This window comes from Aquarana catesbeiana, linkage group LG07 (genome assembly GCF_042186555.1).
Source record: "Aquarana catesbeiana isolate 2022-GZ linkage group LG07, ASM4218655v1, whole genome shotgun sequence".
In the NCBI taxonomy this organism is placed as follows: Eukaryota; Metazoa; Chordata; class Amphibia; order Anura; family Ranidae; genus Aquarana; species Aquarana catesbeiana.
Genome location: NC_133330.1, coordinates 168,296,657 through 168,368,745, shown reverse-complemented (window position 1 = coordinate 168,368,745; position 72,089 = coordinate 168,296,657).

The window sequence follows — 72,089 nt, the reverse complement described above, 5'->3', positions numbered from 1 at the left end:
CCCCAGACAAAAGACTGCACCTCGATTATGAGCAATACACAGAAAGAACAAGAGACTGACAAAAGACATTAGGATCCATCAAGCATGGAGGCTGTAGAGGGGTCAGCCAGCCATTTTGACCACAATTTATCATATTTCTTCGGGCAACCCCTATTACCATAGGTATCTTTATACAGGGAAAGATTAACATTGACCAAATGTTTCCAAAAAGTAAGGGAGTGAGGAGTAGCTTTTTTCCATGACATAGTAATAGCCTTATGAGCAAAGGAGGAGACTAATCATGGTCCTTTCTGCCACAGTGGGGACCAACTTCTCCGCTAACCCCAATAAACAGAGACTCATAGAAAGAACAAGAGAGGTATTTGCAATGTTATTAACAACAGAGATCACCCCCCCCCCCCCAGCAGCTGGTAATCATGGGGCAATCCCAAAAGTTGTGTAAAAAATCTCCAGAAGAATGGTCACATCGCCAGCACTCTTGTGAGGCCGAGGAGTCCATTCTATGAAGTCTATATCGGATAAAGTAAGCTCTATGAACAATTTTAAATTGGATAAGTCTGTCTCTTAAGGAGACCAAATGACGGACAGGAGGTCCCAAATGTCCTCCGAGTCCTCATCATCTAGGTCTGGAATATCCCGCAACACGGAGGGTAGAGAGATCGGGGGGGGGGACCAAGAGGGAATGGTTTTACAGCACCGAGGTAGGTTTCTCAGAGCATTCAGTCTGGAGCAGGCGTACCAAATCAGATTATACCATCCTTAAGGAACTGTGTGGGAATTGGCTATTGAAAGCATGGGACAACTGAAGGTATCTAAAAAAAATAAGAGGCAGGTACAATATAATCAGTAGAAAGAGAGGTGAAGGGCCACAGGGAGCAATTAGCCACAACATGACATACATGTGTGACTTTGTATTTGGCCCAGGCCTGCAGGTCTGGCAATGTATAGTAGCAAAACAGGAGTGGATTGCACCATTTTCCAAGCTTTGAGAGTGGTAACCATTGAGTGGGTGGGGGGTGGGGTAAGGGGCCTTAGGACCTTGGAAAAGAAGATGTTGAAGGGCCTCAAAATTCCCCACTGCTGTTTACTTTCCATTTTTTAAGGATTATTGATTGCATGGTACCTTGCTGCCTGCAAACTGTGATTCCTGTACTGACCTTGCCTCCTGAAACCTTTCCTCTTAGTTCTTGTAGTTCAGATCCCAGGCTCTGTGAAATGTGTGAAACAGCAGTGTCTACTTACAGGGGCATAGTGAATACATGTCACAGAATTCAAGGAAGTAAATCTGTGTGTATTTTTGGAATGTAATGGTTTAGGATTACCATAGGGATGAAGGGTTAATTTACAGATGTGCAGGATAAGGGAGCTGAATGGGCACATACTGGTCACTGCAAAGACAGCATGAAGATTAGCCACACAGTAGAGGCAGGGGGTGAAATAGTTAAAAACATCCCACAACTGCTGTGGAACAGAATCCAATAAATGAATGATTCATTAATTCATTGTCCCTCCTTCCAAACCTCTCCTCATTGTAAGAGGAAGGGGCAGGCTTACCAAAGTAAACTCTACACTGGGTACATTGGTGATAGCTGTGATTGGTCATCACAGCAATCACATGGTACAGAGCTACTCAGATCAGGTACACAGTGTCTGTGAAGTCGTTGGTGAGCTGTTTGATTCACAACCATTAACAGGCCCAGTGACCCCAAGATAGTGATTTCTGCAGTGCTGTTCATAAATAGGTGTCCACCACTTCACTATTTAGGGACATACAGGGGTAGGTACTTAAATAGGCATCAATTCGACATAGCTTTATACTTAGACAAAAAAGGTTAAAAAAAAACTCACTCCTCCACATGTCTTACATTTAATGCCTACATCAATACCAAACCTTAACCATAACAGTTAAAGGGGTTGTAAAGGTTTGATTTGTTTTTAAAATAAAAATAACAAACATGTTATACTTACTTGCTCCATGTAAAGGTTTTGCACAGAGCAGCCCTGATTCTCCTTTTCTGGGGTGCCCCACTGGCGCTCCTGGCTCCTCCCCTTCATTGGGTGCCCCCAGAGAGATCCGCTTTCCAAGCCACCCGCTTCCGTGCCACTGGATTTGATCGACAGCTATCAATCCATCCAATGAGAACAGAGACAGCGGCTGGAGCCGCTGGGCTCATGCTCATCGCTGGAACAGATGGGCTCAGGTAGGAAAAAGGGTGGTCTGGGGGCAGCTGCAGCAAAGAGGGTTTTTCACCTTAATGCATAGAATGCATTAAGGTAGAAAACCATGAGACTTTACAACCTCTTTAAACAAAACCCTCTATTCCATAACACTAGCCTAACTCCTAAACTAACCTCTAATACTAACTGCAGTAAGTACAGTGATTTTGGTTTACAGCATGGGTGCTCAACCTGTGGCCCGCCAGCTGTTGCGGAACTACAACAAATCCCATGAGGCATTGCAAGGCTGATAGTTACAAACATGACTCCCAAAGGCAGAGGCATGATGGGAATTGTAGTTCGGCAACACTTGGAGGGCCACAGGTTGAGCACCCATGGGTTACAGGCACAAAAGAAGGGAATTATCAGAGAGCATGCACTATAGCTGATTATATGATAAAAGCTGTAAGAATGCAAAAGAAATAGCAAACCTATATTGTGAAATGGCCAGTGGGGTTTACAGTATGACAGTACATGATTTAGTATCTAAGAAAATGTCAGTGAAGGTCTTGCAAAATGTGGAGTTTGACAGCTGGATTAATTTTAGATTCACAGTGATGAGAAAATATATAGGTATGGCATGAAGAAATAAGAATTTGATTTGTATAGACATTCACTGCCAGAAAATGAAGCTTTTATATCAAAGAGAAATTATGTACTTCTTGAAATTAAAAGTGCCTATACTAAATTTTTCCAAAAATAAGATTAAACTTTTCTTTTCCGAGCTATTACATATCTGTCTCACGGTAATAGCTTCTCTGTTTTAGTTTTTTACATTTTTTTTTTTAACATCCTGGATACTGTTCCCCATCCATATAGCGCAGTGTTTTTCAACTCCACTCCTCAAGGCGCCCCAACGGGTCATGTTCTCAGGATTTTCCTCAGATGAAACTGCTGTCGTAATTACTAAGGCAGAGAAACTGATCAAATCACCTGTGCAAAATAATGGAAATCCTGAAAATATGACCTGTTGGGGTGCCTTGAGGACTGGAGTTGAGAAACACTGGACTAGCGGATCGGATGGCAGTCGGGTATAAATGGACAGGCAGTCCATTTATATCTGACAGCACATAGAGGAGAGCGGGCTGTTTCTGTGCCCGCTCTGCATAAGTGGAACAGACACGGACCAGTCATTTGCCTGCTGGGAGGGCTAAGCAGACAGATTTCCCGCTGGGTAGGCAGACTCCTGGCAGAGTTCACCCCATGTTGGAAGGGGCCTTAGAGGGTGCTACGTTTTTTAAATAACAAAGTGTAAAAAAAAAAAATAAATAAATAAGTATTTTTAATAACCTTTTACAGCTGGACCAGACTTTAAAACACAGTATCATAAATGGATACAGGGAATCATTGCATTTTGATTACAAAACTGAATCATTTATCATCTCAGTTTGGCAAGTTTTATTTAAAAAAAAAGAGCTAATCAACATGCAACGAACATGTAAAGGTATTTAAAATATATTTAAAATATACTGCTATCTTATAAACAGTTAACATCAGATAAATGTTTTTGTTTTGTTTTTTAACCACTTCAATACAGGGCACGTAGACACCTTCCTGCCCAGACCAATTTTCAGCTTTCAGCGCTGTCGCAGTTTGAATGACAATTGCACGGTCATGCTACACTGTACCCAAACTAAATTTTTATCATTTTGTTCCCACAAATAGAGCTTTCTTTTGGTGGTATTTGATCACCTCTGCGGTTTTTATTTTTTGCTAAACAAATAAAAAAAGACCGAAAATTTTGAAAAAAAGTTTTCTCTTTCACTGATGGGCACTGATAAGGCAGCACTGACAGGCACTGATACGGTGGCACCAATGAGCGGGCACTGACGATGGGCACTGATATGCGGCACTGATGGGCACTGGTAGGCGGCACTAATGGGTGGCACTGATATGCAGCACTGATGGGCATTGATAGGCGGCACTGATGGGCACTGATGGGTGGCACTGGGTGGCACTGGTTGGCACTGATGGGCACTGATGGGCGACACTGATGGGCAATAAAAGGCGGCACTGATGGGCACTGATAGGGTGGCGCTGATAGGCGGCACTGATAAGCGGCACTGCTGTGCACTGATGGGCACTGATAGGCGGCACTGCTCGGCACTGATGGGCACTGATAGGCGGCACTGCTCGGCACTGATGGGCACTGATACTTGGCACAGATGGGCACTGATACGCGTCACTGATATGAGGCACTGGCAGTGGTAGGCATTGAAGTTGGCACTGACTGGCAGCTGCCTGGGCACAGATTGGCAGCTGCCTGGGCACACAGTGGCATTTCCCTGGTGGTCTAAGGGCATACCTGGTGGTCCAGTGTGGATCGCTTCCCTGGTGGCCCTGGGCGGCTTCCCTGGTGGTCCTGAGTGGCTTCCCTGGTGGTCCTGGGTAGGATCCGAGGGGGGGCTGTGCTGATAAACAATCAGCACAGACCCCCCCTGTCAGGAGAGCAGCCGATCGGCTCTCCTCTACTCGCGTCTGTCAGACGCGAGTGAGGAAAAGACGATCACCAGCTCTTCCTATTTACATCGTGATCAGACTGACACCCCGCAACAACGATCGCCGCGATGCACGCCCCCGGGGGCGCGCAGCGGCTCGATATTCCTGATCATGTCATATGACGTCCGATCAGGAATATCAAACCACTTTGCCGCCATCATTCTGTAATAGGGCGGGCGGCAAGTGGTTAACTAGTGCTTATAAATATAGCCAATGTCATGCAATTCTATTCATGTTTAATATTCAAAGCAAACTCACCGATCCATCTATGGGGTTGATTTACTAAATTTGGAGAGTGAAAAATTGGCGCAGCTCTGCAAAGAAACCAATCAGCTTCCAGTTTTTTTTGTCAAAGCTTAATGGAAGAAACTGAAGTTAGAAGCTGATTGGCTACCACGCACAACACAATCAACCCCCATGTCTCCATGCTTTATTTTGTTGAGAAATCACTTTAAAAAACACCCCCCTTGCATTTCTAGCCATGGCCATCTTGAGTATGAGCAAAGGACTCATATAGCATTTACTTCCTGGGATCCATCTGCCCTTTGCTCTTTGCTCAGGCATGCAGACAGTATGGCATGCTTAGGCTAGACATGCACATATAGATCCTTTTAGGATCTTTGGATCTGGAAGTTAATTTTAGAGAAAGTCAGGTGATCTGTGATGCAACGCGTCGGGAGGAGCCAGGTGACGTTCTACTTCCAGTCGTGGCCGAGATTAGAAGTGCCTGTGTTTATCTTTGCTGAATACTCTGATTTTAAATGTAAGTTGCTGCTTTGAAATAAATCTTTTTTACCAAATTACTACACTATGGAGATCTACTTTTTCTTCTATGAGTTTTATATGGAGGAGAGTGGAGTTTAAAGAGGAAGTATTTAATATTAGAGGGAGAACACTGTTTTCTTATCCACCAACACTGCTGCTTAATCCTGCCGTCCCTGATACTTCAAGGGGAAGACTGCATGATTGGAGAGGATCCTTGGATTATTTACCAGAAGGGTCATTAGACCCATTGGGTTTTTTATCTGAGGCGAGAGGCTGGGGCACAGCTATGGTGGATCACGGATTGTGGAAGAGTGTGTGATTACACATTTAGGATTGGATGATCTTTCTTGCACTTGATCACTGCACCTTTTACTTCCATATGTCTAGATGATTTTGAAGATTGTGGATCCTTATTCACTTTTGCACATGCACTTTTGTACACTTTAATGAAATTTTAGACTATTTATAGATTTGTTGTTTATTAATTTTGTTATTTGATGTTTTTGCACTACGCACTTTTTTTGTACCTACTGAGTTAGCGCCACATTCATTATTTTACATGTTTAGGCAAGAAATCCCCTCCTCCCCTCCTCCAGATGAAAGAAAAAATACTTATGAAGACTGCTGGGGTGTATGACATCACTTTGGCCTAGGCCAAAAACCCAGTAAACAACTGAAGCAATGTAAAAAATGTTTTAACCACTTAAGGACCAGAAGCATTTTACCACTTCCTGACCAGGCCATTTTTTGCGATACGGCACTGCGTTACTTTAACTGACAATTGCGCAGTCGTGCGACCCTGTACCCAAATATAATTGATGTTTTTCTTTTCCCCACAAATAGAGCTTTAATTTGGTGGTATTTGATCACATCTGTGTTTTTTTTTGCTATAAACAAAAAAGACTGACAATTTTGAAAGAAATAAAACAATATTTTTTACTTTCTGCTATAGAACATACCCAATCAAAAATGTTTAAAAATTCAATTTCTTCATCAGTTTAGGCCAATATGTATTCTACTACATATTTTTGGTAAAAAAAAAAAAAACAATAAGCGTATATTGATTGTTTTGCGCAAAAGTTATAGCGTCTAAAAAATAGGGGATATATTTATGGAATTTTTATGTCTAAGCAGCAGCTCGCCTGTCCTATATGCAGATCAGCCAATGCTCACACTGGTTAGGTAATGATTCCCCTTACTCTTCTCTTTACACTGCACACAGGATGGGTGAGCACACTGATAATGATTAGACTTCTGGAAGACCCAAAAGTGTGACCGTGTTCATCATGATTTGCAGCTGTTTCTAAAGAGCTCTTGGTGCCAAAGTCCAGTGTGCTTTGCATGATTTGGTTGTTTTTATATTGCCTTTCAGAATTTAGGCTGGTCAGGCTTGGATCTTCACAGACTTATTAACAATTTATGGTCTTACTAACTGTGCTTGGCAAATGGACTGTTAGTAAGACAGAAACTGCAGTCTCTGATCTCTTGTATCATGTCTGCAGCAGCTTACTGTCTCCTGCACCATGTCTGCACATACTCTAACCATCTCTTGTATCTGATGGGATCTGCCTAGCAGGATGGTGTTTGGAGTATCTTTATCTGCTGATTATTAAACCTTATGGAATACACATACAGTATTGCAATTGTGGTCTAGGTTCTGGGCCTGCTGTCCTTCTATCCTTCTTTCTTTCCCTTCTCCTTCTTTCATCTCAGACTCTAACGACACCCACTTTAGGTTATCTGAAAGATGGGTTTCAAACTTTTTGACAGGGGCACAGTTTCAGTGCTTGCCATAGGCGCCATTTTCACTAGATACTCCTCTGAGGCGGCGGGAGGGGACGTCCCCCCCTTCACCACCCTCCGGTGCTTCTACTGGCTCGCCCGTGTGATTGGCTCGCCCAAGAAGGAATCCTGCAGGCCAGATGCCCCCCCCCCGGAAGTCTCCTTTCGGAGGCCGGGCACGTTGTTATGACCTCACGCCCGGCCTCTGCACTTGAAAAAATGCCGTTGCCTTGGAAGCTGATATAGTTTTCTCTTATTTCAGGCTTTCCAGCCTAGAGGTGAGACCTGGGGACTTATAGACCCCAGATATTGCTGTAAAGAGGACCTGTCATGCCCTATTCCTATTACAAGGGATGTTTACATTCCTTGTAATAGGAATAAAAGTGATCAAAAAAATGTAAAAAGAAAATAGAAAAATAGAAAAATAAAAGGAAAATAAACAATTAAAAAAATAAATTTTTAAAGCGCCCCCGTCCCCGTGTGCTCGCTCGCAGAAGTGAACGCATACATAGGTCATGTCCACATATGTAAACGGCGTTCAAACCACACATGTGAGGTATTGCCGTGAACGTTAGAGCAGGAGCAATAATTCTAGCACTAGACCTGCTCTGTAATTCTAAACAGGTAACCTGTAAAAAAATTGAAAGCGTCGCCTATGGGGATTTTTAAGTACCGAAATTTGGTGCCATTCCACAAGTGTGTGCAATTTTAAAGCATGACATGTTAGGTATCTATTTACTCCACATAACATCATCTTTCACATTATGCAAATAAATTGGGCTAGCTTTAGTGTTTTTTAATGCATGAAACTGTTTGAAACCGTTTGAAAAATTGCTGTGCAAATGCCATGTGAGATAAAAAGTTGCAACGACCAACATTTTATTCCCTAGGGTCTCTGTTTAAAAAACCATATATAATGTTTGGGGATTCTGAGTAATTTTCTAGCAAAAAAAATATGATTTTTTTTTCATGTAGGATAAAAGTGTCAGAATTGGCTTGGGAGGCAAGTGGTTAAGAGAGTTTAGTTTGGATTGAATGGCTCTGTGCACCCTACTACCAACAGATTTGATTGTAAAATTGTTTCAACATCAATTGCTGATGGTTGTTTGCCTTAATCCATTCGCCATTATAATTGAAAACTGGTAAAAAGTGCATAAATTGGCTAGGAAAATGTGTGATTATACAAATACAATATGTGAGTCCCAGTAATGCTGTCTGCATATCTTTAAAATTCCATAAGGGATGTTTCATGTGAATGCAGCAGTGTGATATTTTTGTCTAGATTAATTGAAATGGCTAGTAAATTCTGTAGAGCCAACTTACAAGACTGCCCAATCTTATAACAGTTGAGCAGAGGGTGAGACACCAAACAAGTACAATATAGACAAATAGCACAAAAATGTACAAACACAATCTGATTCAATGGTACTGTACATAGAAACAGGACAGAAGCCAAGCACAAAGGACGCATGACAACTTTGTTTAAACAGACGAAAGCTATAAAATATATTTCCATATTCAGTTTTAATAGTTCCAGATATGTAACAAACAAATGTGTCTATGTATTATTCTAAAATACATTTTCCTGTGTGACCTCAAATCTTCTTATACAACTTTAAACGTGCTTAATTGTTCTTTTAAAGCAAACCCCACCTTTACTTCTACTTATATTATCGGTCATTATGGGATTACGTTTAGCTCACCTGTGATGTTCTTTGCAAGCTTTGCTGTGTTATTCACCTAGGAATTTAATTAAGTGGATAATGAACTGGGAGCATTGGGAGCAATAATTATTTTTATTAGCATTTTGCCTTCGTGGCCTGAAGGTGATGGGAGTAAGAAACCTTAAAGTGGAATTAAAGCCAAAAGTTTTTTCTTTATTTTGGTAAGTAAGGGAGGGTTATAACCCCTGCCAGCTTTTATTTTGCCACCAAAGTCCCATTGGGAAGATTTCCCTTTACTTCCTATCTCATAGTCACAACAGGAAGAAAGAGGAAACCCCTCCAAAGTGAGAGAATCTCTAGTTGTAACCGGGGTCAACAGAACTAGTGTCCCTGTGAGCTTGCTTTTTCCATAGTCAGTCTGCAATATGATAGTTTACATGCCTTTACTCCGGCATTCTCTGTACTAATGGACAGCAGCTACTGTACGGAGACTGGCTGTCTAGTGCTACACTGAGAAACTGCTAATCATGAGAAGAGGGCACCACCCCCACCCCTAAGAAGAATTGAATACAACAATGAACAGCGTAATGTAACGGCTTAACAAAAAATATATATATATATATATACTTTAATTTGATTTAATTGCCTTGGGTGACATTTAAAACATTTTTGGATTGATTTAATGTGTGTTCACATACCCTTTAATTATTCTGCCACAAATAAGAGTCTCATAGACTCATACATAGATCAAGACAAAGGATCATTCCAAAAAATTAATCTCTTCCATGTACATACTTTTCTGCACAAAAAATATAGACAGGGATCAATAATATGTGTTACATTGTGTGTTAACAAGCATTACAATATGACAGCTTGTTCATTTAACCATAGTGAACCTCAAACTGGACCTGAACCTCTGTTAGCAATGCAGCATACCACAACTCCAGGTTGTGCATTGTCATGTGTTGTGGTGCACTGCAACACAGGTACCTTGCTGTAGTTTGTTGGGGTGCCATTCAGAATGAATGGCACTGCAATGCACTGACAGGTGCATTGCAGTGCCTAAATATGTTTTACCACAACGCAAGGGTGTGAAGCCAGCCTAAAAGAGTTGGGGGCTACTTAGCAACCATCCCCAGTTAGGGCAATAAGCAATTTGTTGAGAAATGTGTCAAATAAGCACAGCTTACAGAATGCAGCTGTCAAGACTATGTAATATATACCATGGTATACAGAGTACAGTGGTTAGGAGTCTGTAAAGTACATCACAATATACAGTGGGGACGGAAAGTATTCAGACCCCCTTACATTTTTCACTCTTTGTTATATTGTAGCCATTTGCTAAAATCATTTAAGTTCATTTTTTTCCACATTAATGTACACACAGCACCCCATATTGACAGAAAAACACAGAATTGTTGACATTTTTGCAGATTTATTAAAAAAGAAAAACTGAAATATCACATGGTCCTAAGTATTCAGACCCTTTGCTCAGTATTTAGTAGAAGCACCCTTTTGATCTAATACAGCCATGAGTCTTTTTGGGAAAGATGCAACAAGTTTTTCACACCTGGATTTGGGGATCCTCTGCCATTCCTCCTTGTAGATCCTCTCCAGTTCTGTCAGGTTGGATGGTAAATGTTGATGGACAGCCATTTTTAGGTCTCTCCAGAGATGCTCAATTGGGTTTAAGTCAGGGCTCTGGTTGGGCCATTCAAGAACAGTCACAGAGTTGTTGTGAAGCCACTCCTTCGTTATTTTAGCTGTGTGCTTAGGGTCATTGTCTTGTTGGAAGGTAAACCTTTGGCCCAGTCTGAGGTCCTGAGCACTCTGGAGAAGGTTTTCGTCTAGGATAACCCTGTACTTGGCCGCATTCATCTTTCCCTCGATTGCAACCAGTTGTGCTGTCCCTGCAGCTGAAAAAAAACCCCACAGCATGATGCTGCCACCACCATGCTTCACTGATGGGACTGTGTTGGACAGGTGATGAGCAGTGCCTGGTTTTCTCCGCACATACCGCTTAGAATTAAGGCCAAAAAGTTCTATCTTGGTCTCATCAGACCAAAGAATCTTATTTCTCACCATCTTGGAGTCCTTCAGGTGTTTTTTAGCAAACTCCATGTGGGCTTTTATGTGTCTTGCACTGAGGAGAGGTTTCCGTCGGGCCACTCTGCCATAAAGCCCTGACTGGTGGAGGGCTGCAGTGATGGTTGACTGTCTACAACTTTCTCCCATCTCCCGACTGCATCTCTGGAGCTCAGCCACAGTGCTCTTTGGGTTCTTCTTTACCTCTCTCACCAAGGCTCTTCTCCCCCGATAGCTCAGTTTGGCCAGACGGCCAGCTCTAGGAAGGGTTCTGGTCGTCCCAAACATCTTCCATTTAAAGATTATGGAGGCCACTGTGCTCTTAGGAACCTTAAGTGCAGCAGAAATTTTTTTGTAACCTTGGGCAGATCTGTGCCTTGCCACAATTCTGTCTCTGAGCACTTCAGGCAGTTCCTTTGACCTCATGATTCTCATTTGCTCTGACATGCACTGTGAGCTGTAAGGTCTTATATAGACAGGTGTGTGGCTTTCCTAATCAAGTCCAATCAGTATAATCAAACACAGCTGGACTCAAATGAAGGTGTAGAACCATCTCAAGGATGATCAGAAGAAATGCACAGCACATGCACTCATAAATATATGAGTGTCACAGCAAAGGGTCTAAATACTTAAAACCATGTGATATTTCAGTTTTTCTTTTTTAATAAATCTGCAAAAATGTCAACAATTCTGTGTTTTTCTGTCAATATGGGGTGCTGTGTGTACATTAATGAGGAAAAAAAAATGAACTTAAATGATTTTAGCAAATGGCTGCAATATAACAAAGAGTGAAAAATGTAAGGGGGTCTGAATACTTTCCGTCCCCACTGTATAAAGTTCAATGGTCAGGAGTATGTAACATGCAGCACAGCTTCAAGCATACACCAGAATGGGATACTGTATATAACAGATGCCCCTTTTACTAGTGTTAGTGGGAATAGTATGTACGTTTCCCTGGTGTCGTTGAAGTAGTACACCACTTATATTTGTGTCAGTGGGAGTTGTACGATGGCAGGATGTCCCTTACATTGGTATCAATCGGTGTAGGACACTCATTACATTGTTGTCAGTGGGAATAGTTTGCCCCTTTCATTGGTGTTAAGATCTCTTTACATGCATACTAAAACCTATTTACTATCAACAGGCCAATTTTTTCAGCATCTCTGGACTCCAGGTGCTACATGCAAGCAACCTATTCAAGTCTATTAGGATACAGTGGCTGCCTCTCATCCTAAAATAACGGTGTGCACATGCAGGTGAACCCCAAACACACACTGTTTGCATTAGAGGAAACTGAACCGCATCCGCACACCTGTCAGTATACAGTATAAAAACAAACCCCCACATAAATACAGTATTGAACAACTTTTTTTAAATATGTTTTATGTTATGTATAATAAATTGGTAATCCTTATCATAAATGTTATAGTTTTTGGTTAAAAAACTAAATCTAATATCACACAAAAATCTGGATTTAAATCTTCATTTTCTATTCTGCACTACATTAGCTTCAGTGGAGGACAGGGGAGACATCGGGGTCACCCCTGATATCTCATTACATGTATCACATATTACATTAAACGTATCACATATGGGAGTTTTTGTCCCTTATGGGAAGAAAAATAAACGTTATTAAAAAAAAAAGTGTAAAAAAAATAAAGGTAATGAGAATGGAAGAGCTGCTTGCTATGGCTAAAGACAACTACACCAAAATGAGTGATTTCTTATTTATGCATGTTGATGTGTAAAATTGTTGGATTTTTTGACTAGTCAATTGAGGGATTGTATGGTTTGAGACCTGAAAATAATAACCCCCAAGGTCTCACTGAGAGAGAGGGGGGTGAGCCAAAAACATGAATTACAGTACCCTGCTGCTTGCCCATGGAGGGGTCTTAGACACAAAAAAAGCAGAGATGGTCTATATGAATAAGGCTCAAAATATCAGTATATCCTAAAAATGTAGGTATTCCCATCCCTTAAGGAAGAGTCCCATAAATAAATCGTGTGCCCTCCCTTGGAGTATGAATCTGTAAACCCCTGAGCAGTAGGTCAAGTCAGCCTTAATACCTACTAGAGATAATGCCAGCTGTATGAGTCACACGAACACTGAAATACAAAACAGTTAATATTTTTAGGGATGGGCGAATGGTTCGGCCCGAGCATAAGTTCAGGCCGAACTTTCGTTGTTCGGTCGTCGGTGACGTTTGTTTGGCCCCCGAACTGACCACAATGCATTGCGGCGCTGAACAGTGCATTGCAAGCCCTGATTGGCTGAAGCAGTGAAAGCTTCACAGAGCACTGTCAGAGTCAAGATTGGAAACTGTCATCATGACTTTATCCAATCATGGCTTTTTCCCGCCCCACAGTATAAAAGTATTCTTTCAATGGCAGCCATTTTCAGTGTGATTTTGGTGTGGAGAGAGATAGAACAGGGCTCTGTTTTAGTCAGTTAGTGTGCAATACTGTGCTATTTTGCTTCAATACAGTGTAGAATATTAGTTTAGTGTCAGTCTAGGGGAAGTGAGAGTGTAGTGAGGAGGACCATCATTCAGCTTTTAAATAGCTTTTTTTTTTTTTTTTTTTTTCTGGTTTCATCAGTCTATCAATTAAGGGGTGTGGTTAATTGCTCACAGGTGCCTATTTAACTGGTTGTAGGACTCAGTCTGAGCGTGCTCAGTCTGAAGCTGTGGAGCTTGGTGTAAGTGGAGCTGGAATAAGTGGGAGTTAAAAACCAGAGTTTAAAACAGGAGGTTATAACAGGGGTCATAGTACCTGTGTAGTGTGAGTATCTGAGTGTTGTCTGAGTAGTGTGTGTGTGGAGCATTAGTACTTGTGTATTGTGTACTTGTGTATTGCGAGTGCACGTAGGTCTGTGAGTACCTGTGTATTGTCTTGTCGTGTACCTGTGTATTGTCTTGAGTATTAGTGCCAGGAAGCTAGCTGTTAGGTAATTTGGACAGGGTAAAATCCCCAAATCCTCACTAAATTTAATAGGTACGATGCCCGGCGGGTGTGGAGAGGCGACTCTTTGTACATCTTGCCGCATGTATGCGTTCCTTGATCATCCGATCGAGGGCGAATACTGCTGTGCAAAATGTAAGCACATTGTTTCCCTGGAAGCCCAGGTTCTGAATCTGGGGAAGCAACTGTCAGCACTGAGAAGTCCCTCCATACTAAAGGTGAGCCAGGAACGTACACGGCAGGTGCCGGCAGGGGCCAGCACAGAGGCGGGTGGAGACAAAGAGGTGCAGGCACTAGCAAAGAGTAGATGGGTGACAGTCAGGAGGGGTAGAGGGGGAAGTGCCAGAGAGGCCGATCCAGGACTGGAGCATCCCAGTAAGTACGCTCCATTAAGTGACATTGGTGAAACCAGTCAGGGACCAGCACTGCTGGAGATGAGGGACTCTCCTAGCTGCCAGGGGAAGAACTCCTCCAGTGAGAGTGGGGGGGGCAGCAAAGGGAAAGGAAAGACAGATTCTGGTGGTAGGGGACTCAATTCTTAGAAGGACAGAGAGGGCAATCTGTAACCAAGACCTGAAGCGCCGAACAGTATGTTGTCTACCAGGCGCTCGGGTTCGGCACATCACGGATCTTGTGGACAGATTACTGGGTGGGGCTGGGGAAGACCCGGCTGTCATGGTGCACGTTGGCACCAATGACAAAGTCAGAGGCAGATGGAGTGTCCTAAAGAACGATTTTAGGGACTTAGGAGCTAAATTGAGGAAAAGGACCTCCAAGGTAGTGTTCTCAGGAATACTACCGGTACATCGAGCCACACCAGAAAGGCAGAGGGAGATTAGGGAAGTAAACAAGTGGCTGAAAAGCTGGTGTAGTAAGGAGGGGTTTGGGTTCCTGGAGGACTGGGCCGACTTCTCAGTCGGTAACCGGTACTATAGAAGGGACGGACTGCACCTAAATGAGGAGGGTGCAGATCTGCTGGGAATGAAGATGGCCAAAAAGTTAGAGGGGTTTTTAAACTAGGCGATGGGGGGGGGTCCAGAGGTAGAGATAGCCAGCGCGGAAGATATTCCAGAGGGTAGTATTGGGGGCATTAGTGGTAGGTTAACCAAAGCACAAAAACACAAGGTGAGTATAGTAGCAAGTCTTAGTTGCAATCTTGAAACACCCAATACGAGGACAATATGCGACCGGTCTAAACTATGTGGCATGTTCACCAATGCCAGGAGCATGGCGGACAAGATGGGTGAACTAGAGATACTGTTGTACAAGGAGGATTTGGATTTTGTGGGAATTTCAGAGACCTGGTTCAACAGCTCTCATGATTGGCTGGCAAACATTCAAGGGTATACCCTATACCGCAAGGATAGAGAGGGTAAAAAATGGGGAGGGATATGCCTATATATCAAGAATAATGTACAAGTGAATGTGAGAGATAACATCACTGAGGGGGCTAGGGAGCTAAGGGGAAAATAATACTGGGAGTATGCTATAGGCCCCCTAACCTGAGGGAGGAAGTGGAGACGGATCTCCTATCACAAATTAAATTAGCAGCAAGGATGGAAAGTGTTATCATAATGGGGGATTTTAATTATCCAGACATAGACTGGGCGGAGGGAACCGCGCATTCATTTAAGGCTCGCCAGTTCCTTAATGTCTTGCAGGACAATTTTATGGGTCAGATGGTAGACGCACCAACTAGAAATAAAACATTACTAGATCTACTGATTACCAACAATACAGACCTGATAACAGATGTGGAAATACGGGGCAATTTAGGTAACAGCGATCACAGGTCAATTCGTTTCAGTATAAATCACACAAATAGGAAACATGAAGGGAACACAAAGACACTGAATTTCAAAAGAGCCAACTTCCCTAAACTACAAACCTTGCTAAAAGGCATAAATTGGGATAAAATATTAGGAACAAAGAATACGGAGGAGAGATGGGTTTGCTTTAAGAGCATATTAAATAAGGGCATTAGCCAATGTATCCCATTGGGTAATAAATTTAAAAGAGCGAACAAACATCCTGGATGGCTTAACTCCAATGTAAAAATGCATATAAAAGCAAAGGAGAAGGCCTTCAAAAAATACAAGGTTGAGGGATCATCCTCAGCATTCAGAATTTATAAAGAATGCAATAAGAAATGTAAGAGTGCAATTAGGATGGCTAAGATAGAACATGAAAGACACATAGCGGAGGAGAGCAAAAAAAATCCCAAGAAATTCTTTAAGTATGTAAACAGTAAAAAAGGGAGGACAGACCATATTGGCCCCATCAAGAATAAGGAAGGACATCTGGTTACAAAGGATGGGGAGGTGGCAAAGGTATTTAATTTATTCTTCTCCTCAGTCTTCACAAGTGAATCGGGGGGCTTCAGTAATCAAAACTGCAGTGTTTATCCTCATGACACAACACAGGAAGCACCTACATGGTTAACAGAGGACGGAATTAAAATTAGACTTGAGAAACTTAACATTAATAAATCACCGGGACCAGATGGCTTGCATCCGAGGGTACTTAGGGAACTCAGTCAGGTGATTGCCAGACCCTTGTTCCTAATTTTTACAGACAGTCTATTGACTGGAATGGTACCAGCTGATTGGAGAAAAGCCAATGTAGCACCAATATTTAAAAAGGGCCCAAAAAGCATCCCTGGGAATTACAGACCAGTTAGCCTAACATCAATAGTATGTAAACTCTTGGAGGGGATGATAAGGGACTATATACAAGATTTTAGTAATAAGAATGATATCATTAGCAGTAATCAGCATGGATTCATGAAGAATCGTTCTTGCCAAACCAATCTATTAACCTTCTATGAGGAGGTGAGTTGCCATCTAGATAAAGGAAGGCCCATAGACGTGGTGTATCTGGATTTTGCAAAAGCATTTGACACAGTTCCCCATAAACGTTTACTGTACAAAATAAGGTGCGTTGGCATGGACCATAGGGTGAGTACATGGATTGAAAACTGGCTACAAGGGCGTGTTCAGATAGTGGTGATAAATTGGGAGTACTCAGAATGGTCAGGGGTGGGTAGTGGGGTTCCCCAGAGTTCTGTGCTGGGACCAATCCTATTTAATTTGTTCATAAATGACCTGGAGGATGGGATAAACAGTTCAATCTCTGTATTTGCAGACGATACTAAGCTAAGCAGGGCAATAACTTCTCCGCAGGATGTGGAAATCTTGCAAAAAGACCAGAACAAATTAATGGGGTGGGCGACTACATGGCAAATGAGGTTCAATGTAGAAAAATGTAAAATAATGCATTTGGGTGGCAAAAATATGAATGCAATCTATACACTGGGGGGAGAACCTCTGGGGGAATCTAGGATGGAAAAGGACCTGGGGGTCCTAGTAGATGATAGGCTCAGCAATGGCATGCAATGCCAAGCTGCTGCTAATAAAGCAAACAGAATATTGGCATGCATTAAAAGGGGGATCAACTGCAGAGATAAAACGATAATTCTCCCGCTCTACAAGACTCTGGTCCGGCCGCACCTGGAGTATGCTGTCCAGTTCTGGGCATCAGTCCTCAGGAGGGACGTACTGGAAATGGAGCGAGTACAAAGAAGGGCAACAAAGCTAATAAAGGGTCTGGAGGATCTTAGTTATGAGGAAAGGTTGCGAGCACTGAACTTATTCTCTCTGGAGAAGAGACGCTTGAGAGGGGATATGATTTCAATTTACAAATACTGTACTGGTGACCCCACAATAGGGATAAAACTTTTTCGCAGAAGAGAGTTTAATAAGACTCGTGGCCACTCATTACAATTAGAAGAAAAGAGGTTTAACCTTAAACTACGTAGAGGGTTCTTTACTGTAAGAGCGGCAAGGATGTGGAATTCCCTTCCACAGGCGGTGGTCTCAGCGGGGAGCATTGATAGCTTCAAGAAACTATTAGATAATCACCTGAATGACCGCAATATACAGGGATATGTAATGTAATACTGACACATAATCACACACATAGGTTGGACTTGATGGACTTGTGTCTTTTTTCAACCTCACCTACTATGTAACTATGTAACTATAGTGTGCAGCTAGAGTAGGGACAACTCAGATAGCGTCAGTGTAGTAGACAACAGAGTATTGGTAACTGTAAGCGCAAACGCACAAGTCCATATATAACAGGAGATATATAGGGCTGAGCAACTTAGTCCATAGGGGACAAGCTGGAAGTTCAAGGGTTAAGTGGTAACCGGTAATGTAATGGTTAAAGTAGGCTGGTAGGCTAGGCGGCTGCTGTCCTCAGAGAGCTGGCTCTGTGATGGATGAGAGAGGGGTAGAGAAGGAAGCGCCACCTGAGTGTAGTATTAACAAATGATGTTTAATAATCCCTTTCATGACTAAGCCTATTTTTGAAATGTGGTGTTTACAAGTTAAAATCCGTATTTTTTGCTAGAAAATTACTTAGAGTTCCCAAACATTATATATATATATATATATATATATATATATTTTTTAGCAGAGAATCTAGAGAATAAAATGGCGATTGTTGCAATATTTTATATCACACGGTATTTGTACAGCGGTATTTTTAATGCAAATTTTTGGAAAAGGGACACTTTCATGAATTTTAAAAAATCCAAACAGTAAAGTTACCCCAATTTTTTTGTATAATGTGAAAAAAGATGATGTTACGCCGAGTAAATAGATACCAAACATGTCACCCTTTATAATTGCACGCACATGTGGAATGGCGACAAACTACGGTACCTATGAATTTCCATAGGCGACGCTTTAAATTTTTTTTACGGTTACCAGGTTTGAGTTACAGAGGAGGTCTAGTGCTAGAATTATTGATCTCGCTCTGACGATTGCGGCGATATCTCACATGTGTGATTTGAACACCGTTTACATATGCGGGCGTGACTTCCGTATGTGTTTTCTTCGCTGCGCAAGCTCGCGGGGACGGGGCCCTTTAAAAATTTTTTTTTTTTTTTTTAATTTTTTAAATTTTTTTTATACTTGTAAATTGTGTTTAAAAAAAAAAACATTTTTTTTTTAATTTATTGCTGTCACAAGGAATGTAAACATCCCTTGTGACAGTAATAGGTGGTGACAGGTACTCTTTATGGAGGGATCGGGGGCCCCCGATCCCTCCTCTGCACTTCACAGTATTCAGATCGCCGAGAACGGCGATTCTGAACACTGTATATTTTTTTAAAAACCGGCGCCATTGGCAGCCGAGTAAACGGGAAGTGACGTCATGACGTTGCTTCCGCATTTACATTGAGAAGGCTGGAACGAAGCCGCCCACAGCTTCGTTCCAGCCCGCTTCCAGCCGCCAAAGGCGGCCGATTGGACACCGGGCTTCCCGATCGCACGGGAGGCCCGGTAAGAGCGGCGGGAGGCGGCGGGAGGGGGGGATGTCCCCTCCCGCTCCTCCGGTATAACAGCCGAGTGGCTTTTAGCCGCATCGGTTGTTATATACAGTACGGGTAGCCGATCGCCGGCTCGAAACAACGGTTCCGGGATAATGCCTGCAGCTGCGGGCATCATCCCGGTATAACCCCGGAAAGCCGAGTACGCAGATGTGCGTACGGTCGGCGGGAAGGGGTTAATGACACCAGGTAAAAACACACTTACAGGAAAAAAACATATAAAAGGCTCATCTGTATAGGTATGTGGTCCTTGGTGTTCCCTCTGATCCTGTGGTGGTGACGCTGCAGGGATGCTGGGCTGCAGAAGGTCGATTACCAGCCAGGAGCTCCTTCTGTGGCCATCAGGAAGAGACTAGGGGCCGGCGTGGAGCGTGCATGACGTCACAGGTCGTCCGTCTGCTTCTGGGTTCGGTATCCAGGGGAGGGATCGTCCAGGGAGGAGGTCTAGCAGGGAGGTTGAGAGAAGGCTACGCGCTCTGAGCCACTGCTCCTTCAATAGGCCTACACGCCTCCGAGTGCGTAGCCTTCTCTCAACCTCCCTGCTAGCCCTCCTCCCTGGACGATCCCTCCCCTGGATACCGAACCCAGAAGCAGACGGACGACCTGTAACGTCATGCACGCTCCACGTGCGCTCCACGCCGGCCCCTAGTCTCTTCCTGATGGCCACAGAAGGAGCTCCCGGCTGGTAATCCACCTTCTGCAGCCCAGCATCCCTGCAGCGTCACCACCACAGGATCAGAGGGAACACCGAGGACCACATACCTATACAGATGAGCCTTTTATATGTTTTTATCCTGTAAGTGTGTTTTTACCTGGTGTCATTAAACATCATTTGTTAATACTACACTCAGGTGGCGCTTCCTTCTCTACCCCTCTAGCGTCAGTGTAGTGACGGTTGAACACAGTCTATTTGATTGCGTTACTGCCAGTTTAACGCCATTTACTTCTGTGTGCGTTACTGCCAGTTTAACGCCATATCATTTTGCGCGCGTTACTGCCAGTTTAACGCCATATAGTTTTGCGTGCGTTACCGCCAGTTTAACGCCATATCATTTTGTGTGCGTTATTGCCAGTTTAACGCCATATCGTTTTACGCGTGTTGCTGCCAGTTTAATGCCATATAGTTCTGTGTGTGTTACTGCCAGTTTAACACCATATAGTTCTGTGTGCAGTACTGCCAGTTTAATGCCATATAGTTTTGCGTGCGTTACTGCCAGTTTAATGCCATATAGTTCTGTGTGCGTTACTGCCAGTTTAACACCATATAGTTCTGTGTGTGTTACTGCCAGCTTAATGCCATATCTTTTTGTGTGCGTTACTGCCAGTTTAACGCCATATCGTTTTGCGTGTGTTACTGCCAGTTTAATGCCATATAGTTCTGTGTGCGTTACTGCCAGTTTAACGCCATTTACTTCTGTGTGCGTTACTGCCAGTTTAACGCCATATAGTTTTGGATGCGTTACTGCCAGTTTAACGCCATATAGTTCTGTGTGCGTTACTGCCAGTTTAACGCCATATAGTTCTTTGTGTGTCACTGTCAGTTTATCGCCATATCGTTTTGTGTGTGTTACTGCCAGTTTAACGCCATATAGTTCTGTGTGCGTTACTGCCAGTTTAATGCCATATGCGTCACTGTACGTTTGGCGCATTATATTGCAGTATATTATAGTGGAGTGTGTCTGTGTAGTGTGAGTACTCAAATTAAAGTGCACCAAACACCTCTCTACATTGATTAAAGTGCATCTACATACAGATTTCCACTTCTTCTTTACATTTGCTTGTAAGCACTGCCCCCTCCCTCCCAATAATGTCTGGGAGGACAACAAGGAGAGGCAGATGTTCCCTTGGCACCGTAAGGGTTCCAGCAACAAATGTGTCCATAGGCAAAGGTGGACGTGGTGGTCAGTCCTCAGGCAGGGCATCATTTCCTCTGTTTAGTGAGTTTGCCCATGCTATCCAGCCACAGCATGCAGAGGAGGTGGTGGACTGGCTTACTAAACCTTCCTCATCCTTCTCATCCTCTGTCACGCAAGCAGAGACAAGTGTGCAGTCCCCTGCATTTGCCAGAGTGGATCAACCTGCCTCCTTGTCCACATCTATTCTTGCCATAGCCCCAACATCAGCCATTGAGGAGTCAGCTATAATTTGACCACAGCGTCAGCCACTTGCTTTTGGTATAGGTATAGGTTTTTGCTTTTGGTATAGGTTTTGGTATAGGTTTTATGGGCACAATTAACATCCAAAGACCAATTTTTCAGCACCTGTTTGACAGGTGCATATTATTGCAATTTTTTACAGCAAGGCCAATTCTTGCTTTCATCAAGAGTTATAGGGTTACGGTGGGAAGTCCAATTTTTACGCACCTTTTACTTCTATCCAAAGTCAAAGTGACACCAGAATGTATGCAAAAAATCTCTAATCTTGTTCCCAGTGTACTATATTGTGGTCGCATCGTACACACTGGCTCCCCAGCTGTTGCTGAGCAAAATAAAGGCAGCTTGCAGGGAATTTTTTTTTTAGCTTTATAAATGCAATTATTGTTGCAGCAGATTCTAGATATGGTACAGATCTGCCACTTTACAGGTAGACTAAGGGGACCCCCCAGGCACTATATTGGAAGGAATTTTTCATTTTTATGCTTTCACTTTAAAAATAAAAAAATCACTGCTCATTTAAAAATTACAATTTTCACAAACTTTTTTTTATTGATACATGTCCCCCAGACCAGGACCCGGACCCCTATAACCATTGTATGCCCAATTATTTGCATATAAGCCTTCAAAATGGGCACTTTTGATTTTTGATGTTCGGGTCCCATTGTTTTTAATGGGGTTCCTTATTCAGGTCCGAACTTTTGCGGTGTTCGAAAGTTCTGGTGCGAACCGAACAGGGGCCTGTTCGGCCCATCCCTACTTGTTAACAACATTTGGCTTATTTACTGACTACACTTCTTCTTGAGCCCTTCCTGCTATATTTGTTACTGGACCCCAGCTTGCTTACCTCGTGGTGGGGCGATCCTATGGACTGCAACCTGGTACTAACGCAGAAAAATCCATCTCCACCCTCAGGAGCTCTAGCGAACACTGGTTAGTGCTTAGATTCCACACCACGGGGAAGTCCATGTCATCCCCCTGGGTTACCTGCTGCTGCTATCCAACTGGTCAGTGGGAGTCTCTCTACTGCTATAGCTACTGGCCTCTGAGCCTGACCCCTGACCATGACAATTATTGTGCTTTTACTAAACAAGAATGCTATGCACACACAAACTACTTACAACTGTAGAAAAACAATACAAGACATAAAAAGTATTCCAGATATACATACAACACATGCACACACTACCTAACCTTCCTAGTAAATGAGCACAGAGAATGGGATACACTAAAAACTACTTAGCTAGGGTTATAGTTTGCGATCTCTGTAACCAAAAGGGCTCTAATCTCTACTGCCATTGCAGGAAATCATGTGTTAGTGTCATCCCCAGTTAAAGTTCCTTCCTTGGTCTTGTGAAGTCCCCTCTGGCACAGGTTTTTCTTCTTAGTCCTTGTGGTTATGGAGCACTATTCCAGCTTACTGGCCTTTTATTTTGAAAGATTGTGTAGCCATTCCACATGGGCATATCCTTTTCTGCATCAGTTTCTAAGATCAAAACATTTCCTAACTCAAACTTTAGATGGCATGGTTGTATCATACATGCAATTCCTTTTCCTCTGTCACACAGTGTATACGCGCTATAACACCTGGTCCACAATTAAGACTAGTTGAGGGTATGTATAATATATGCTCATGGTATATCTGATATGGCTAGCCTTTGGTGATCCTTTGCTTCTTTGTCTGCTCTCTCTTCTCTCCAGTTCCTGGCTACATCTATCACCCGCATTTCGTAAAAGAAAAGGATTCTGTAAGCAAAGTTTTTAGCATCTTTTTTGGTAAACCACATTGCTACATTTAGGAAGTCTTATTAAAGAGGCATTTGTCCCTAATATATATTTTTAATACTTTTAATACATTTAGTATATTTAAGATACCGATTATTTGATTATGGCTGAGAGAACATATGTAGATGCCCAATATATATCTTGATGAGATGCCCCAGTTTGCCAATGTCACTATCTAGCATCTGAGCCGGCTCTTTAATTTGTCAAATTAGGTGGTCGCCTAAGGCCTCATGCTCATGAGGGCCTCGCGGCTGCATAATTTGCCTGATCAATCACTAATGTCGGTGCCGGGTGACTCAGTGACACCCCCTCCCCATTCTCCCAGGGCACGGGGAAATTCCTGGAGGGGTTGTCACCTTGCTGGGTCCCAGATGTTATATTGGCTGCATGTGTCTGATAGATAAGAAGGGTGCCCTGGAAGTGGTGCTTATCGCCTGTGTGCTAGATCCGTGCATCTTTCTGCAGCCATTTTTATCGCTTGAATTATTTTTCCCATTCTGGGCGTGAGTGGGGCTTCATGTCTGAGATTTGTCTAAGGCCTCACAAAGCCTAGAGCCACCTCTGTCTAGCATATAGAACACTTTGTTATGTACATACAGTATATTGATGTTTATAATTTGGTTATTTTGTACTATCCAGAACATCCCTCTCCTGAGCATACCTGCTAAACACATCAAGAAATTGTAGCCCCTTCACAATCTACAACTGTAAATTCTCTGTTTGCAGACGACACCCTTTTGTTTGTGAATGATCCTGGTTCTTCCTTGCAGGCAGCACTTTAGCTGATAAATACGTTTGGTGACTTTTCTAGGATACGGATCAATTGGAACAAATCCATTTCCCCTTGGCTTTTGGTCTACTTGCTTGCCACTAATACTCCACTACAGTGGGTCACTGAATTCAACTATTTAGGGATTTGTGTCACTAATACCCTCCACTCTTATGTGGACCTTAATTTGTTTCCTCTGCTTTGACCCCTATTTAGAGATGTACCACTTTGCGTACCCTTCCACTGTCTCCGGTAAGCAGGATTAACCTAGTGAAAATTATTTATTTACCCAAGTTTGTATACCTTTTTACAAATACACCTGTCTACATAACAAAATAATTTTTTAACAAATTAGATGATATTTTTGGGTTTTTTATCTGGGCTGGCAAAGTTCCCGATTGAATAAATCCACATTGAATTTCTCACTTTCCCAAGGGGGCCTGTCGCTTCCAGACTTTCGTCTCTACTATTGGTCGGCAGTCTCGGTCATGGTCCGGTGGTGGTTCTCTCAACCGAGGGATAATCCTGCGGAAACACTGGAGGCGCCATTGTAAGGCCCTATGCAACCTGGTCTTCATGAGACTAAAGGCGCAACCTGCGCTTACCTGTCCTATGCGAACTACCATTACAGTGTGGCAGCAGGCAAGGGCGCAATACCATCAGCCCAATACGGTCTCCCCCCATATTCCTCTCTGGGCAAATCCCACTCTGCCACATTTAGCGTTGTTACCTGACTGCCAACTTTGGGCGATTCGGGGATTAGGAGGACTCAAACACATTATTTCGAATAGCAAGCTGAGGAGTTTTGCAGATCTTCAAGCTGAATTTCATTTACCTAACAATCTTTTTCCGCTATCTGCAACTTAGACACGTGATATCTGCACAGTTCCCTGAAGCCCTTACAATTGAATCTGATCCCCTGAAGTGTTTCTTGACAACTAGGTTTCTGGGTAGGCCCTGGTCATCGATCTACCTTAGCCTCTCCCTGGCTCACTCAGTTAAACTGATTCAATTGCTCTTTAAATGGCAGACAGACATTTCTTATTTGACCAAGGAAGACTGGGACGTTTTTACCTCTAATTATGTCACAATTATGATCTCGGCTGAAGATAGATTTATCCAGGTAAAATTTCTGCACAGAACTTATTATACCCCTGTTCGATTAGCCGGTATCTATGCCACAAATAGTCCCTTGTGTACTGGATGCCAAAGGGATGAAGGTACTTTCTATCACATGGATTGGACCTGCCCTAAGCTTAGTGCCTTTTGGGTTCAGTCCTGCAGGCTATTAACAGTACGTACGAGTTGTCTCTACCCCTGGACCCTAGGATACTATTTTTGGGGGTGCTAGATGGTGCAGAGCTTAGCCGCAGTACTAAACTGTTTGCTTTTTTTTTTTTTCATCCTTTTATGCCCAAAAAGAAATACTTCTCAAATGGAAGTTGCCCCTGCCTCCTACTATAGAATCCTGGCGAACTGCCATTGACACAGTGTTACCTTTGTCTAAGCTCACCTATGCTAGCCGTAATTGTCCCAGGAAATTTGACAAGATATGGATGGGTTGGATAGATTCCTGGGGCAGTAAGGTAGATGTGACATGAATTTTTTCTGATCTCATTGTTGCCTCTTGTTGTGTATGTTTTCTCTTTTCTCCCTTCCTGTTTTCACTCCCCTTTCCCCGATTCCTCCCTCCTCCCCCTCTCCCTCTTCCACCCCTCCTCTCCTCCCTTCTTTTCTCTTTCCTTTGATACTCAGGTTAGAGACCTAAGGTTATGCTTGTCGCTCCTTCTACTGTGTCTTATGATTGCAAAAAGAGATTGTGCCTTGCCTATACGTGCTCATTAGGTTTTTTTGGATAACTTACCCTATGTACTACTGCTACGGATGTATCTACCCCATACATCAGTGGTTCTCAACCTGGGGTCGGGACCCCCTCGGGGGTCAAATGACAATTTGCCAGGGGTCCTAAATCCTGGGCTGTTCCTGAAACCCTCACCGGTCTCCCAGCCTTTTTGCGGCAGCCCAGCTGGGCCATTCCTGGAGCCCGCAGCCGTCCACTCAACCTCTGCGCAGCTGCCCATTCAGTTCACGGCATGGCTAGGGGGCAAAGACTAAGAGGTCAGCTGACTGGTGAGGAATGTGAAGTGGGAGGGGCTGGAGGAGACCCTAGCTCCTGATTTCAGCATAGGTGTCACTACTATGAGACACCACAAAGTCAGAGACACAGTGAGTAACACTACCTGTGATTATAGTTGCCATTAAAAGTCCCCACTACAGTTCTCAGATCAGTAGATGACCTTGATCAAGAGCACCTAAGTTGGCTGATCAGAACTCCCCCCAGCACTGTCACTCAACCCAACTCCCTGCCAACACTGCCACTCATCCCATTCCCCCCACCCCTCCACCAAGGAGTAAGAGAAGTTTTTCTTGTGAAAAAAAAAAGAGTAAGAGAAAAAATAAAAATAGAGAATACATGGAAGGGGGAGGAAAAGAGGGGGGGAACAAAGAAAAAGGGAGAGAAAGAATAAGAGAAAGAACAAGAAAACGTCTAGAGAGAAGGATGGGGAAAAAAACAAGAAATTAGGATAGAGAGGGTTAAAAGGGAAAGAAAGGAGAACAAAGGGAGAGTGGTACATCCTAAAATGTACCATAAGGGGTTTTAATACTGTACGAGTGGAAGGGACTCAGGGAGTGCTAAATGTCCATGAGTTAGGGGCGCAAATGACTTGTCTTGCCTTGGGTGCTGACAACCCACGCTACGAAAATAATTTTACTGTTAGGGGTCCCCACAACTTGGGAAATTTTAGCAAGGGGTCACGGCACTAGAAAGGTTGAGAACCACTGCCATACACTGTAATGGTTGTTATCTTTTGTAAACTCGTGTTTCTGTTTGTCAATTGCACATTTGTATTGATCCTTTTTTGTGCCTAATAAATTCACTCTGTTAAAAAAAAAAAAGTCATATTACTTAGTGAACTGATATTATAGTTGATAGTTACTGATAGAAACCATAGTCCTGTTTTTATAAATCTAATGTGCTTTCCCATCCATATATATGGTCATGAACATTAATAAACTTTTTGGATTTATGGGTGTATTTTCTTGAAGGAGAAGGCACCATTAAAATCCCTTTATTTCTCTTGGGTGCTGGCTTAGACAGTCATTTTCCTTGTGTCATACTGTACATGCCATAGGTCAAATATGTCCAGTATTTGAACAGAACTCCTCTAAACAATGGAAGCAGCTAAAAATGTGTACATGGCCATTGAATCATTTATAATTGCCCATTATACAACAACAGTATCTATTTTCCCATGTTTTAGAGGACAGTTTGTGCAAACATTGCCCTGATGGCATTTGTTTGCGAAATAATCGCACAAGGAGACTGATATTTATTTATATATATATATCTGACATAACACATTGGTATTGTTTACTAAAGGCAAATAGACAGCGGGTTGAAAAAGGAGAACACTAGAAACATAATTACGTGGTACATCCCACGTAGTATGCAGAGGTGAAACCCCCTCCACTATCTTAACGGGAGTTTCCACTGCCCTTCCCCATCCATGGCTAAGCTATGGAGACTATACATTCAGAGGCCTGTTTGGCCAGGAGCCATGTTGGCTTTAACAGTTTATTTTTGCTTCTTACAAGACTTACGTTATACCATCGGATGTTGCTCTAGCCCACCAGGAAATACACGAAGGACCAACCCCATCACGAACTGTAAGGTCACCCTGTGCATGTTCACATGTACATATGGTAAAATTGGTTTAGCAAATACAGCCTCTTTATGTCCATATACTGAGTTAACACGAATGTTGGAGGGGGATTGTATGGCAAATGTGTGGTTATTATTCTTATTGATGGATAGACTTCCTTATGGCGGTTAAATTTAAATTTATGTCCTGGAACGTGTGAGGACTAAGCAACCCAATAAAAAAAGTAGCGGTTCTTAGACACCTTAAATTTGTGGGGGCTGGAATTGTATCCTACAGGAAACACATTTTTCTCCAGATCCGACGCCCAGTTTCAGCCCTCGTATAAATAATACTCAATTCCACTCGACTTATACAGCATATTCCAGAGGAGTCAGCATTCTGATTCGTCAGGATGTAGAGTTTAAATGCATACGGAAAATTATAGACCCAGGAGGGAGATATGTGTTCTTATTGTGTAAAATATTTGGTTTTTCATGTATTATAGCAGGAATATATATACCACCGCCGTTTTCGGCAGGGGTCCTCAGGTGTCTGGCAGGGTTTATGGCTCAATTCCCTGATACACCGCTCCTAGCATTAGGAGACTTTAACAATTACTTAATGTATCAATGGGACAAGCTCCCAGCTCCCACTAATATACCGTTGGGAGGTGGGGGGGTCACACCCTTTGCCAGGCTACTTGGGGAACTTGGACTGACAGACATATGGCGGCAAGGTCACCCACACGCCAAAAAATTCTCATGCCACTCAGCATCACATGGGGGACTGTCCAGAATAGATCTGGGTCTCGGCAATCTCGCAATGCTGCCATTGGTAGTGGAGTCAGATTATTGTGACAGACATATTTCAGATCACTCCTCATTTTGGGTGACTATTCTACTCCCCGGCACAGAGAAAAGGACAGGGTGGAAGTTAAACCCTTTCTGGCTTTCACTGTTCCCAGAACAGGACCCCATACGGGTCTCATTACAACTTTTTTTTAAGGACAACCTGGGTAGTACTACGCGCAGTATAGTATGGGATGCAGCAAAAGCATATTTACGTGGCCAATTTATCAGAATAATAAATCGCATTAAAACAGACACTAAGGCATGGGAAACACTGGTAAGAGAAAAGGTCACTGAGACTGAGGATAGATTTATAGCTGACCCTAATGAAGATACAAAAAGAGCGTGGTTGGGAGCTCAGTCCATGTCCACCCAACTGGCGTTACAACTGGCCGAAAACAAACGTTTTTTCCTACAACAGAGCCATTTTGAGGAGGGTGAGGCAACTGGGCACATGCTAGCTGTGATGCGCGTGCGCAGCGGCCCTCCTCCCTGATCGCGGCCATTTGTGACGAGCAGGGATCCCCTCAATACCAGACCGCAAACATACTACAAATTTTTAAGTCATTTTATGCCTCCCTCTACACCTCTCAGGTACAACCCACAGGGGAACAGATAGATGATTTTCTAGAACAGTGTGAGCTGCCTCGCTTGTCAGCCTCGGATGTTAATATGCTTAATGCGCAACTGACTGAGGAAGAATTGTCTATCGCTCTAGCACAGTCGCATAACAATAAATCTCCAGGAATAGATGGTCTCCCATCCGAGGTATATAAGCGATATGCAGATACATTGCTCCCTGAATTATTAAAAGTATACAATGAAGGATTAAGGGAAGGTAAACTTCCTGATTCCATGAATGAAGCGATTATTATCGTACTGTTGAAACCAGACAAGAATGCAACATCACCAGATTCATACAGACCTATATCCTTGCTTACAGCGGATGTGAAGCTGTTGGCTAGGATATTGGCAACCAGACTAGCCAAGGTTATACACAAACTAGTGCATAGGGATCAATCAGGATTCATTCCAACCAGATCCACGGCCCAAAATATTAGGAGGCTCTTTCTGAATCTACAGATTCCTGTGGATAACCCTGGCAATAGAGCAATATTTTTGTTGGACGCAGCTAAGGCCTTCGACAGCATCGAGTGGCCTTACCTGTGGAAGGTACTTGAACATATGGGCTTGGGGGCAACATTTATTAAATGGGTTCAACTGTTATACGCAGCGCCCTGAGCTAGGATTAGAATTAATGGAGAACTGTCAGAACCATTTCCCTTGTTTCGAGGCACTAGGCAGGGGTGCCCGTTGTCGCCCCTGCTATTTGCCTTGGCCCTGGAACCTCTGGCAGCAAAGATAAGGGGGGACCCAAACATAATAGGATTCAAACGAAATACGGGCACAGATGTCGTCTCCATGTATGCGGATGACACTTTACTGTACTTGGGAGACACACAGGATACATTAAAGCATGTTATGTCCCTCATTAAAGAATTCGGTAACCTGTCAGGCTTTTCCATTAACTGGAATAAGTCAGTGTTGATGCCGGTAGATCCCATAACTGAACCATTACCACAGGGAGCTGAGATGATACAAATAGTACCAGCCTTTCGTTACTTAGGTACACAGATATCCCCAAACCCATCCCAATATATAAACCTCAACCTAGTTCCTTTACTTAGTAAATTCCGTGAAAAATGCACGTCCTGGTGCAAACTGCCACTCTCAGTGGTAGGAAGAATTAATTTGATAAAAATGGTATGGGCACCGCAGCTCTTGTATATATTTAACAACTCCCCGGTTTGGATCCCTAGAAAGTGGTTTGACAGGATAGACTCCCAATTCAGGGAACTGATTTGGAGCAAAAAGACAGCAAGGATTAGCTTAAAGACACTACAGTATAGAAAGGATGAGGGCGGGTTGGCAGTTCCTCACTCTAGGGCCTATTACCTAGCATCCCAGCTCCAGCAACTGGGGGGCTGGGGGGTGACAGATCTAGCGGACCCTATCCGCAGACTGCTAGCTGTACAAGACGAGAATGTGACGGCTCTGGAGTGCCTGGAGGCGGGCTACATGCATCTTGACCCTGAAGCCCCTACAGTGAGAATGCTTAAAACATTATGGGCTCACATGAAAAAAATAGTGGGGATCAGAGGTTTCATAGCACATACACCAATATGGCATAATACCAACTATAAAGAGTTATTAAAGTTAAAAGGATTTAGAAACTGGGAACTGTTAGGTATCCGATACCTGTCTCAACTGTATAATGGACCAAATCTTAAATCCTTTATGGAAATGCAGGTGGAATTTAATATTCCACGAACTAATTTCTTCAAATATTTGCAGTTGCGACACGCGATACAAACGCAATCGCAACATACTCCATTACATCTGACTGATCACACACTGATACAGGGGATCTTCTTGGAAGACAATAAGAAAGGAATGATTTCCAGAGCATATAACATACTTCTCAATGCCATGCAGGACCCATCTGGTCTTCCTTGTCGGCGAGGCTGGGAGAAAGATATAGGGAACATAGACGGGGAGACATGGAACTTGTGTCTATCCTCTGCACCCTTAGTCTCAGTGTCCGCATCCCAAAAGTTATCCCATCTATATTTACTGCACAGGGTTTACAGGACTCCGGTCAGGTTGCACAAATGGGGGATTAGAGAGACTCCATTATGTCCGAAATGTGAGGGTGCCCACGGGGACCTAATCCATATGATATGGAGATGCCCCAAACTTTTTCGTTACTGGAAGGAAGTTCTAGACATAATATCACAGGTTTATATGTTCAATATTCCACGAGAGCCAGTGGTGTGTTTATTAGGAGCATTGGATGAGGAGGCTCTAACCCCTTCGGCACATACAGCGGTCCTTCGACTATTATACATTGCACGTAAACTCATTGCACAACTATGGATAACTCCCAGAGTACCCACTAGAAAACAATGGGTGGAACAGGTTAACAAATTACTAATTAGGGAGAAACTAACATACCAACACAGAAAAGCTCCACGCAAGTTCTACTCATTATGGCAGGCTTGGCTAGATGTTCCGGGTTTAGCACCACATCAGCTGATTAAAGATAGGCTATTACAAATGTAAGATTTTAACTGCATTGGCAATGAGGTAGCCAAATACTTGGCAAAAAGAAAATGTGTGATTCCAGGGAAAGCAACATGCCATGGTGGGCTGAGGCAACTTTTATGATGTTTTGTTTCCCCATGCCCTTAGGGAATTGGGGAAGCTTGAGTAAGAAAAAGGTAGAAAAAAAAAAAAAAAAAAGAAACGAGAAAAGTTTTGTTTTGTTTGATTGTTTTTTTCTTTATTTTTGTTCCTACCCTTCTATACTTTTCTCTTTGCTCTCTTTATATGGCTATGACAATGTAATAGTAAAACGCATTCTTAAAGACATTGATATCCGGTAGTATCTGATGATGTGTTGTTGAAGATGTATGTTCCATATTGCCATGATATTGTAGTACATCAACTGCCATATATTATGTAATGTGAAAGTCAAAAATACATTTTCTTTTCTGATTAAAAAAAAAAAGGCAAATAGACTGTGCACATTGCTAAGTGCAGTTGCTGCAGAGCTTAGTAAATGAGCAGAAGCTCTGCTGACTTCCATCATCCAACCATGTGCAAGCAAAAATGTTGTTTTTTAAATTTTCCTTGCACGTGATTAGGTATTCTTTGCAAAGTGAAGCTTTACCTCATTAACTAAGCTCTGGAGCAACTGCACTTCGCAATGTGCACAGTCTATTTGCTTTTAGTAAATCAACCCAACTCCACCCTTGATTTTTTCATACACCACGTAGAAAATCACTTAATTTCTAACAGCACTCATACCAAACATGAATTAACTATGAATGCCCCTCCCATATTTCCACCAATAAGGTGTTTCAGTCTTTAGTAAAGTTCATTTGAAACAAGTCCAGGCTAGCAACACATCAAAGGCCTCACTCTCCACAGCTCTTGTGGTCTTGAGGTCTTCATTATGAAGCCATTTTCTCCGGTTTTCCCGCAGATAAAAGAGAGAGCCTGTGGGCATTTGTTCCTTCCAATAATACATAAACAGTAGAGCCTGTCCCTTCAGATACAATCTCTTCTCTGACTTCTTGCCTGGATCTCTGACCAACACTTTGCCACCTGCCTGTATCCATTTCTGACCTTCCCACGGAACTTTAATAAGGAGGAGAGAAAAATATACTCATAATTCCCAGAGGAGCATTGCTGTTTCTAGCTTAAAGGGTAAGGTGAACTTACACAGGACCCCCTCCTCGCTCCCACCGGTCCCGCTGACCTGGACCACGGTAATCACCGGTTCTAAGCCCCAGTATATCCGTGCCAGGAGTCTGGGGCTTAGAAGTCCCTTGAGCTGAATGTCCAAAATGTCCCTCGTCAGGAGGGACATTTTGGAGGATTCTTATTGGTCAGCACCATCATATGGGCAGCGCCGACCAATCAGCAGCCGCATAGCCTGTCCTGCCTGCTATGGAGAAAACGTGTGGATGCCGAGGGGGTTTCTAAACCCCCGGACTCCTGGCGTGGATATACTGGGGCTTAGAACCGGAAATTGCAGCGGTCCAGGTCAGCGGGACCAGGGAGGGGAGGGGCGAGGAGGGGGACCTGTGTAAGTTCACCTTACAGATTTTTCTGTAAAGGTGAACTTACACTTTAAAGTAGAAATTCAGCCAATACCTAACTAACTCTAAACTTACTAACAGCCACATTCTAAACTAATCTATATAATCCTGTAAGAAAAAAATTGCTATACTTACCTGTTCTGCAGCTGCTCCGGTCTGGTCCCACTCTGCGCTGTCAGCCCTAGCTTCAGTGTCTATGTGTGTGCAGGAGTGGCAGCCAGCAACGGAAGCCCCATAGTAACTCTATGGGTGACGTCACTTCCCAGGCATTTTCCATCCGTTGTCGGTTCTCTCCTGCACACAGCATCTGCCACTGGAGCTGAGCCAGATTGGCTTCAGAAAAGTTATGTATAGAAATTTCTTCTTTAGAGGGCTAGATAGATTTGTTTTAGAATGTGGTTGCGAGTAATTTAGAGTTAGTTTTGGGTGAACTTCTACTTTAAAAGAGAAGTATGAATTTCTTTTATTTTTTTTTCCATATTCATACTTACCTAGGTGAATGCATCATCGGTCCGATGCTGCATCTGTCCCCCGGCGCCTCTGCACTGAGAACCGAGCATGGAGGGGGCGGAGCGGCCATCTCAGTCTCTTAGCAGCTCGCTGAGAGACTCCCATTGTCGGGATGACGCGGTGCCTGCAGTGACATTCGTGACGTCAGCAAAAAGCAGAATTTAGTCCGCTCTGTGCTGAAAACAGGTCACAGGAGTGCAAAATGAATTGCACTCCTGTGATCCATAGGTGAAGTCCAGACAAACGGGCTTTGGCTGGATTTTTCCTTTAATGTTAAACAGCCTCACATTCCACTCTTGCTGAGACATGTCAACTAACCAGTCAGAGTCCCAGCCACTGTCCTGAACCTCACCTGCCAAATATAACTTAAAACTTATAATATAAAATATAACTTCAAAAATGCCAGATTCCCTCGCATCCCTTAATAAGCTTCAGACATGTCACATTTTGATTCTATATTATAGAAGCAGTGACTTGGTACCCTTGATACCTTACGTAAATACTAAACTCTGTACTCCAACTGTTGACTTTGTGCTATTGGCATATAATTTAACATCAGAATTGCCTGTGTAAGGACCTGATCACACCCCATTAGTGTATATGTGGGTGTAAGTTTGCACATCTGGTTCTTCAAAAGCCCCTTGAATCTTTCAATCAAACTAGCTGCCTGTGGATTGTATGGGATGTGGCACAACCAGTACAATCCAGAATCTTTGGTTGATCTGGTGAAATGTAAGCCAATATTGCTTTGGACCTGTTTGGACATGTTTGGGATAGCCATAATCAACAATGAGTTTCCGAAACAGTTAAAGCATTGCAGCTTGCCCTGCATGTTTGCAAGGATGAACAAGCAAAAGTCCTGAATAGGTGTCCACTGCAGTGCAACAGTACCTCAGTCCATTATTACTCCGGTGCAGGGGACATAAAATCAATTTACCCAAACTCTTCAGGCCTCTCTCCCCATTTAATAGACCCAGTAAAGTATTTTTGCAATGGCCATTGTTGCACTTCTCTGTGCACTGTACAGTTCCCTATTACAGTCTTTATCATGTCCATAGATAAAGGAATACCTTTGTCCTGTGTCCATTTCTAATGTCGCTTTCTGCCCCAAATGCCATTAAGACAGGATCAACTGGCACAACTGCAACTACCCTTGTCATTTCGTCTACCGCTCTCTTATAGTTCTTAAAGTCTGGGAAAAGGGGCGTCTACATGTCCCACTTTTATAGTGCAGGAGCGAGCTTTCTAGATGTAGTCCCAAACTTCCTTGCCTCCCCACACCACTTGCCCATGATCATCCAGTCATTGAACCTCCATGTGGGCATCCAAGTTGTCAGTCCTTTAAAGATCACCCAGCTGTCAATGTAGATAGTGATATGGGAAGAACAATCCTCCTGAGTTATTAAAGCTTTCAATTCTACATACTGACTGGACCCTCTGATTCAAGTCACCAGCAGGACTGTGTTTTTTCTTGAGTTGAAGAATGCCACTGTCCACTGACGCTCAGACAAGGTGACTATGGCTCAGCTGTCAGTGAACCATGCTGACTCTTTTACATCTTCTGCCATATACTCAAAGGGTGGAGTCTCTTTGAATGGGGGATGGTTGCAGCAGAGGATTTTCTTCTTTTGGCTGGGTGCTGGTAAAAGTGACAAGCTCTGCTAATTGCTTTGAAATGTGTCTGACATCCCTAGCTCAAATATTCCGAAGATACCACTTCCTTTTCATCAGTGTCTGGTTCTGTGATGCAGTTATCCTAGTTGTCAGTCAATTATCTTTCACTCATTCTGCTACTGCCAATGCAGTATGGATGGTGACTGGGTCTTTTCTTATAATCGTTTCTACATGTTGAAGTGCTGTGTAGGCTGAAAACAGGTATTTCCATAGGGGTGTGTATCCATTCTGTGCCCATGTCAGCCTCTTGGACCAAAATCCAATCAGTATTGCTCTTTGTCCTTTGTGTCCATTTGGCTGCCACAGACTCCAAAATATGGTTCTATCCTGCTCCATTACATTCAGCTGAAATAGTACTCCTGGTCTCACAGGTCCAAATCCCTGATGCTGCAAAATGACTTCTTTAGTAATGCGGTCTGCTGCTCTGAACCCCATGAAAACAGTCTTTTTTTTTTTTTTGGTAATATTGTATATAGGCCTCGGTATCAGTCTAACAATTGTGATGAACAATAAGAATCCTACAACTCCAATTAACATCTCTGCCTCCTTTTTGGTGGTAATGGATACTTTTTGGTGATAGTCAGGGGCGTAGATAAGGGGGGATTAGGGGTGTTGAAACCCCCCCCAGAGCAATTGTCAGTGGCACAGTGACAGCAGCTAGGCTGGTGGAGCTGTTGGAATATCAGCTCTGGGAGCCGCACACCCTGTCTCCTGTCACCGATGCAACCTGTCTCCTACGTTTCCATAACAAAAGAAACCAGGGAATTCCGGGTGATGACAGGAGGGAGGGACTTTTGAGGAAGCTTCAGCTACTTGTTGGCTGAGGAGGCAGCAGGGGGAGGTGTAGTCTGTACAGGCTGCACTGCCCCCTGCTGCCTCCTCAGCCAATAAGTAGCTGAAACTTCCTCAAAAGTCTCTCCCTCCTGTCCTGACATCATCCGAGATCCCCGATGCTGGCGGGCGGCTGCATGTTTTTTTTTCCCGCTGCCTTCTCATCCAAAATGTACGATCCCACACTGCTACACTGGAAAAGACTTCTACCATCCTGCACCTGCATTACAGGAAACCTGCGGGATTAGAGGCAGCTCTGATGAAGAGGGGAGAACTGAGAACAGAAGTGCCTGCCATGAAGTTCCTCCACTGATCGGGGTGAGAGAGGAGGAGAGAAATGTTTTACCCAATAGAAATGAAGGAAACACAGAGCTTTTAGAAGTGCCTGTACCATCCCCCCTTTAATTACAGCCATTGTTATGCCACCAATATTCCTGTCCTTTTTAACAGTCCACAGTGGATCGCTTTTCAGAGTACGGTTAAGTGGATGCTGTCAGGTGTTCAGGAGGTGATTCTGTCGCCCTTTGAATGTCTGTGTTTTTTGTTTTTTTTTCAGAATGGAAGTTTGTAATGATGTTAATGCACCACAATCACAAGCCAAGTGTTTGGTTTACAGTTGTGGCACAGCCCCATTGACTTGGGTGGCTTGATCAGCTCAACATGCAGTGTTCAATTTTTTTGCAGCTGTGACACAAAGTGTGGCAGCCATGGCATGTGAACAGCACTTCTTCACCTAACGTCTAAAATACAGCTGGGTGGACAGGTAGTAGTATAACTGGGGCTCAGCCACCTGTTTTTACTGCCCCACAACAGCCCACGCATGCTGTTAACACAATTTTGCCAAACCCATGCAATGCCTCATACGTCTCTGGGTGCCCAAGAGGGGTCCCTGCCAGGTAGTCTGTGCAGGGCCTTGTGATTTCTAATGACATGCCTGCTGATAGGACACTGCAGGGGGAGAGAAGAACTCTGATTCGCTGCATTGGCAGTCTGATTTGGACTCGTCCACTGGCAAAAAAGAAAGGTCTGGGGGGAAGTGTGAGAAAGATGAGGTCATAAATGGGGCCCACAGGAGAGAGGCAATGCTTGTGGGAGCCAGCAGAGAGACCCAGCAGAGACTGGGTAGCAGGTCACCTGCAGTAAAGGAGTAGTTGGGTGTAGACAGAGGACTACAGTAGAGTACTGTGTACAAAACCAGGCAAAGCAGCCCTGTCTGTAAACAGGTTGCAAACACCAATTATTCAGCAGCCTTCAGCTCTGCCCAAAGTGTAAACAAAAGCCCCTCTGTAAAGATCCTGGCAGACTTTGGAGGCTTACTCCATGTTTACTATTTGCTTCACTAACAGATGTGCCTGCTGGGGGTGCTGTATAAACTGTAGGTAGCATTAGCTACCTACAGTATACAGCGCTACGTGCGAACTTACAAAATAAAAAATAAGGCGCTATACACGTTCATGTAAAAAAACTATCACAAAGAAAACACTGCATCAAACTCAAATGTGCACGTAAATGAGAAAATAAGCAAGCATAAAGTCCATAAGTGAATAAATCCCAACACCAAAACGGAATGCTCTGAGATAAAACTTCTAGATCTTCCACCACGAGTGCTCAATATGAAGATGGCCACTCACCAGAGCTGTTTGACCCCTTTTTACAGGATGGTCAAGAAACACTTTGGGAAGCCCAAATTGGTTCCACTAATGGCATGAATCCACTCCAATGGCCACTCAGGAAGGAGCTAGAATATAAAATAAGACTCCACAGGAGACACAGATGAAAGTCTTATAGTGTAGTAATATTTAATGGAATAAAAACAGCAGCAATAATAACAGTTTCACTCACATGTGATAGTGCCTGGCCTGGCACTAGGTGTAAACAGCGTGTGTGAGTCAACTGATCCCTGGAGGTAGCGTGCGTTCCACGTCTCACTCTGAAGGTGCAAAGCCTGGTGTGGTGTATCAAAAATTGGACCCGGAAATGACGGATCCTCCGCTCCAACATGAGCGGAGGAGCCGTCATTTCCGGGTCCATTTTTTGATACACCACACCAGGCTTTGCACCTTCAGAGTGAGATGTGGAACGCACGCTACCTCCAGGGATCAGTTGCACGCTACCTCCAGGGATCAGTTGACTCACACACGCTGTTTACACCTAGTGCCAGGCCAGGCACTATCGCATGTGAGTGAAACTGTTATTATTGCTGCTGTTTTTATTCCATTAAATATTACTACACTATGAGACTTTCATCTGTGTCTCCTGTGGAGTCTTATTTTATATTCTAGCTCCTTCCTGAGTGGCCATTGGAGTGGATTCATGCCATTAGTGGAACCAAATTGGGCTTCCCAAAGTGTTTCTTGACCATCCTGGAAAAAAGGGGTCAAACAGCTCTGGTGAGTGGCCATCTTCATATTGCGCACTCGTGGTGGAAGATCTAGAAGTTTTATCTCAGAGCATTCCGTTTTGGTGTTGGGATTTATTCACTTATGGACTTTATGCTTGCTTATTTTCTCATTTACGTGCACATTTGTGTTTGATGCAGTGTTTTCTTTGTGATAGTTTTTTTACATGAACATGTATAGCGCCTTATTCTTTATTTTGTAAATTCGCACAGTTCCAGTGATCCGTTCACTTTAAACGAGGCAGATGTTTGTTTTTTTTATATGTTCTCATCCCCACCAGGCGCCGTTTTTTGGGTACACATTTTTTGCATACAGCGCTACGTACTGTCAGTAGGATGGAGATTTTCTGTCCCACTCCTGAAACAAAATCAAGATGGGAAAAGTGCTGCTCAGCCATTCACAGGAAGCCTTGTAGTTTATCAACAAATACAAAGCTTCCTCTGATTGACTGAGGCAGGGGGATAACATTAACACCTTCATCTCAGTCAATCAGAGAAACCTTGTATTCATTGATAAAATACAAGGCTTCCTGTGAATGGCTGAGCAGCGATCGGCCTGACTTGATTTTGTTCCCGCAGCAGATGGGAAGTCCCTGTTCCACTGCCAGAACACAACTCTGTACACTGTAAAATGTAGCTGTTGCTACACACAGTTGTGCAGCACTGAAAGCGAGTGTATCTGTTCATAAAGGAAATTGTACATTTGGACCAGCTTGGGCCGAATGAACTATTTAAAGTCACTGTAAAAATGAAGTTAGGTTTTAACCCCTCTACTGTGCTATAGGGATAGCCACCTGGATTCCACCTCCATCCAGAATACAGGATTGGCCATCAGGGGGTGGACTGCAGAGCCAGGGGATCATGTGGACACCAGGTACAAGAGGGGGGCCCAGAGCATTGCTGACTACTTCTGGCTTGGTTAGAACAGAGTTGGGGAGATTGATCACCATCAGGAGGTCATCTGCAGCATCAGTGTGTTGAGAGGCCTTCGCCAACCCTTTTTTGTTTCATACAATTTTTGCTATTACAGGGATTTGCTACCACCAGTAGAGTTTTGCCTAAATGGGATTGCATACGCTAGGCTTCATATGACATATTTGTGACCCCTGTAATATTTATGCTATAATGTACAGATGCTGGTTGCTCAGTAGTCACTGTTAATTAAGTTATTTTTCAATGTAGGCTGTGTGTAGGAAAGCATATGCAATGGGAACATTTTACAAACCAATATGCTGAAGTCTGTTATGCCTCATACACGCGATTGGACATTCCGACAACAAAATCCATGTTTTTTTTCTGACGGATGTTGGCTCAAACTTGTCTTGCATACACACGGTCACACAAAGTTAGTCGGAAATTCAGAACGTCAAGAACGCGGTGATGTACAATACGTACGACGAGCCGAGAAAAATGAATTTCAATAGCCAGTGCTGCTCTTCTGCTTGATTCCGAGCATGCGTGGCACTTCGTGCATCGGAATTGTGTACACACGATCGGAATTTACGCAAACGGATTTTGTTGTCAGAAAATTTGAGAACCAGATCTCAAATTTTGTGCGAAGGAAATTCTGATCGAAACTGTCCAATGGAAAATCCGACCATGTGTACGGGGCATTAGACTCCTGGTTGTAGCACAGTAATTAAAGCATATTTTTGGGGTACAAGGGCTGTGATATATGCTATTGTATAAACAGTGAGTAGGGTTTTAAACCCCTCCCACTGTTAGCACAATTTTCCACACACCCACAATTTTTTACTGGGTACCCAATGCTGAACACCCCCTCAGGCAAAAAAAATTATCTACGGCCCTGGTGATAATGGATAGTTTGCACAACTGTCTCTGGAATTTTCCTCTGTGGTCCAGTTCACATCATTCTGAGGAATTTCACCGCAGTGGCAGGTTCTTGGACTTTATCTCCATTTATAGCCTATCCTCATATGTGTATGTATTCACCCCCTTTGTTATGAAGCCCATAAAAAGCTCTGGTGCAACCAATTACCTTCAGAAGTCACATAATTAGTGAAATGATGTCCAGCTGTGTGCAATCTAAATGACACATGATCTGTCATTACATATACACACCTTTTTGAAAGGCCCCAGAGGCTGTAACACCTAAGCAAGAGGTTCCACTAATCAAACACTGCCATGAAGACCAAAGAACTCTCCAAACAAGTAAGGACAATGTTGTTGAGAAGTACAAGTCGGGGTTAGGTTATAAAAAAATATCCATATCTTTGATGATCCCTAGGAGCACCATCAAATCTATCATAACCAAATGGAAAGAACGTGGCACAACAGCAAACCTACCAAGAGACGGCTACACAAAAAAATCTCACGGACCGGGCAAGGAGGGCATAAATCAGAGAGGCAGCACAGAGACCTAAGGTCACCCTGGAGGAGCTGAAGAGTTCCACAGCAGAGACTGGAGTATCTGTACATAGGACGACAATAAGCCGTACGCTCCATAGAGTTGGGCTTTATGGCAGAGTGGCCAGAAGAAAGCCATTATTTTCAGCAAAAAACAAAATGGCACATTTTGAGTTTGCGAAAAGGCATGTGGGAGGCTCCCAAAATGTATAAAGGAAGGTGCTCTGGTCTTATGAGATTAAAATTGAACTTTTGGCCATCAAAGAAAAATGTCTGGCGCAAACCCAACACATCACATCACCCAAAGAAGGTGTGTGCCTTTCCTCCAATCAGCTCCCACATAGTGTAAGCCCAGACTCCACACCCACTGCTGAATGAGGAAGAAAGATTTGTAACACGATCTGCATTTTCTAAAGAGTGTAGAAAGTGAAAGACAGCAGATATAGAAGTAAATCCTATGTAGGAGGATTTGTTTCATTTGTGTGTATCATCTGAGGCTATTCCCTTCAGTATAGGAGAGGGTTTACAACCACTTTAAATTACGATATGGCTTTTGTTGCAATTATATATGCTATATTTTTTTTTAATAAGCTATATTTTTTTTATTTGCTTTTTTTTCCTAGAAAGTGAAGTTACCCTTCTAATCTTGAGCAATCAGTCCATAACAAATCATTCCAAAATGAAGGTACTCCTGAGGAAGCACAGTGAAAGTGTACTCGCAAGCATCACACACAAAAGCAAACTGGTCCTGACACTCCGGACCTATTGAAATTGAAAAGAACACATTAGTAAGGTCTGTCACAGCATGATGACTGCCTTCTTTGAAATGTTCTCAATGAGGGAGATCATATCAGGTACAGCTGACCTCAATCTATGGTGATTCTATATGTCCTATTAGGTTTATTTACTGGGATCACCAGAGCCGAGAAAGGACCTACATCATGTCTAAGGATCCCTACTCTCAATGGTTCTTGAATAGTATCCCCAATTTCTTTGTGGCCTCTAGGAAGTCTGTACTGCTTGAGACAGACTGGCTTTTCTGGTGGAGGAATGAAGACAAGGGTCCATTTTGCATTACCTCTGACCACAGCCTTCACTGTCCTTAACAGATACGCTTTGTCAGGATACCCAAATGTGAATGTTCCTTGTTCAGTCTGAATTGACTGACCTTGAAGAACATGCATCCCAAGTATATTTCAGGTAGCTCTGATACCAAAATATTTGTTCAATATTGTGGTCCCTCGCCAGTAGCAATTTTCATCTATGTTCTGTCTGCTGGTGTGGTTTGCCCTCCCAACCCTATTATATGGATCACCTCCCCTTTGTTATAAGAAGGATTTTCTTGAAAAGGTGTGATCTCAGCTCCAGTCTCCAATAAAACCATCACTTGTGTTGGAGAAGAGGACTTCCCCAACCACACAGTGACAAGTTCATATGGACATTGGTCTCCTACTGCCCTTACTGCTATCTCAGGAAACCCACCTTCCCTTCATCCCAGTTCCTCTTACTGAAACTCTCTAACTACTCCACCCCAGGAAACCATCACAGGCTGCACTGTGTGACCAATAAGCAAAAAGGAAGCCTCAAAGAGCAATTTAAACCTCTTGGCTACAGTATTTTGAAAGACCCGAATGTCCTTGACATTCGGGACATGACGGAACCGTCAAGGGCTTATTAAGGCAGACAATAGCAGGATCCACAGATGATACTAACTATTTTTTGCCAAACACTTTTTCCATAGGGTACTGCTGAGAGAAACACTAAGGGCTCATTTACACTTGCCACCCTGTTTTCGTGCGGCGGCCGGCTTTCAGATAAAAGTAGTCCCTGCGGCGGATTCGCCGCAAGATCACTTTTATCGGTGCCGGGAGAGGGCCGCCCCTGCCACAATCCGGTGCCCTCCGCCGCTTACCGGAGCCATCGGTAGCGGCGGAGGCGATCGCATCTGTCTCCATCCTGTGCCTGGAGGCGAGTGAGGCTAAGATGGCGCCCACTCGTCTCCAGGACACTGCTGGGCGGAAGCGACGTAAAAACGTCACTTCCGTCCACACCTCTTAAAGGCACATTTTTTCAAATGTCATTTTTTTAAATTACTTTTTTTTTTTAATTGCATTTTAGGGTAAATATGAGATCTGAGGCCTTTTTGACCCCAGATCTCATATTTAAGAGGTCCTGTCATGCTTTTTTCTATTACAAGGGATGTTTACATTCCTTGTAATAGGAATAAAAGTGACACAATTTTTTTTTAAAAAAAACAGTGTAAAACTAAATAAAATTTTGTAAAATAAATAATAAAAATGTAAAAATTTTAAAAAAACCCCCCTGGCCCGACGAGCTCGCGCGGAGAAGCGAACGCATACGCGAGTAGCGCACGCATATGAAAACGGTGGTCAAACCACACATGTGAGGTATCGCCGTGACTGGTAGAGTGAGAGCAATAATTCTAGCCTTAGACCTCCTCTGTACCGCAAAATATGCAACCTGTAGAATTTTTTAAACGTCGCCTATGGAGATTTTTGAGGGCAAAAGTTTGACGCCATTCCACGAGCGGGCGCAATTTTCAAGCGTGACATGTTGGGTATCAATTTACTTGGCGTAACATTATATTTCACAATATAAAAAAAAATTGGGCTAACTTTACTGTCTTATTTTTTTATTCAAAAAAAGTGAATTTTTTCCCAAAAAAGTGCGCTTTTAAGACCGCTGCGCAAATACGGTGCAAAAAAAGTATTGCAACAACCGCCATTTTATTCTCTAGGGTGTTAGAAGAAAAACCATATATAATGTTTGGGGGTTCTAAGTAATTTTCTAGCAAAAAACCTTTTAAACATGTAAACACCTAAAATCCAAAACGAGGCTGGTCCTTAAGTGGTTAAAGACGTACATAAACTTTGTCGAGGTGAGGCCATTCCCCATATAAAACTTCTTCAACTACAGCGTGCACAGGAAAAGTTTGGGTAGTTTTGCAGCATTTTTAGAACTCATACTGCTGATTTTATGGTGGATGGATGCCCATGTCTCCAGATTATGACAGGAATGCAGCTTGTCAACAAAGACAAAGATGGTATCTTTGAACTTGGTAGAAATAATGGCTAGAGCAGCCTGTTCCCTAGATGAATCTTTAGATTCAGAGGAAAGAACACCCTCTTCTTCTTTTAAACCTTCCTCCTCCTTGTCTTTTTGCAGCAGGTCGGAAGGCCTGCCAGAGTCTGAAATAGACCGGGGTGGAGAGGGTGATTCGTTCCCGTGTCCTTATGATTCCTACAGAGTGCTAAGTTTCCACATAAATTCTGCAACAGAAGAGGAAAACTCCACCCTATTTAAACAGTGGGGGTGATGCATAGAACTAGAAGAGGGGCAGGGAGTCCTAATATTAGGGATAAGGACCCCACAGGAAGCAGAAATAATGCCCCCAAACCCACTGGTAGAATAAATGTCTGAATGTCACTTGACACTTCCCCATACTCTGCCTCCACTTGCAAACCACAGTAGATGCATGAAGGGAACCCAGTGGGTAGTCGGACTCTGTGACGGAAGGCGTACAGCAATAAGTCTGCCCCAGTGCCACTGAAGAACCTTGGAGCTCAGGTCAGCTGCAGAGCAGAGGAAAAATGCTCACCAGATTCAGCTTGTTCGCAGTATAATTCAGAAATGGTGTAGAATCTGCCAACAAGTGTTTCACACAAAGGCGCAATACATGAAAAGACCACTAAGTGACACCAAAGAGCTGCCTAGATAGGACTGACAAAGCTTAAATAATATCTTCAACACGAGCAGAAATAACTGCCATGCAGGGCTGCACATACAGTAAACCCCACACATCCTAGCCTAGCTCTCTCATGTAGAAGGGCCAGCAATGGGCAAGCATGGACAAAGTCCACAACATTTACAATATTTAAAATGAAACTAAAGTTCTGCTGTTATTCACTGAGAGTAGGCAAGCTCTTTATTGCAGAAGAGATATGCAATGTCTCTTCTGCAAAGTGATGCACCTATATGACTGCTCTCAGCGTTCCCTGATTTGTAAGTGTAGCACTGTCCCCATAGGGCTTGCTGAGTGTTGACTTCATAGGCCTCTCTCTGGGTACCTGCAGCTGGATGCTAATAGTTCCCACTTCGTTGCTGAGGGTTTCCCACTTTGGTGCTAGGTGTTACCGCTTGTTTGTTAGGAGTGCCCACTTTTCCCACCCTTACTCCCGCTTGCTTGTTACTCAATGACCAGTCCAGGGTATTTCTGTTTTTGTATTTTATTTTGGAACTTGGATGGGAGCAGGGATAGTTCCAACTGGAACTATTCACAAAGGATAAGGACAACTCTCACTTGGCCTCACCGAATTGGTAGTAGAAGCAGTCACACTGCTTTAACCATACAGCCAAATGTATGGAAGGGTTAAGTCTTCTTAATCTCACTAGCAGCAGACTTGATGCACTACTTTATCTTCAGGACACTATCTAGCATCCCCTTTACTGACACCCGTCCACTGACTCTTCTAGCTGAAGGGGGCAGACTTCACTCGACAGGCCCCAAAGACACACATCTGTACTCACAGTAGGCAGAATCACATCCTTCCTGGGGTCTCCCTTCCAGTCAGCTCTGCAGGACCTCTGGGTTCAGCTTCTCTTTCTCTCTAGGTCCCTGAGTCGGCCACCCAAGGCCGCATGATCTCCTCCGTGGAGGGGAGTGCAGCCACACCCTCCATCCTGGACTCTGTTCCCCAGGTCAACTAACCCTGAGCACATGTACATGCAAAGCCTGTGCACTCACTTGTCAGTTCCAATCACACTGTCCAATATGCCTCCCTATTGGACCAGTGGGGGACAGTCAGAACAAGCTGAGCTGCACCTACCTAGGAGGGTGTTACATCAGCTTACAGCGCCCACCCAATCCTTTTGTGCCAGGATGACTACCTCCTGCGCATGTGCAGGAGTGACATCATCCCACAATGGCCAATGAAGATGGACGAAAAACCAGCAAACAGAAGAAGATGCTAGCGCTGGCAAGAGACAGGGACCATTTGTGAAAAAGTGAATTATAGCTCCCTTTAATTCTGCTTTAAAAATAGTGACTGGAGGGAAGGCGGGGGAGACAAATGTCTTCAAACACCCTCCTCTATATATTTAAGCCTCGGTTCACACTAGAATCGGTGCAAATTTACAGTGAATTTGCTGCTGACTCCGCACCACATCAAAATCGAAACCCGTTCATGCGAACCGATTGCGAAGTGGATATTAAGTTAATGACACCCCGAAATCAGTTTGCAAAACGCAGTGCGATTTGCAGAATCGGATCACATGGGTGTGAACATCCATGCAATCCTATTCTGGTGCGGACAAAAAGGGTCCTTTACAACCACTTTAAGGTGGAACAGGGTACTTCTACTTCACTCACTATAGAAGAGCATACCTCCGAAGGGTTCTTCAGGGACTTGGTCACACCTGCACAGAACGCCACTGCCCTGCGGCCAACTCCCTGCGTTGCACAGTGTACGCAGCAGGAGCTCCTAACACAGGATTCAGTGCCCAAAGCATTTTTTCAGGCCAGTTCTGAGTCTTCCTATCCTACAACGGGGTCTGGGTACCAATCTGGAAACTGTGCCATTGGCTAGATTGTAATCTCTAATGAGCAGGGCCCTCTAATTCCTCCTGTACTGAATTGTATTGTAACCAGGGCCGATCCTAGGGTCACAGACGCCTGGGTGCAGAAATATTTCTGGCGCCCCCACATGGGCGTGGTCATCTTACTAACTCCTCCCCTTTACAAATGTTTCTATGGCTACGACTGAAACACAGAGATGCTCCCCTAAGAAGTCTTCATTACTCTGGGATCCTCCCATGATCTTTTAACAATAAAGAAAATGAGTACACTAATGGGACCTGGAGGGGGGTCTTTCTAATGCAGACAGAGAGGGCTTCTGTTAGAGAGTCTGTTAGAAAGAGCCCCCAGACAGTACAGGAGATGGTCAGAGACTGCAGACATACTACAGGAGATGGTCAGAGACTGCAGACATACTACAGGAGAAGGTCAGAGACTGCAGACATACTACAAGAGATGGTCAGAGACTGCAGACATACTACAAGAGATGGTCAGAGACTGCAGACATACTACAAGAGATGGCCAGATACTGCAGACATACTACAAGAGATGGTCAGAGACTGCAGACATACTACAGGAGATGGTCAGAGACTGCAGACATACTACAGGAGATGGTCAGAGACTGCAGACATAGTACAGGAGAGGGTTAGAGACTGCAGACATGGTACAGGAGATGATCAGAGACTGCAGACATAGTACAGGAGAGGGTCAGAGACTGCAGACATGGTACAGGAGAGGGTCAGAGACTGCAGACATGGTACAGGAGAGGGCCAGAGACTGCAGACATACTACAGGAGAGCGTCAGAGACTACAGACATAGTACAGGAGAGGACATAGTATAGGAGATGGTCAGAGACTGCAGTTCCTAAGGATGGCAGTAGATAATGGCCTACCAGCTGTATCACCAGACCTGGCGATAAAGCAACATCAGTTCCTCTGATCAGGAGTCAGCTCACTCTGGGTTGCCCGTGGCGACTCTGCTGGGTAGTGCTCAGATCTGTATTCTGGCAATGATTCCATTCCTTTCTTCACCAGGGATGGCGCCAGGCTGTGAGGCTTTCCCTCTGGTGGCGCAGGGCAGCGGGGTTCTCTCTCTGATGGCATCCCCTCAGCACTGTCCTCTCCCTGGAGTCCTGGGTAAACTTCCCCGAAAGCTTTCCCTAGGCTCCTGGAGCTCTCTCTCTCTCCCCCCTCTCTTATTCAGCTGAGCATGCTGTGTGGGTTGCAGTTTCTGGGCCACAATGGGGCCGCCAGTCCTCAGGACTACATGTCCCACAATCCTCTTCTCTGCTCCCTTTTTATTGTATTTCTTCCCTGGCCAATATGAAGGAGGGAGAAGAAACATAGCTGGCAGCTGACCTGGCAAGCGCCGCTCACTAGTACAGCAGTGCGAGGAGGAGAGGAAGGGGGGAGTCTAAGAGCCCGTGGCTGCTCTCTCTCCACTCAGACACGGGCTCTCCGATCTCTGGCTGCTTCGCTCTCCTCCTCTGACAGGTAGAGGGGAGGGGTGGGCAGTAAACGCAGAGAGCCCTCTTCCCGTTGATAACAGGGACAGAAGTGGCACAGTCTCTCCTCCCCTGATCCGCTCCTGCATACCTCCTAACATTTAAAGTTGAGAATGAAGGACATTCTGGGTAGAGAGTTACCTGCGGCACCCACAGCTTTATATCAAAGTCCCTATCAGAGTCCCTCCTTACATCAGGGTTCCCATCAGAGTCTCCCCAAAGCAGGTGTTCCCCATCAGAGCCCCCCCCCACAGCAGGTGTCCCCCTCAACCCCCCCACAGCAGGTCCCCCCCATCAGAGCCCTCCCACAGCAGGTGTCCCAATCAGAGCCCCCCCACAGCAGGTGTTCCCCCACAGCAGCTGTCCCCCATCAGAGCCCCCTCCACAGCAGCTGTCCCCCATCAGAGCCCCCTCCACAGCAGGTGTTCCCCATCAGAGCCTCCCCACAGCAGCTGTCCTCCATCAGAGCCCCCCACAGCAGCTGTCCCCCATCAGAGCCCCCCACAGCAGCTGTCCCCCATCAGAGTCCCCCCACAGCAGCTGTCCCCCATCAGAGCCCCTCACAGCAGCTCTCCCCCATCAGAGCCTTTCCACAGCAGCTGTCCCCCATCAGAACCCCCCACAGCAGCTGTAATCCATCATAGCCCTTCCACAGCAGCTGTCCCCCATCAGAGTCCCCTCACAGCAGCTGTCCCCCATCAGAGTCCCCCCACAGCAGCTGTCCCCCATCAGGGTCCCCTCACAGCAGCTGTCCCCCATCAGAGCCCTCCACAGCAGCTGTCCCCCATCAGAGCCCCCCACAGCAGGTGTTCCCCACAGCAGCTGTCCCCCATCAGAGCCCCCCCACAGCAGGTGTTCCCCACAGCAGCTGTCCCCCATCAGAGCCCTTTCACAGCAGCTGTCCCCCATCAGAGCCCCCCACAGAAGCTGTCATCCATCAGAGCCCTTCCACAGCAGCTGTCCCCATCAGAGCTCCCCACAGCAGCTGCCCCCCATCAGAGTCCCCTCACAGCAGCTGTCCCCCATCAGAGTCTCCCCACAGCAGCTGTCCCCCATCAGAGTCCCCTCACAGCAGCTGTCCCCCATCAGAGCCCTCCCACTGCAGCTGTCCCCCATCAGAGCCCCCCCACAGCAGGTGTTCCCCACAGCAGCTGTCCCCCATCAGAGCCCCCCACAGCAGGTGTCCCCCACAGCAGCTGCCCCCCATCAGAGCCCCCTCCACAGCAGCTGCCCCCATCAGAGCCCCCCACAGCAGCTGTCCCCAATCAGAGCCCCCCCCACAGCAGGTGTCCCCAACAGCAGCTGTCCCCCATCAGAGCCCCCCCACAGCAGGTGTTCCCCACAGCAGCTGTCCCCCATCAGAGCCCCCACACAGCAGGTGTTCCCCACAGCAGCTGTCCCCCATCAGAGCCCCCCACAACAGGTGTCCCCCATCAGAGCCCCCCACAGCAGCTGTCCCCCATCAGAGCCCCCCCACAGCAGGTGTCCCCCACAGCAGCTGTCCCCCATCAGAGCCCCCCCCACAGCAGGTGTTCCCCACAGCAGCTGTTCCCCATCAGAGCCCCCCCACAGCAGGTGTTCCCCACAGCAGCTGTCCCCCATCAGAGCCCCCCACAGCAGGTGTCCCCCATCAGAGCCCCCCCACAGCAGGTGTCCCCCATCAGAGCCCCCCCACAGCAGGTGCCCCTATAGATCTGTACCTGTCCAATAGATGATCCATCATCCCTGTAGCTCGGGCACGCTGGGAGCAGATGCACGTTGCAGGGGGCGGGGCATACGTGGCATCTATGGTTACTAGGAGGGCGGCACTCGGAGAGCATTTCTGGGCGTGCACTGGATGATTGGCAGCAGCTCCGGCCAACCCAGAAGCCGCTCATCACACCGCCTATGGGAAAAGTACACACGCAGAGGGGGCGGGGCAGACATGAGACTACTCTGCCTCCACGCGCACCAAGACAGAAAGATTAGTGGAGTCTAGTACCAGAACGTGTTCCGGTACTAGGCTCCGCTGCGGTACCCAGGCAGCACAGATTGCGGGGACAGCGGGAGCGGTATGCGCTCTTCTCAGGTCCCGGCAGAGAGAGCAAGCGGGATGGGGAAACCGCAGCACCCGCTACATGCGCTCCGCCTGACTGGACACAGACGAGGGGGAGGGAGGGGAGCACTCTGGAGCTTCGGCGCCCCCACCTCTGCTGCACCCGGAGCACCCCGCGCACCCGCCTAGGATCGGCCCTGATTGTAACTGTACTATCTACCCACATGTTGTAAAGTGGTAACTGTTGATGCTATATAAATCCTGTATAATCATAATTGGCTGAAACAGTAGATGCACAATCAGATATAGAATACAAATAAAAAACTCTCTCGGAGAAAATAAAGGCCAGTCATCGCCTAAGGACACTAACAAAAATTGAAGGATGCCTGTCAGTGGGAGGGGTTCTATGGGGGTCCGAACAGTACTGTTTGTCCGTGTCCAATCACCTGAAGGGTAGTCACATATAGCCCAGTGATCTAAGCCTATGTCTGTGTCCTGTACATCAAGAAATATAAACAAAAAAGCTTTTAGGCCTTGTGCACGTGGACAAAAAAACAACTGTTAAAGGTGTCTGCCATTTTTTTTATGCCTCTAAATTAGGGATGAGACGAACACGAGCACCCCCCCCCCCCAGTTCGGTTCACAGCTGAACATACGAACAGGCCAAAAATTTGTGTGAACACGCGAACACTGTTAAAGTCTATGGGACGCAAGCGTTGAAAATCAAAAGTGCTCATTTTAAAGTCTTATATGCAAGTTATTGCCATAAAAAGTGTTTTGGGACTCGGGTCCTGCCCCAGAAGACATGTATCAATGCAAAAAAAAGTTTTGAAAACAGTTTTTTTCAGTAGCAGTGATTTTAATAACACTTAAAGTGAAACAATAAAAATTGAATATTCCTTTAAATATCGTGCCTGGTGGGTGTCCTTAGTATGCCTGTAAAGTAGCGCATCTTTCCCATGTTTATAACATTACCACAGCAAAATGACAGTTCTAAAGGAAAAATGTCACTTAAAACTGCTTGCGGCTGTAATGTATTGTCGGATCCCAGCAATATAGATAAAAATACCAAAAAAAATGGGGTGGATGCCCCCCCCCCCAAATCCATACCGGGCCCTTCAGGTCTGGTATGGATATTAAGGGGAACCCCGCACCAATTTTTTAAAAAAAATGTCCCCCAGGCACTGGTACCAGAACACTGTAAGCTCTTACAGTTACTCTTGTTGGGGGCAGGAACGGGCCCTGCTGTGAAATATTATATCAAAAATTGTAATTACGTGGCCCTGTTAAACAGGGGCAGAAAAATTGGGCCTTTGGTTTTTCGTGGCGCCAGAACACTGTAAGCCCTCACAGTTACTCTTGTTGGGGGCAGGAACAGGCTCTGCTGTGAAATATTATATCAAAAACTGTAATTATATGGCCCCGTTAAACAGGGGCAGAAAAATTGGACCTTGGGTGGTGGTAGCGCCAGAGCACTGTAAGCCCTCACAGTTACTCTTGTTGGGCACAGGAACGGGCCCTGCTGTGAAATATTATATCAAAAATTGTAATTACATGGCCCTGTTCAACAGGGGCAGAAAAATTGGGCCTTTGGTTTTTCGTGGCGCCAGAACACTGCAAGCCCTCACAGTTACTGTCAGGTCTCCCACTTACCAGACTGGTGAGTCCGCTTGGGCAGTGGGTAGGCTCCCTTACGTATCCGACTCGGGACCCCTGATAGAGCAGGCAGGGAACCCACAAGTGCGGAATGGTATGAGGGCCTGGTGTAAGGATCCGGATGCCGGAATAGAGGTGGTCCTCCGAACAGCAGGTAGTATTCAGGAACACTAGAAACAGATGCTGAGCAGGAACTGTTTAGACTGGTCACACACAGGCAGAGGTCGGCAACGGGCGTCAACTTCTAATACGAAAGGTAGGGCTGGATTGAGATGCTTAAGAATGGTGGCTGAGGTAAACAGAGCCTTGAGTTCTTCGAAGGCCAGCTGCACCTTAGGAGTCCAGCAAAACCGGGTCCCTTGTCTGATGAGCTCAGTGATGGGGGTAATTATCGAAGAAAATTCTTTGATGAACTTCCTATAGAAATTGGTGAAGCCAATAAAGCGCTGTACTCCTTTCTTGTCTACAGGTGCAGGCCAATCCATGATAGCGGATACTTTTTGAGGGTCCATCTTGATACCCTCGGGAGAGATGACCAAGCCCAGAAACTGAATAGATTGGAGCTCAAACTCGCATTTTTCGAGTTTGGCATAGAGCCCATGTTGCCTGAGTCGGGTAAGTACGTTTTGTACGTGTCTACGGTGGTCGATCAGGGAAGCGGAGAAAACCAGAATATCGTCCAAATAGACTATGACATACAGGTCCAGAAAGTCGCAGAAAAAATCATTGATGAAGTGTTGGAAGGTGGCTGTCGGGTTACACAGACCAAAGGGCATGATGAGGTAGTCGAAGTGCCCGAATCGAGTACGAAAAGCCATCTTCCACTCATCCCCCTTATGCGAATCAAATTGTAAGCTCCGCGGAGATCCAACTTGGTGAAAACTGTAGCGGTCCCTAATCTTTGAAACAGTTCCGGTACTAAGGGTAGCGGATATCTGTTTTTAATGGTAATTTTATTTAATTCCCGGGAGTCGATACAGGGACGTAGGGAGTGATCCTTCTTCTCAACAAAGAAGATGCCCGCACCTGCTGGAGATGTGGATGGGTGAATGAATCCCTTCTTCAGGTTTTCATCAATATAGGCCTTCAGGGTGCCCAGCTCCTGCTCAGTTAAAGGAAAAATCCTTCCGAAGGGAACTTCAGTTCCGGGTAAGAGTTCTATTGGGCAGTTGTAAGGCCTGTGTACTGGGAGAGTTTCTGCCCCCTTCTTGCTGAAAACATCCAGGAAGTCCCGGTAGGGCTCGGGAAGGGATTGACAAAGCTTGGTGTCAGAGTCCAAGCAAAGACACTGGGATGGTGTTATGGGTGCTCCATGTAGACAGTGTTGTTTGCAGTAATTGGAGAGAAATTGAATTTTTCCTGTGGACCAGTCAATGCTGGGATTGTGAGCCTGCAGCCAAGGCATTCCTAGGATGATTGGAAAGAGAGGAGAGAAAATGACATCCAAGCGTAAGAGTTCCTGGTGTTCCGGGCCTATGGTGGCCAGTAAAGGAACGGTCTCCTGGGTAACTGGACCGGAGCTGAGGGTGGAACCGTCTGCTAGGAATACTGCAAGTCCCTGGGCCTTGGGTTGGAGAGAAATACCATGGTTATCAACGAAGGTCCGGTCAATGAAGTCACTGCATGCTCCAGAATCAATAATGACCGTCACCGGGATGTTCTTTCCAGGAAGCTGTAACATAACAGAGAGTGTCAAATGATTACCAGATCTGGGTAAGACAGGTGCACATAAAGAAGAGGACAGCAGGCACTTAAGTTTCTTGTTGGGACAAGCCCTCACAAAATGTCCTTGTTCTCCGCAGTACAGACATAAATTGTGAGTACATCTGCGCGTCTTTTCTTCCGGGGTAAGGGATGGACGTAGCAGACTAAGCTGCATGGGTTCTGGAGCTTCTGTGGCCGGAGCAGTAGAGGCGGGAGGAAATTGATTCGGAGCAATAGGCACCCTGGGCAGCATCCAAGTGGGACGTGGGTGGTTAACGGACCTTTCTGAACGTCTCTCTCTTTCAGGCGGTCAATCTGGATTGACAAGTTTATGAGCTCATCCAGCGTCTGGGGTATCCCGACACGTGCCAGTTCATCTTTGAGGGGGTCGGATAACCCCATCCGAAATTGGTGACGCAGGGCAGCGTCATTACACTCTGTATCAGAGCTCCAACGTCTGAACTCTACAGCGTAATCTTCGGCCACTCTGCGACCTTGCTGCAGGGAGTGCAAGGCGGCCTCAGCCGTGGCCGTTAGTTGAGGGTCCCCATATAGCTGAGACATCGCTAGGAAGAGGTCATCCAAGGAATCCGGGGATCTGGATTTTTGCTCCAGTAGACGGTGAGCCCAGGTTTGAGGCTCGCCGGTCAGTAGTGATATGACGAAACCCACTTTTGTGGCCTCCAGGGAAAACATGCGGGGTTGTAAGGCAAAATAGAGCTCACACACGTTGCGGAATGCCCGGTATTTGCAACGATCACCAGAGAACTTTTCGGTTGTGGGTACCCTGGGCTCCGGAGGGAGCATTACAACAGAGGGTGCTGCGGAAGGCCCGGCAGGCGCTGTTCCTTGAGAAGATGCTGAGAGAGCCTGGACCTGTCCCTCTAATCTGGTATAGCCTTCTTGAAGGCTTTTGACTGCCTGGGTGAGGCCCGCTAGGTGCCTACAGAGTTCATCCATGGGGGAGGCCCCCTGCCTGGACTCGGTCATGGCTGCCTGATACTGTCAGGTCTCCCACTTACCAGACCAGTGAGTCCGCTTGGGCAGAGGGTAGGCTCCCTTACGTATCTGACTCGGGACCCCTGATAGAGCAGACAGGGAGCCCACAAGTGCGGAGTGGTATGAGGGCCTGGTGTAAGGATCCGGATGCCGGAAGAGAGGTGGTCCTCCGAACAGCAGGTAGTATTCAGGAACACTAGAAACAGATGCTGAGCAGGAGCTGTTTAGACTGGTCACACACAGGCAGAGGTTGGCAACGGGCTGGCAGCAGAAGTACAAGAGGAACAAGCAAAAGCGGGGTCAAACAAGCTGGGGTCAGGTTCAGGCAGCAGTCAGGGAGGTCCAATAGGCAAGCCGGGTCGTAACAGATCAGAACTTCAGGTACACAGGAACACAGAGAGGATCACAGAACTTGGCACAAGAGCTGTTGATCAGGCAACACTAAACAGAGATTGCAGCAAGCCTCGCACACCATGGCCAGCTGGATCAGACACACCAGTGCCCCAGAAGCACGCGCCCCAGCACGCACAGGAACGCGCGCACCAATGTGCCCCAGTGTGCAACGACGCCCAACCAGGTAACCTCTCTGACAGTTACTCTTGTTGGGCGCAGGAACGGGCCCTGCTTTGAAATATTATATCAAAAATGAAATTACATGCCCCTGTTAAACAGGGGCAGAAAAATTGGGCCTTGGGTGGTGGTAGCGCCAGAACACTGTAAGCCCTCACAGTTACTCTTGTTGGGCATAGGAATGGGCCCTGCTGTGAAATATTATATCAAAAATTGTAATTACATGCCCCTGTTAAACAGGGGCAGAAAAATTGGGCCTTTGGTTTTGGGGGCACAAGAACACTGTAAGCCCTCACAGTTAATCTTGTTGGGCGCAGGAACAGGCCCTGTGTTTAAATATTATATCAAAAATTGTAATTACATGCCCCTGTCAAACAGGGGCAAACAAAAAAATTGGGCCGTGGTGGTGGTGGTGCCACAACACTGTAACCCCTTACAGATACTCTTGTTGGGCACAGGAAAGGGCCCTGCTGTGAGATATTAGATCAAAAATTGTAAATACATGCCCCAGAAAAATTGGGCCTTGGGTGGTGGTGCCACAAACCAAAAATATTGTTGGAAGCTAGCATCATCAAGATTGAGGAGGAATAGGATAGTCAGCATAGGCAGTCTTTAAGGGATCCCAGATCAATAGCAAATTGAATAAGTTACATCAGCATCAGGTGCTTGATAGCTGCTGATCCAAGACTGATTCATTTTTATGAATGTGAGCCTATCAACGGAGTCTGTGGACAGGCACACACTTTGATTTGTTACAAACCCTCCAGCAGCACTGAATGTACGTTCAGAAATCACGCTGGATGCAGGACAGGCCAGTAGCTCAATTGCATACTGAGCAAGTTCTAGCCAGTGGTCCATCCTGAAGACCCAGTAACCCAGTGGATGCTCTGTTGGAAAGGTCTCCAAGTCTGCTCTTGCCCCTAGATATTCCTGCACCATATAATGCAGACGCTGGCGATGGTTGCTTGAACCGATCAGACCTTGGCACTGAGGACTGAAAAATTGTTTAAAGGCATCGGTCAGCTGGCCACCTTCTCCACCTCTCTTCCTCTGACTGAACGAAGCCTCAGAAAAACGTTGTCCAGCACCAGGAAATGGTAACCTCCCAGGGTCTGGAAATGCATTGCACAAACCTTTCTTCAAGGCCTCCTGAAGATGTTTTATCCTCTGCTCCCCCTGCGAAGGCAGGATGAGTTCTGCAACCTTACCCTTGTAACGTGGATCAAGAAGGGTTTCCAGCCAGTAATGATCCCTCTTCTTGATACCACAAATCCTAGGGTTCTTTCGCAGGCTTTGCAGAATCAGGGAGGCCATGCAGGTCACTAAGGATCACATTATCTGTAACTACTTCCTCCCAGCCACGTACAACTCCATGGGTTTCTGGGAACTGAAAACCATCCCTTGAAGCCTGCTGCTGAGTGTTATCCTCTACATCCATGCTGACACAATCCTCCTCCTCTTCCTCTTCTTCCTGTGTGTTTGGCGGGCCCACAGGAATGCTATCTGGATACAGGGGGCCTTGAGAGGAAAGAAAGTCCTCCTCTTCCTCCCACTGTTCTGCCTCAAGTGCAATGTCCATGATTCCACGAGGAGTGTGCTCAAGCAGAAAGACTAGAGGGACAGTGTCACTGATGCATGCATTTTCACTGGTCACCATCCTTGTGGCCTCCTCAAATGGTGGCAGGACAGTGCATGCATCCTTGATCAATAGCCACTGGCATGGCGAAAAGAAGCCAAGCTCCCCTGACCCTGTCCTGGTGCCATACTCGCACAGGTACTCATTGATGGCCCTCTGCTGTGTGTGCAGCTGCTGCAGCATTGCCAACGTTGAGTTCCACCTGGTGGGCATGTCACAAATGAGGCGGTTGGTGGGCAGGTTGCATTCCCTTTGAATGTCAGCCAGCCGAGCACTGGCATTGTATGACCTGTGGAAATGACCACAGACTTTTCTGGCCTGCCTCAGGAGATCTTGTAAGCCTGGGTACCTGCTCAAGAACCGCTGCACTACTAAATTCAGGACATGGGCCATACATGGAATATGGGTCAAGAGTCGCTGTTGGAGGGTGGAGAGAAGGTTGGTGCCATTGTTGCATACAACCATTCCTGGCTGAAGCTGGCATGGCGTCAACCACCTCTGAGCCTGCCCCTGCAGAGGTGAGAGAATCTCTGCCCCAGTTTGGCTCCTGTCCCCTAGGCAGACCAACTCAAGCACTGCATGGCATCTTTTAGCCTGACTGCTTGCGTAGCCCCTTGACTTATGGGTCAAGTGTCCCTGTTGGAGGGTGGAAAGAAGGTTGGTGCCATTGTTGCATACAACCATTCCTGGCTGAAGCTGGCATGGCGTCAACCACCTCTGAGCCTGCCCCTGCAGAGGTGAGAGAATCTCTGCCCCAGTTTGGCTCCTGTCCCCTAGGCAGACCAACTCAAGAACTGCATGGCATCTTTTAGCCTGACTGCTTGCGTAGCCCCTTGAACGTTTATGGAGCACCGCTGGTTCAGAGGACAAATCTGCCGAAGAGGCCATAGAGGAAGAAGAAGAGGAGGGGGTGGAGGAGAGAGTTGTGGCAGAATCACTAGCAATTTGGAGGCGTGGTGGCGGAACAAACTCCAACAACACTGAACCCTGTCCTGCATCCTTCCCAGCTACCAGCAATTACACTGTGCAACGTGAAGGAAAGGTAACATCCCTGCCCATGCCTGCTGGACCAGGAGTCAGCGGTAATATGAACCTTACTGCTGACCGCCCTGTCCAACGAGGCCAAAACATTTATAAAGTTTTGGCCCAAAATATATAATACAATGATATTCCCGCGCTACCAAATGTGTGCGTTTTCTAACAATATGCTGCAACACTGAAGGAAATATCAGAACCCAGAAAATATATAAAGTGAAGGTAGTGCTGCGCTATGAACCTAAATACTGTGCATAATAAAGTGCAAAAGTGCACAATGAAAGATATGGTTGAAAGAGGCAATGTTCAAAGGTCAATATATATCCAATCCTAGGCAGTATAAAAACGCGTTGTATGCCCTGCGATTTCTTCGGATAAAACAATAAAAGTGTATCAATAAGACAATAAAAGTATATCAAACACTCAAATGATTCTTCATAGAGCAGTGATAGGAAATATATCCATATGGTGTGCAAATGAAGTGAAAAAACAGTACTCAAAAGAAGGTGCACTACAATTGCAATAAATCCTGAAGGAATAGGTAAAATCATAAACGGCATATAAAAGCATACAAAAAAGTTTCCTCCGTATAGGTATATGCTGCAAATGTTCTTATCGGTAAAAGCAAAAAAGATAAGTAGTGTCCATATAAGGTGCAAGGTAGGTAAGTGGCTGTATATTACCAGTGTCAGCATAAAATGACAAAGTTCTGGTGCTGGTGACAATCCTCTGGCATAAAGTGCTGATGATAGGTGATTTCCTGGTTCCTGTGCAGAATAATGTATAGATGTACCCTTACCTTACCGCTGTAAGGTAACAGCATGTGGGTATATCTCAATGTGTTTCTTGGCATCCTCCCAGTATGGCTTATCCGGCTCCACTGGTGTGTGTCTCTAGTCTGTAATCAGAGTCCCCCTATAGTCCCTGGTGTGTCCGCATCTAATGAACCTCGCAATGGGGCATGGGGGGATGTCATTGTATTATATATCTGGTATCTATTCCCACCCATTCCTGCAGCCACCATGGATGTCTTTTCTTTCCTCGATAAGAGGCAGGCCAATCTAGAGGAGGTGTTCAATACAGACACTCCTACCAATAAAAATAGCGACTTGGAAAGTCTTATGAGAAAGCTAGGTCACAATATGGAAAAGAAGGTTAGTTTATGGTGGGACATAACTACCTTCGAATGATATCTCAAAGATAGTATTGTCCCGAGAAGTCTAAGATGGGACATAATACCAAACGATGTTCTGACAGACCAGGAATCGATCAATAACTGGTTTCAATTCTTTAATGGTAAAGGTTTAGAACTTTTTAACATTTTTATTAGAGAGGAAAAGGAAGTAATGAAAATAATAGATCAGATTATATCAGAGGTAAAAGAGGAACTGTCATGGTTATGCAGTAATGTGTGTCTGTCAGCTCACCTTTCCTTCTGTGTTCACCTTTAGAGTCCAGCCACCCTCACCTGACTGTTTAAATAATCTTCCCTCAGCATAGCTCCACCTGGCCTCTAATTAAGAACACTATATTAACCTGGGTATTGTAAACCAACCTTGCTGATCAACAATTGTGTGTTAGCTTTCGTGTGTAGTTGCTGTGTTTCCTACGTCTGATTCCAGTTACCGACCTTGGCCTGTTCTCGACTATCCCTGTCTGCTTGTGACCCTGACCTTTGGCGTGTTATGTTTATCCTTGTCTGCTTGTCGCCCCGACATTTGGCTTATCCCTTTACTATCCTTGTTCCAGCCTGCTGCCTCCTTCCTCTTCTCCTGTCGTTTACCGTGAGCTGTGAGACCCTGGGGGCCGCGACCTGGAGCCAGACTGCAGCTCCTCACCACTAGAGGCTCTGGTGAACACCCGCTGGCTCTTAGACTCCGCGCCCTGGGGAATCTATGCTCTAGCTCCCAGTGGGATCTGTGTTAGTGATCCAGTAGACCTGCTTCCTGAACTGCCAAGGGTTCAATCTGCAGCAGTCAGTCCTAGGGTCCACTACCTTAGCGGTGCACTCCTGACTCCCATGGAGTGCATCTGTCTCCTGGTCTCAGGTGACCTGACAGGAACTAGATGCCTATAAAGATACAGCAGAGTTTGCAACTTTCACAACACAACTGAATAGAGACCTCACAAAAAAGGACAAAGAAGTACAACAGAGGAAGGGCAAAAAATATAGTCGGGCTATGAATGATTTTAAAACAGATCTTACATTCAAATGGCAGAGCCAATTGGGCAATACAGATCCCATTTCTACCTATTCAACACCGGAAAAAACTGTTAGAGTCCATCCACAGCATATCAACACTGAATATAAGAAAAAAAGCTGCGCTGTGTACTGATTTGTGATCAAAGAGAATTGGAAAATATTAAAAAACTGAATCATAACCATACAAATATAAATGAATGAAAAAATTCATGCAATATGTAATCACATCAACTTTTAAATACTATCACCAGTGATAAGTGCCAAAAATATATATTGGAATAAAGTGTATAACAAGATACACAAGCAACAGAGTCAAGTCCACTCCGATAGGCTATTGAAAGAGAGTCTACTTAGTAGAACAATCTTCTGGATGATGGCTTTGCAATCTTCCTGACAGTGATGACATGCAACTGCAACACTATGGGGGATGTGATGGGGTGCAACAGAAAAGTGCCTCCACCCACGAAAATACTGTCGCTTACCAGCTCCTTAGATCTCTTATTTAAGGAGATCATGCGTGCCTGTGGCTCTTAACCCCAGCCTCGGGTCTTTCAATGCTTAAAGGGCTCCTCAGACTATCCGCATAAGGTGTCTTCTCATGTGGCAGATATATGCTCATTTCCTCCAGTCTGATTGTATCGTCTCATCAAATTCTGTACACTGTGCTTGTAAACAGGCTCTTCAGCTTGTTGCAGTTGTGTGTTCCTCTCCCAGTAATCAGATTCCACTTTCTTCATCCATTCTTCCCTAGGAAGATACTGACGGGTGTCACTGTTATAATTCTCTATCTCCTTATCATCCACATATCCAACCATAGAGTACACAGGGAGTCCAGATCCCAGAGAGTAAACTCCAGTGTGATAATACCACATAGAGTGACTGTCCGGAAAATGAGCAGCACCTCCTCTTTGCTAAAGAGACCTTGCCATGTCCACCTAGATGGAGATCCAAGAGATTGTTCTACTAAGTGGGCTTTCTTTCAATAGCCTATAGGAGTGGACTTGACTCTGTTGCTTTTGTATCTTGTTATACACTTTATTCCAATATATATTTTTGGCACCAGGTTACCTGAAGAAGGAGGCCAGGCCTCTGAAACATGTTGTCCTAGCAATTGCATGAAGCTTGCGAGAGGAGTCAGCTGCATCACTGTGCATCCCCTCCCTGGCCACGAGTGATGTCAGGCAGCACCGGCTGGTCCGTGCAAGTGCTTTGGACGGTGTGTGTTACAAGGAAGCAGGCAGTCTGTGCTTACTGAAATACTTTACCACGCTGCTAGTTGCTGTGAGCTAACTGATCCCTACAGACCAGGAGATGAGGCTATTATGGAGCTGTTTATTCCATTTAACGCTGGATGTTTGTGAGTGCAACCCTCATGTTTTATACACTTATCTTCATCTATTAAACGATAACACACTAGGGCTGACATGCGCTCTCTCTTGTCTTTATATATTTTCAGAATCATGTCTACCACCCAGTGGACTTTTGGGAGAGCTGCAACACCTTAAGCGAGGAATATACATACAGACTGTTTACTGTTGGAATAGGTATAGTGGGGACAGCGCTAAACTTGGTTTGTTGTGTGTGTTTAGACAATGAAGAAATCATGAACAGCACTTTAAGGAATAAATCAATTTTTAATCCTCCAGTGAAAGACAACGAACATATTAAGGTGTTTAAGAGAGTGGTGTTAGAAGAACTGAAAGAATTAAAGATTAAGAAAAGAGAGGAACCTAAACACATAAAGAGTGGAATCCACAAACTCACAAAGAGGAAAGACCTAGTAATTCGACCAGCAGATAAAAGCAGAGGAATCGTTGTCCTCTCTAAAGAAAAATACAGCACCAGTATGAATTCACTACTACAAGATGAGGATACCTACAGCCGCCTTCTGGGTAACCCCATGTTTAAATGTAGAAAAGCCCTAGTACAGACTGTTCATCTAGGCTTGAAAAGAAATATCTTGACTAAAAAAGAGGCCAAATACCTAATACCGGAATCATGCCGCACACCTATCATATATTTGCTCCCGAAGATACACAAAGACAAGAACGACCCACCACCTAGACCAATTGTCAACGGGATAGACTCCCTAACAACCAGAATGGGGCAATATATCGACTGCTACTTACAACCAGCAGTACAAAAAACACAGGCCAATTTGAGGGACACAAAGCAAATGCTACAAGTCCTGGAAAATATTCCAAAAGACGAAGGATCGTGGTGACTAGCTACAGCAGATGTATCATCTCTTTATATGGTTATATTACACCATAAAGCCAGCAAAGCCGTCAAGTGGGGACTCAGGAAATACTCAACATTGCCATGCGTCCAGAGAAAATACCTTGTGAAATGCTTTGACTTCTGCCTAAAGAACAGCTACTTTTGGTACAACTGCAATTATTACTTTCAAAAATGGGTGTTGCAATGGGGGCCAAATTTGCTCCAAGTGTGGCAGGCCTCTTCATGGCACAATGGGAAGAAGAGAGAATATTCTCCAATCCTCCTGAGGGCCTGTTCACCTATAGAAGATACATCGATGATATTTTCATCTTGTGGAAAGGTAACTGATATGACTGATTTCTGATTGGGACTCTAAAACAAAGTTAATACTGCAGCTGCAGGAACAGATTCACAGGACTCAATCACTGTGTTTAAAATGTCCGTTCAGTGAAAAATTTATTATTACATGTTATTTTATACATAGATAAGAAAGGGGTGGTGTGAGATGTTATTAAAAAGTAACAAATAGCAATATGTTATTAAAAGCTAACAAATAGAAATATATTATTAAAAACTAGCGAATAGAACAATTGCAAAAGTAAAACCTTGAAAAGGGAGGGGGGAGTAGAGAGCGTTTAGTAGGAGAAGTGTCTGTGTGTTAGGTGAAGGTTACAGAACACATTTCAACAGTGAGAACAAAATGGATTCTCTTGTGCTTAAATGAACAGTAAAATGAATGTCCATGTCATTTCCCCCCTTTTGTTTATTTGACACCATTCTTCTCCGCGTTACGTTCAGCCGATTGCTGGTAACTCCTGTTACATTGGCGCAGAGAGACGGCGTCCTGTTCAGCTCTCTCCTAGCTTTCTCACAATAATGGGTTCATCAGGGCTGGTGGTACATTTGTTGGTACAGCGGGTAGTCACACAGAGGCATAGCCTGATGAGGAAGTAAATAACAAACATGAGAAATAGGAACATCACAATGTAAGCGCCTAGTTTCTGTAACCATGTTGCTATGCCATATAAAAAATCACCAAAACCTCCTAAACCCTTAAAGGGGTTCCATCCATCTTTAGCAACATCTCTGGCCTTATTCTGTAGTTCTCTTATCTTAGCAAGATGCCCTTTAATAATGTCCTCATTATCAGAAATGTATATACAACAGTCAGTGTGAAATATCTTACACATCCCACCTTGAGCTGCAGTGAGATAATTTAGCGTTAATCTGTGCTCTAATACTACTTTTTTAAGCTGAGCCATTTCTTCTGGTCCTGTTCAGATCAGTGAAATTGAGAGGCATTGCTATCATGGGTATTGTTCCTGTTTGGGGATGCAAATGAGAACACACCCAGCAGTTACTAGCGTTGCTATGGGTTGCATACAATTTTAACATTTGGATGAAAGGGTTATTTTTCCATGTCTCAGTTCTCACAAACAACAAAAAGAAAAGAAACATTATCATCTTTTTTTCAAAGGATATCATCACTTCAGGATTTTCTTGCAGTGACTGGCGTAAATCCAGGTGGGCTTTACTTCCAACTTGACAGCAGAACCGGTTGTCAAAAGCACCAAATGTGGTCCGTCAAATTTTGGTTCTAGTGGCTTTCTGACGTGTCGCTTGACCACCACCCAGTCACCTGGTTGGATTCTGTGAATACCTGAAACAGAATCTGGGTCGGGGATAGATTTATAAACACCTTCATGTATTTTATTCAATGTTCTTTGCAAAATCTGAACATATTCTAACAGATTAGAGTGAGAAGCCTGCAACTGTTGGGGAAAATATAGCCCTGTTTTGGGTGGCCCTCCAAATAAAATCTCATAGGGGGACAGCCCATGTGGTTGTTTAGGGGTAGTTCGTACAGAATATAGGGCTAATGGCAAAGCTTCCACCCATCCTTTTCCTGTATCTGCTTTAATTTTTGCACATCTGTTTTTCAAAATTCCATTTAGTCTCTCAACTTTACCACTACTTTGTGGATGATAAGGTGTATGGAAAGCTTGCTGTATGTGAAGTGCTTCCATTACCTCTTTCATTACTTCCCCAGTAAAATGGGTTCCTCTGTCACTCTCAATAGTTTCAGGAACTCCATATCTACAAACTATTTCATTCAAAATTTTCTTTGCTGTTTTTTTTGCATTTGCTTTGGCTACTGGCCAGCTCTCGGGCCAACCTGAAAACATGTCAACACACACTAAAGCAAACTCATAGGTGCCTATTCTGGGCATCTGAATGTAGTCTATTTGAATTCTTTGGAAAGGGAAATCTGGCTTTGGAGAATGCCTTTGGGGAACATGAACAGGCCTCCCTGCATTGTACAGAGCACAAGTGAGACATGAAGCACAAAACCTGGCTGCAAATGCACTAAATCCAGGTGCTATCCAATAGCAGTCAGTAAGTGCCACCATCGCGCCCTTAGCAAGATGACTGACGCCATGTGCCAGCTGTGCTAAAACTGGGTACAAACTCCTGGGTAGACACCACCTGTTGTCAGCGCACCACAGGCCCTGCTGATTTTGGGCAGCATTACATTTGATCCACTTATCCTTCTCTTCATCAGGGGCCTGGTTCTGCAACTGAATTAGAGTTTCTACATCCCACTGCTCTTGGTGAGGGGAAACTGTCCCCGCTACCTGGGCGACCCCTACAGTGGATGTGACTCCAAATGCCATAAGGGCAGCATCCTTTGCCGCTTGGTCTGCTAAAGCATTTCCTCTGGCTGTCATGTCACTTCCCCTTGCATGCCCTTTTACCTTCAAGATGGCAACTTCTGCTGGTTTCTGAAAGGTCTCAAATAGCCGCTCTATGAGTTTTGCATGTCTCACTGGCTTCCCTGCACTAGTCAGAAAGTGCCGTGCTTTCCAGATAGGCCCAAAATCATTCCAAATGCATATCTGCTGTCAGTGTAGATGTTTCCCCTTTGATTCTCTAGGAGATGACATGCTTTGACTACAGCATACAACTCCGCTTCCTGTGCTGACATCTGGGGTTTCAATGCTTCCTGATGTAAAATGGTGTCTGTAGTGGTTACAGCAAACCCTGTGTGTGGCTGACCATCGTCAGTGTAAAATCTGGAACCATCTACGAATAAGTGTGTGTCACAATCTGATAAGGGCTCATCTTTTGCTGGTGTGACAGAGGCCCTTTCTACCTCCATAAGAGCCATACAATCATGAGAAAAACTCTCAGGTTCCACATCAGTACCATTTGTTGCATCTTCCTCATCAATTATAGGAAGAAGTGTAGCCGGATTTAAAGTAACACATTGTTTGATTGTTAAATTCGATGGAGCAAAAAGAGCAGACTGGTACTTGTCAAATCTACTGGCAGACACATGTCTAGTATTTACTTGATTCATGATTTCCTGTACTGCATGTGGTACATACAGGATCAGAGCAGAATCTAGTACAAGCTCCGTTACTTTGTCTAGCAGCAAAATGCAGGCTGCTATGGCTCGCATACAACTGGGGGAGCCTTTGAAGACAGGGTCTAATGAGGCTGATACATACATCACAGGCCTCTGTTTGTCTCCATGTAGCTGGGTGAGTACACCTGCAGCAAATCCATTGACTTCATGACAGAACAACGAGAAAGTCTTAGTATAGTCAGGAAGTCCAATGGCGGGAGCTTCAGACAAAATTTTAATAAGCTCCTTCATCTGCAATTCATTGTCCCATGTGAGTTTGAAAGGGTTTCTAGTGGTAGCCTCATATAGAGGAGCCATAAGTTCTGATGCATTTGGAATCCAGTCCTTACAATATCCCACTAACCCCAGGAAGGCACGTAGTTGCCGGACATTTCTTGGCTTTTCAAAGTTTTGTAGAGTTTTAACTCGATCTGGGGTTAGGTGACGGATTCCATGTGAAATGCAGTGACCCAGGAAGATCACTTTCTCTTGGCAGTATTGTAGCTTATCTTTGCTAACTTTGTTGTTACTGTTATAGAGAAACAGGAGAAGGCTTACTGTTTCTCTGCTACAAATGTCCTTTGTATCAGAACAAATAAGCAAATCATCTATGTACTGAAGTAAAACAGTGTTTGGGTGTAAGGGGGACCATTGGTCCAATACTTGCTTTAACGCAGTATTATATTCAGAGGGGCTACTCACACAGCCTTGGGGCAATCTTGTCCATGCTAACTTTTGGGCATCATGGGTAAATGAAAAAAGGTGCCAGCAATCTGGGTGCAGGGGCACCGAAAAGAAAGCATTTGCAAGATCAATCACTGTTAAGCAGGTGCTGGAGGCAGGTATTCCACTTAGTAAAGTGCGGGGGTTGGGCACGATCGGGGTATCTGCCTCTATTATATTGTTAATGGCTCTCAAATCATGCACCATGCGATATGTCACCTGCCCACCCTTCTTGTCTGGCTTCTTTGCAATTGGGAACAGGGGTGTATTGACCTGGGACTTAATGGGTACAACAACCCCTGCTGCTTTCAGTTGAGTGATTTGATCCTTTATCCCCTCAGTCTGAGCAATACTCAGTGGGTACTGTTTAACCTGTGGGAGATGGGCTCCTGGTTTAATTTTTATCATGACTGGGGTGCAATCCAGCAGACCTACATCATATTTGCTGGTGGCCCATAATTCAGTGGGAATCACTTTCAATTCTGGTGGAAATGGCAGAGTGGAGTCTTGGATTAAAAATACTCCACAGGCAGAATTTAAAACTTCTCCTGATAGACTACTGACCACTTGGACTCCTGTAGGAGTGTAGTCTATGTTTGCTAGAATTTGGTTCAAAATGTCAGCTCCCAAAAGATTGGTAGGAACTGTGTCTGAAACTAACACTTTAGTGACAATTTCTGTTTGCTGTCCTAGCCTAAGTTTAAGTGGCTTGGACTCAACCAAATCAGTAGAGGTCCCGGTTAGGCCAACACCAGAGATAACATTTGTAGATAATAATCCTGGAGGTAAGTCCTCTATATTAAAAACACTTCGGCTTGCACCAGTATCAATTAAACAGGTTAATTCTGTTTCTCCTCCAGGATAGGGGAGTTCTTGTAAAAATACTTTTACTCTGGCCTCGGGACCATTGTCTCCCCTATTTAACATGATTGATACTGGCATGCCATTTTCCTATGCCTGATCCACTGCTTTTGGCAGAGAACTGGGATCAGCATGAGGTGCCTCTAAGCTCTTTTCTAGTCTACGGTCAGGAAGATGGCAGAATTTGGCTATGTGTCCTTCCCCATCACAATTGTAGCATATAATTGGTCCCCGATTGCCATGATTTCTGAAATTGCCTTTGCCTCTACCTCTTCCTTTTCCTCTCTGCTTCCCCATGTACATTACCTTGGGTTTGCTGTCTTTTTGGTTAATCCTGTTTTCTATGGACAACAGGATAGGCAGGACGTCTCGAATAGACATATTGCCTGCCTCAGGCCTTGCTGTGAACAACTTTTCTTTCAACTGGGGTATTAAACCATCAAGAAACCTTTGTTTCACCAGTTGTGTAGATGGACTTGCAGTTTCTCCCGCCTTCTCTTCCTCTATTTTAATGCCTGCTTCCTCAGCCATCTCACTTAACCGCCTCCAATAAGCCCCTGCTGCTTCCTCTTTCCCTTGCTTAGCATTCATAAATTCAGCATGTCTGGTTTGTCCATATATTTGGGGCAATTTTTCCTTCAATTTCTCACAAACCTCCCGTCCACTAACCATCTTACCTAGATTTTTGACGTCTACACCACATTCTTTAAGTATATAGCCAGACATGTTGCTTCCCACTGCTTTAATAAGAAGCTGATGAATGTCAGTAGCAGAAGCCTCATATGCTTCCTGTGCAGCACTAAGTTTGTTTGCAAACCCAATTGGATTCTTTCTAGGATCTCCCAATCCTTCTAATATGGCTCTCATATCTTGGGGACTAAAAGGTACATGCCATTTAATTTGAGACTTACTGTCAACAGCATCACCTTCAAAAACTAATTGGGTTCTGACAGGATAAACTGCAACAGATTTCTCTATGCCAGGGGCAGAAGGGCTGGCATCTCCCTTCCTTCTCTCTTCATCTTGCTGCCACAATTTGGAAATTATGGTTTGCTCTGGAAGTTCAGACTCTATCTCTCTTTCTCTGGCCAAAGCCTTAAGTTCAGAGAGATCCAGGTTTGCATATGTGCCTTTTGATTTATGCCAATCATCTGTTTCTAGGATACGAGCCAAATCCCTCTTTGTAGGTTGATATGGGGCTGTTAAACCTCTGCTCTCTACTATATTGCATAGCTCATCTTTTGTGTGTTCCATGTAATCTAATTCTTTTGCTTTTGTGCGTGGACCCCTTAAAGCCAAACTGGCAGCCACATAAGGTGGGGGGTCCTCCTCTACAGAGTCTTCTGGCTAAACGTAGTAAATTTGGGCAGTACTTTTATTAAATATCTCCGTCAAGCCAGTTTGATTTGCTACTTTAGCTTCTGTCTCCCATGTGCAAGCTATTCTCCACGTTCCTTCACTGCACAGTAGTGGGCCATAATCGTGCAGAAAAGTTTGCCATACTTTTAAATCAAAAGTCCCTTCAGATTTTAAAGGTTTAGCTGTTCCCTTTGTCCATTCTACCCATTTATCTAGGGGCTCAGTATAGGCAGAACCGTACCTTCGGTTCATATATTCTCTAGCGCTCATCTTGCGCTGGGCATTTTCTGAAGGCCTCTCTCCCTTCATTCCCTTAATTAATTTAATGCCCATAATGACTGGCCAGTCTTCTCTCTTCTCTACTTGTGCCTATACCCTCTTGCCTCTAAAACAAATAGTACAGCAAATCTGCAGATTTACAAGAATAGTCTCCACTTATCTACGTGGATAGAAGGGGTTTATGACAATAGACAAAACACTCATTAAGAGACCCTCCTCGTCTCTTCTCTTCTCTGTGAGTTTTATCTGACCCTACCATGCGCCTCTGACCCAGGTCGCCCACAAGGAGTCAACGCAGGGAACTGCAGAGGATTTTCCCTATCCACACACAGTCCAACCCGTGAAGGGGGACACAAACACATTCACACACACACACGTTACCCAACCAGAAAGGTCCGAGAGTGGTCTGGTTTCCTTGAGAACCGACAGATAGGATACATAGGAAAAGGCAGAAATATAGCAAGCTTAAGGGCAGCTTACCTAGCCGGCATTTGAGGTCTGCGTTTCCCGATGATCCCGATCGAAGCGCGGTTCCTTCTGGAGACTCTGCCAAACTCCTGGCTGGCTCGCCAAGACTGATATGACTGATTTCTGATTGGGACTCTAAAACAAAGTTAATACTGCAGCTGCAGGAACAGATTCACAGGACTCAATCACTGTGTTTAAAATGTCTGTTCAGTGAAAAATTTATTATTACATGTTATTTTATACATAGATAAGAAAGGGGTGGTGTGAGATGTTATTAAAAAGTAACAAATAGCAATATGTTATTAAAAGCTAACAAATAGAAATATATTATTAAAAACTAGCGAATAGAACAATTGCAAAAGTAAAACCTTGAAAAGGGAGGGGGGAGTAGAGAGCGTTTAGTAGGAGAAGTGTCTGTGTGTTAGGTGAAGGTTACAGAACACATTTCAACAGTGAGAACAAAATGGATTCTCTTGTGCTTAAATGAACAGTAAAATGAATGTCCATGTCAGTAACCAAGAACAGCTATCTAATTTCCTTCAAGATCTTAACACAAACGATAGGAATATCAAGCTTACTTGGGAAATTAGTGACAAAAAGATCACATTTTTAGATCTAGAAATCTTTCAAGAAGACAAAGCACTCTTTTCTAGAACCCACTTTAAGAATGTGGATATTAATAGCTATTTACCGCTCAAGAGCTGTCATCACAAGAACTGGTTGTATAACATACCAAAAGGACAACTTACAGTGGGGACTGAAAGTATTCACACACAGCACCCCATATTGACAGAAAAACACAGAATTGTTGACATTTTTGCAGATTTATTTAAAAAAAAAAAAAAAAAAAGAAAAACTGAAATATTACATGGTCCTAAGTATTCAGACCCTTTGCTCAGTATTTAGTAGAAGCACCCTTTTGATCTAATACAGCCATTAGTCTTTTTGGGAAAGATGCAACAAGTTTTTCACACCTGGATTTGGGGATCCTCTGCCATTCCTCCTTGCAGATCCTCTCCAGTTCTGTCAGGTTGGATGGTAAACGTTGGTGGACAGCCATTTTTAGGTCTCTCAAGAGATGCTCAATTGGGTTTAAGTCAGGGCTCTTGCTGGGCCATTCAAGAACAGTCATGGAGTTGTTGTGAAGCCACTCCTTTGTTATTTTAGCTGTGTGCTTAGGGTCATTGTCTGAGGTCCTGAGCACTCTGGAGAAGGTTTTCGTCCAGGATATCCCTGTACTTGGCCGCATTCATCTTTCCCTCGATTGCAACCAGTCGTCCTGTCCCTGCAGCTGAAAAACACCCCCACAGCATGATGCTGCCACCACCATGCTCCACTGTTAAGACTGTATTGGACAGGTGATGAGCAGTGCCTGGTTTTCTCCACAAATACCGCTTAGAATTAAGGCCAAAAAGTCCTATCTTGGTCTCATCAGACCAGAGAATCTTATTTCTCACCATTTTGGAGTCCTTCAGGTGTTTTTTAGCAAACTCCATGTGGGCTTTCAGGTGTCTTGCACTGAGGAGAGGCTTCCGTCGGGCCACTCTGCCATAAAGCCCCAAATAGTGGAGGGCTGCAGTGATGGTTGACTTTCTACAGCTTTCTCCCATCTCCCGACTGCATCTATGGAGCTCAGCCACAGTGATCTTTGGGTTCTTCTTTACCTCTTTCACCAAGGCTCTTCTCCCCCGATAGCTCAGTTTGGCCGGTCGGCCAGCTCTAGGAAGGGTTCTGGTTGTCCCAAACGTCTTCCATTTAAGGATTATGGAGGCAACTGTGCTCTTAGGAACCTTGAGTGCAGCAGAAATTTTTTGTAACCTTGGCCAGATCTGTGCCTGGCCACAATTCTGTCTCTGAGCTCTTCAGGCAGTTCCTTTGACCTCATGATTATCATTTGCTTTGACATGCACTGTGAGCTGTAAGGTCTTATATAGACAGGTGTGTGGTTTTCCTAATCAAGTCCAATCAGTATAATCAAACACAGCTGGACTCAAATGAAGATGTAGAACCACCTCAAGGATGATCAGAAGAAATGGACAGCACCTGAGTTAAATATATGAGTGTCACAGCAAAGGGTCTGAATACTTAGGACCATGTGATATTTCAGTTTTTCTTTTTTAATAAATCTGCAAAAATGTTAACAATTCTGTGGTTTTTTTTGTCAATATGGGGTGCTGTGTGTACATTAATGAGGAAAAAAAATGAACTTAAATGATTTTAGCAAATGGCTGCAATATAACAAAGAGTAAAAAATTTAAGGGGGTCTGTATACTTTCCGTCCCCACTGTATGCAACGAAGACGAAACTGTACCCATAAAGATACATTTATGATCCAAGCAGAAAATATGGGTCGAAGATTCATAGAGAAAGGCTACGACAATAAATTCATTAGTAAGAAAATTGCAGAAGTGGCAGATATGGACCTCAATGGCCTAATGAGAGACAAACCGAAACACAAAAGCACAAAAGAAAAATACCTATCATTTTTGACTATAGCACTCAGCATAAGCAAAATAAAAAAATCCTTAAATGCCATTTGAGCAGTTTATTGGCTGACAAACATCTGCAGGATATTCTCCCTAGTCTTCCAAAATTCATTTACAGAAGAGCCCCCACTATTTGTGACAAGATTGTAAAAAACATCCCTGATCCACCCGGAAAAAAATGTTTCCCCTGCAAACGATGCTATGCGTGCGTCAAAACAAAACGCCCAAATGAAAAGAAAAAGGATTTTACATCTACCAGCACAGGAAATACATA